Source organism: Ictalurus furcatus, chromosome 11 (assembly GCF_023375685.1).
Source record: "Ictalurus furcatus strain D&B chromosome 11, Billie_1.0, whole genome shotgun sequence".
Lineage (NCBI taxonomy): Eukaryota > Metazoa > Chordata > Actinopteri > Siluriformes > Ictaluridae > Ictalurus > Ictalurus furcatus.
Window position 1 is genome coordinate 18,050,748 of NC_071265.1, and position 72,089 is coordinate 18,122,836.

Genomic DNA, 72,089 nt, shown 5'->3' on the forward strand with positions numbered 1-72,089 from the left:
TGGGGCATGCCTGTGAATTGCATCTTCTCATCAGATAATAGAGGCTGACAGTGCGGTTCACAGGAGCTGTTTTTATATCACGCGACGTACTTAATTGCCACGTCACCTGATCACAGCAGGCCTATAAATAGGCATGATGTTACACAAGCTTCAGATACCGGTCAGTCGTGGGGGCACTTCCCACAGCGTTGAGTTCACGCAACGTCTAGTTCCCTTCTCAGGGAACAGGGTTACATGTGTAACCCAGATGTTTTCTCACAGAGCATGTACAAATGTACAATTATAAGCATGTTGATTGACAAAAAAAACAAAAACCAAATAAATATAATGATTATTTAAAATTATTTTAAAATATCAGAAGATGTGTAATGATAATGTGTAAAAATATTTCCCGTATTTATTTTTCAAAATACAGTGCCTTGCAATGGTATTCGTACCCCTGACCAATTGTCTCATCTTACTGAATTACATAATGTTTATTGAAATTTCATTCTCTTTGATATTTTATTTTAAAACACTGAAACTCACAATCAAATATTGCAAGGTGTCATTTGATATATGTTGGAAATATTTTAAGAATAATAAAAAACTGAAATATCTTGCTTGCATAACTATTCAACTAATATTTGGTAGAGCCACCTTTTGATCCAATAATAGCTTTATGTCTTTTTGGAAATGTATGTACCAGTTTTGCACACAGTGTTGTAGTAATTGTGGTGCATTCTTCTTGGCATATTTGCTCCAGGTAGTTCAGGTCTGGTGATGCTTGTGGACTGCAATTTTCAAATAGTGCCACAGATTCTAAATGAGTTTGAGATCAGGACTTCGACTAGGCCACTGTAGGACATATACCTTATTTTATCTCTCCACTAGGCTACACTGTTATAAGCTTACCCTGTAAAAAAAACAACAACAACATTTTACATAGTAAAAAAAAAAAATGGTCAAATGACTATCAGCAATAGCTGCCAAACAAAAACTATAAAATTAAAGTAAAATATCCTAATTCAAATAAAGTGCAAAACAACACATTTACAGAGTTTTTCATTAAAATTTTTGAATTTTATAAAAGTTATTTTATAGGTATTTCCTGAATTATTACAATCAAACACCTTCAATCAACTGTTAACAGATGCTCAAGATTGTAAAATATCAGTTTTATTTTGTAAGACAAAAGGCCTACCGAGTCATGCTCATGCTTGAGGCTGACGATGCAACCTACCAAGCCATGTTTCTGCCTGAGGCCGATGAGGTGGCCTCCTAATCCATGTTCCAGTCTGAGTTCGATGAGGTGGCCTACCAAGTGATGTTCCTGTCTGAGTACGACGAGGCAGCCTCTCAAGCCATGTTCCTGCCAGAGGCCGATGGCACTGCCTCCCATGCCATGTTCCAGTCTGATGACAACGCCACGGCCTACCAAGTCCTGTTTACGCCAGAAGCCAATGAGACAGCCCACCAAGACATGTTCCCATCAGTTGCCAACAAGACCATGCCAAGTTACAGTCAGAGGTCAACAAGATGGCCTACCGAGACATGTTCCAGTCAGAGGGCGACGAGACATCCCACCAAGACGTGTTCCAGTCATAGGCTGACGAGACAGCCCACCACGCTCTGCTCACACCTGAGGCCGATGACACGGCCAACCAAACTCTGCTCACGCCTGAGGCCGATGACACGGCCAACCAAGCTCTGCTCACACCTGAGGCCGAGGACACGGCCAACCAAGCTCTGATTATGACTTACGACTGAGGCCAACAACATGCTTGTTGTGACACGCTGGATATTACCTAATCTCAGCTGTTTTGTGTTATCACTTTTAATTATGTTAAATAAATAAACCCCTCGTGTGTCTTTGTTCGGGGCAAAGTAATATGCGTTTCTGTGTTTTGCCACCCAAGCCATACTAAGCTTTTTTCTTTGTCCTCGTTTCCCAGCGTTTTGATTCTGTTCTCATCCTTGTTTCTCGATTCTAGTCTAAGCCCTTTTTATGCCTGTTTTCTGATCGCTTGATTCTTGCTTGTCTTTTGACTACGTTTTTGCCTTGCATTTTGGAATTGTCTGCCTGTATCTTTAATTAAAGCCTTAAACTGCACTTGCATCCATCTCTATATCCATTACAATGACACAGCCCATAGAATAACCATCTTGCATTTTAATAAATACTTGACCTTCCTTTAGAACCACTCTTATGCTAAAATACCAACTGTACACACATGACAATGACATTTTCCCTTTTACTGTATTGCAGTGTTACATGGCCTCTTAGCCTCTACCCACAGCAACACTTATTTTCCAACATTGACAGAATTCCTTACAAGCTACAACATTTCTCATCAGACTTTTATTTAACTGCATAGAGTGTGTCAGTCCAATTCAAAGCCATTACCCCTTTTCTTGTCTTTATTGTTCTTCATAACTCTGTGCCAGCCAGATCCAAGGTGTTGACTGCAGTGGTTAGGCCATTAGCCATCCATGAAATGGGACAATGTAAATTTAAATGGATGTTTGTCCATGTTCCTTGGTTTTTCCCTGTTTTGTACAGGAGTGTTAACACCAAGAACATGTTCATATAAGAAGGCTGTATTTTGTAATATGCCTTTGGCTTTGACTAAAAATATAGGTAGTTTTTTTTTTTGCTTTACTGTCATTTGTGTTATTCTCTGTTCTGAAGCCTTGCCTATTTTGAACACTTTTAATAGTAAATCCACACCAAATCACATATAGCTAAAAGTTTCTGCTTCACTGCTCTCTCAAGGTTGAAACTTTCAAGCATATTGCTGCGCTAAAGGACATGACGCGTATGTCTCTTGCTTCTACTACTTCCTGCCTGGACTATTGCAATGCATTGTTTTCCTGACTTTGCCTTTACTCATTTTACTTTTGTCAGATTCATTGCCATGTATGTGCTTTTACTCGCTGTGGCATCTCTGATTGGGTGTGGTCAGAGTTTTTTTTTTTTTTTTTACAGTGTAGCCACACCTCCAGGCCCTGAAAACTTTTAATATTCATGCTTCTGTTTAGATGAGAATTGAAATTGTTCAACAAATGAGAAATTCATATTTTTTCATCATACTGTGTTTTGTGTTATGATGTTCAGTAAGAGATCAGGGATTTATTCATCTGTTCTAAAATGGCTATTATGAGCATAATTTATTATATAATACAGTATATTTAGCTAATATATATTAATTAACTAATATATAGCTATTACAATATATAATAATTTTATTGCAGTTAATCTAGTTCTTTTCTTATGGACAGGAAATGTCTCCACCCACTGGACAGGAAACGTCTCCACTGGAATAGTGTCTCCAGTGGACAGGAAAGGTCTCCTACTTGACAGGAAATGTCTCCACTGGATTAATGTCTCTACTGGATTAATGTCTCTACTTGACAGGAAATGTCTCCACTGGATTAATGTCTTTACTGGATTAATGTCGCTTCTTGACAGTAAATGTCTCCAGTGACAGGAACTACCTCCACTGCATTAATGTCTCCACTGGATTAACGTCTCTACTAGACAGGAATTGTCTCCACTGCATTAATGTCTCTACTGGATTAATGTCTCTACTGGACAGGAATTGTCTCCACTGGATGGTGGTAATGGGTAAGGATGAAACTATTGTCCAAGTGGAGAGAAGAAGAAAGACTTTTCTTCATTTTTATTAGCATAAACAAGTGGCTGCGTCCAAAATCGCGTACCACCCTACTACACAGTAGGCGAAAAGCTGTACGCTAGATGGGTAGTATGTCTGAATTCTCAGTAGGCGAGAAACAGTAGGTGAGAGATGGCATACTGCTTGCGAGATTTTGCAGTGTGCAATCAATGGACATTATGCAAGTCAAAAATCCCAAATTGCAATGGGACTGGTGTGGACGAGCTCAGAAACAAAAAAAATCATGGAAGGCAGCATGTCGGCTCTTTTTAAGTATTAAACCTTGGTTAAACAGGACTTGTTTAACAATACCCGAATAAATTGTCCACTCGTTGAAGGTTTAAACAAGAAAACATCATGCCTTAGCTGGCCAAGCTAATGGCAACAAATTTACCTCAGCCTGTTAACACTGCCCACACTAAATTACTAATTCAATTAACTTTCCTGATGTGCATTTTGCCGCTAGTGCAGTTCCTTTAATCTAGTGGTCCCTTTACGGTTTTGGTGTTTATGATGGTTGAAGTATGTTGTACTGTTTCAACGGCCATGCAGTAGGTAGTGCATCAAATGCAGTATAAACCATCACAGTATGCGATTTTAGACGCAGCCAGTGATTAAGACAAGGGACAAAACATTTTAGAAGTTAGTTTATATTTTTTAATACTACATTCTACATTAATTAGAAATTTATATATTTGATAATGAACCATGTAAGGGAATAGGTTTTTTATGAAAATGCTTTTTTTCTCTAAAAATTTACATTTAATCACTTCATAGCTTAATTTCGGTCAACTCTGTAAGACACACTGAAAAGTATGCTATTTTAATTTCATTCATCCAACAAGAATGTAAAGTCCTCAATTATCAAATAACGGTGTTCAGTAAAGGAGTTAAGTGATAAAATACACTGTATATATTTTATTGTTTTCACACTATTATAAAAAAAATCCAATTCCTAAAATCCTTAATTACCTACCCTCCTTTTTAATATTAAGCATATACAGTATCTCACAAAAGTGAGTACACCCCTCACATTTTTGTAAATATTTGATTATATCTTTTCATGTGACAACACTGAAGAAATGACACTTTGCTACAGTGTAAAGTAGTGAGTGTACAGCTTGTATAACAGTGTAAATTTGCTGTCCCCTCCAAATTACTCAACACACAGCCATTAATGTCTAAACCGCTGGCAGCAAAAGTGGGTACATCCCTAAGTGAAAATGTCCAAATTGGGCCCAATTAGCCATTTTCCCTCCCCGGTGTCATGTGACTTGGTAGTGTTACAATGTCTCAGGTGTGAATGGGGAGCAGGTGTGTTAAATTTGGTGTCATCACTCTCACACTCCCTCATACTGGTCACTGGAAGTTCAGCATGGCACCTCATGACAAAGAACTCTCTGAGGATCTGAAAAAAAGAATTGTTGCTCTACATAAAGATGGCCAAGGCTATAAGAAGATTGCCAAGACCCTGACACTGAGCTGCAGCACGGTGGTCAAGACCATACAGTGGTTTAACAGGACAGGTTCCACTCAGAACAGTCCATGGTCGACCAAAGAAGTTGAGTGCACGTGCTCAGCGTCATATCCAGAGGTTGTCTTTGGGAAATAGACGTATGAGTGCTGCCAGCATTGCTGCAGAGGTTGAAGGGGTGGGGGGTCAGCCTGTCAGTGCTCAGACTATACGCCGCACACTGCATCAAATTGGTCTGCATGGCTGTTGTCCCAGAAGGAAGCCTCTTCTAAAGATGATGCACAAGAAAGCCTGCAAACAGTTTGCTGAAGACAAGCAGACTAAGGACATGGATTACTGGAACCATGTCCTGTGGTCTGCAAGATAAACTTATTTGGTTCAGCTGGTGTCAAGCGTGTGTGGTGGCAAACAGGTGAGGAATACAAAGACAAGTGTGTCTTGCCTACAGTCAAGCATGGTGGTGGAGTGTCATGGTCTGGGGCTGCATGAGTGCTGCCGGCACTGGGGAGCTACAGTTCATTGATGGAACCATGAATGCCAACATGTACTGTGACATACTGAAGCAGAGTATGATCCCAACATGTATCCCAGCATGATAATGACCCCAAACACACCTCCAAGACGACCACTGCCTTGCTAAAGAAGCTGAGGGTGAAGGTGATGGACTGGCCAAGCATGTCTCCAGACCTAAACCCTATTGAGCATCTGTGGGGCATCCTCAAACGGAACGTGGAGGAGCACAAGGTCTCTAACGTCCACCAGCTCCGTGATGTCGTCATGGAGGAGTGGAAGAGGACTCCAGTGGCAACCTGTGAAGCTCTGGTGAACTCCATGCCCAAGAGGGTGAAGGCAGTGCTGGAAAATAATGACGGCCACACAAAATATTGACACTTTGGGCCCAATTTGGACATTATCACTTAGGGGTGTACCTACTTTTGTTGCCAGCGGTTTAGACATTAATGGCTGTGTGTTGAGTTATTTTGAGGGGACAGCAAATTTATACTGTTACATAAGCTGTACACTCATTTCATACATTTCTTCAGTGTTGTCACATGAAAAGATATAATCAAATATTTACAAAAATGTGAGGGGTGTACTCACTTTTGTGAGATACTGTATAACCAATGTTCTTTGGTTACAACAGATTAAGTACTAAAAATATTTTTTCAAACAACTGATTGACAAGACAACAAATTAAAAGAACTAAGTGATTTTTTAAAAATATCTAATTTAGTTCAAGAATTTAATTTTGTAATTTTATTATAATTTGGTTCCATTGCTTTTCTTTTTGTAGCAGTATGTCTCATTCTGGGTCTCTGGTCGCTCACTGGACAAACAGAAGAAGCTTATATTGGGTTCAGTGTAATAGTAAGAATTATTGTGTGACATGTTGTAGTAGCAACAGAAATCTTCTCAATTCTATAGGAATACAAAGGATCTGTAACCTGTTTATCAATTATCTAGCTGATTGGCTACTTCTGAACTTGTCTGATACCACTGCTCCCTATAGTCCAGTTCAACGATTTGTCTTGCTTTTTTGTCTTGAACCCTTTTCTTTCACCTTTGTCGTTCCTTCTCTAGAATCTCCCTTCTGCTTTCTGGGTCTCTGTTTAATTTCTCTCTTCTCTTTCTTTTATACTCCGAACAACATTAGAATAATTCCCCATATTTAAAAATAATATTATATCACTATATAAAGAGTTTTTGTGAGCACTTGTCAACTCCGTCAACTTGCAAGTCATCTCCTTCAGACATAAAACCTGAGTTGACATCTGACGGAGTTGACAAAATTTAATATTTTTCCATTATAACCATGTGTTGTATAGTGGAACAATGTTGTTTTTTTTTCCTCAGCTGAAGCTGCCTCAATAAGCATAACTAAAATGGCAAAATGTATCCCACAATTATAGACAGAAATGATCACAATGGGAAGATGGTGTTGACATGTTAAAGCTAAGACCACAGAGACTTAAACATTGCTTGGTTAAAATATATAACAAATATATAAAACTTACCTGACCATGCATCCTACTGTTCCACCATGAGCAGGAAGTGGGAAAGGGGTCCTCAGAGTTATAGCTGATCGTGACAATGCATGATTTTTTAGGATTATAAAAAAAATATGACGGAGTTGACACAAAGTGAGGACACAACTTTGATCATCAGTTTTTATGGAAAATATAATTTAAGTTTTACTTTATTTATTGTTTGATATTTTACAGATCTCTGCCTTTCACTTTAAATTTAGATTTATGAATTTATTGCATTTGAAAACACTTTGTTTGGCAGTTTGATATTGTGCCCTCTTGCTGAGGACAGGTTAAATTACATGTTTTCCAAGTATAGAGCATGCATTTAAAAGAATTGTAATGAAATGATTAAAAAATATATATAAGCAATAAATGCCCAGAGTATACAGATTACCTTTAGATTTAACTTTTTAAGTATTTTTATTTTTATGAATTTTTACATTTTTAACATAAATAGGACTTTTGTATGTAGGACATGTTTTGTCCCTTATCTCAAGAATCAGTGTAATATGACTTGATCTATCCTCCATATTAAAAGGGATGCAAATAAGTGTATCTTGTTTGCTGAGTGAAACCATACTGATGTAAATCACTGTTAATCAGTGAGCCTGAGTGACACTATCATTGCATTCCCCTTTGCTCTTTGCACTTTGGACTGTTGTAAATTGGGATTAAAACAAGTTTCATCCAGAATAGCTGATGATAAAACAACAATAGTTTGGCAGAAGCACATGACTTTCTTCCAGTCTGCTTGAGAGTCTTGAGAGGAGAAAGAAAATTCAGCAGAACTGACGCAGTGATAACAAGGAAAAGGAAACATGAACTCGAAAAGTAAGTTTCAGTATCATTGAACTGTTCAGCTGCAGACAGAAAAACTGTTCCAAATGTCACAAAGGTGCAAACTGTACTTTTCCTTGTTGCTGGGGTGCTGCCATCAATATTACCTTCTTTTGTATCTTTAGTATGTATATTTATACCTTTAAAAATTATTTAAGGTGGACACTTTGACGTTTAAAGCTTCATTAAGCTTTGTTAAAGGTACCTCCCCTTCCCAGATAACTACTAAAGGTACTCTTGATAGTACCACCCCAGTGACAAATTCATGTACAGTTTGGTGCCATTGTTTCTGAGAGTGTAGTTGTTTGAGAAGTGTTGCCTTACATCGTAAATGTATAAATCCCTCTAGATAAAGTTCATGTTACTATAGATGTATTTATTGTTTTGGCCATCCAATGATGTTCAATGTCATATTAATCAGAAATCTAACGTAGAAGAAGTGGAGACGGCAAACTTTGGACTGTTTTGGAATGCAATACAGTTAAATGACAGATTTGTGCTCAGTTATGGCAGACTCTGCTCGGCTAGTTAGTGATCTGTGAGGTTAAAGGCGCAATGGTGCTGATGTTGGTGTTAGAATGAAAGTTGAAGCTTTAAAACCTGATCTGTTTGAGAAGCGTGTACAGATGAGTAAGTGATGTAACAGGACAGACTGAAGGACTAAAGCGCTGCTACATCACTCTCTTTTGGTAAAGATGAAGCCAGGGCTAATTTCTACTTTTGCCAGTATCAGCATGTAGATGAATGACATTGTTGCTAATGTAAAAAAACATTAAAGTAAAAATAGATCAACATGTCGATGAAAATATTTTGAACTAAAAAAGGTCAACATAGAATTCCATTATAAAATAAATCTTGGACAGCAGAAAAAAATTACATGTTAATTATCAAGATTAATATGCATGCTGTTTTGGGTTGATTTTTCATTTAATAAACAAATTCATCTAAATACATTATTTGACATTTGTGTGCTTTTCCCTTTTTTTTCTTTTACATGTGCTGTCTCAGTGCATATAGTGATTAGGAAATTCCAGCCCTCAGACTTTGAAGTGGTGAAAACAATATTTCAAGATGGAATCCAGGAGCACATTATTCCTTCATTCATCTATGCCATTTCCCAGCCGGTCCACATTACTCTGACTCTGTGTTTCTGCATTGTGGGCTATATACTGAGTGGAGAATCAGTTGGTCTGGCTCTGCTGGCTGGAGCATCCTGGATTGGACTGTTGTTGTACTGCTGCTATGAGTTCTACGCTGGTTATGTCAGACTGAAGCTGAGCACAGACATGCAGGACATTACAGGCTACTACATTAGAAACCCAGATAACGGCTTCTGGGTTGCGGAAGCTCAGGTCAATGGGCGGCCCCTGGTGGTGGGTATGGTGGCTGTAGAGGCCCAAAATCTTCCAAATAGTGATGGGCAAAAGTACGGACACCTTTACCGAATTAATGTGTCTTCTGAGTGTCGTCACACTGGTATCGGGTCACGCCTGGGGAAAGTAGCTGTGGACTTTTGTAAAGAACGAGGGTTCTCAAAGGTTGTGCTGGAAACTAGCTCTACTCAGAGGGCAGCTGTCATCCTTTACAATAAGATGGGCTTTAAACTTGTGCAAATCCACACACAAAGTGAAGGTCCTTGGTGGATCATCTGGCTGATCAGAGTTACAATTCTGAAAATGGAGAAAGTCTTTTAAACTTTAATCCATTCATCCATTCATATATACCATATGACCAAAGGTTTGTGGACACTTGGCCATCACACTCATATGTACTTCCTGAACATCCTATTCCAGACTTTGCTGAAGCTGGCACCTTCAAATATGTTCGCATGTTTAAAAATGCCCCAATAGAAATCCTCAAAAAATCAAAAGTTTCTTATCAAAACGTGATTTCATTGCTTATGCTAAACTTAATTTAAACACGTTTCTAATTAGATGATTGAATTATGTAAGGTGAGCGTGATCAATTCACATTGTATTAATATAAACCAATTATGAAAATCTTGTGGGAATGTTGGCTGTTACAGGTACTATAAGTATGGTATTTAAATTAACATGGTTAAATCATGTGTGGTGGAATAGTGTAGTGGTAATGTGAATGTTACAGAGTGCCAGCAAACTGGGTTCGATCTTCAGTTCAGGTGCAAGCGTGGAGTTTGATTTTATTCTGGACATTGAAAATATATGACCAAATCATCTTAGATGTACGAAAATAAATTGTGTTAATGTAACTCAATTCAATTAATTGGAAGCAATGTACGCATTTAAATTAAATAAATTCAAAAAACTTTTTTTCCCACAGTGTATCAGATTTCAATCTGTTTGACCAGAGATGCATTTAGCTACATGTGAAAATGCAGAAACTGACCAGGTAAAAGCTGTGTTTAGGCCTGTCACTGGTGGTGAGGTGATCACTCTGCGCTGGACTTTTCATTCTCTTTTCATTATTCCACTCTCTCCAGTCATGATCTGTCACAGAGCCAACTGCCTTACTGTTGCAGTGTATCAGTGCTCACTATGTGCAATGGTTCATGTGACTCTGAGGTGTATTTGTGCAATGTACATTACCTCCTTTTTGTATTACACATTGGACTTCTCCTATACTCCTCTTGGAGGAAAAAAGCCCCGAATAGGCCCCTTACTGAACAGTGTATTCTTCTCAAAGTGTGTCCAGAATACTCAGAACAGCTTGCACTTAAATGTAGACCTGAAGGCACACCATCACAAATGGCCTGTCTTGCCCTAACTTTGTCTCCAGAAGACACTAGAATGGGAATGAGATGCTCACTGGAGACAGTTTCAATCCTTATGGTCTACCTGTCCACATATTAAACAAATTGGCCTATCCCATCTTACCAGGTGCTCTCTTTTGAGTCTGTTCAGCCAACTGTCTTTACATTTATTATGTCTAGTTATGCCTTTTTAGTTCTGTCACTTTTCTTCCTATATGCTAGAATGCACAGTCAAAAGATCAATACTGACAATGCTGGATACTTCCAATGCAAAGCAAAGAGCAAATATTTTCCAGTCAGTTGTTTGTATTTGCTTTTACTTGTAGCTGAATTCATTTTTTTTTTTTTTTAAATGCAGATAATTTCACTTTGAGTACACAGTTAATAAATGTCTGGTTCTGTGTGGTAACAGAATAAAAATTGTAAAGGTTCAAAGGGTATGGAAGCTTTATATAATAACTGTATGATGTAGTTAGACTTTAACTTACTATAAAAAGAGCTTAAATATTGTCTTAGACGAACACCGTACACTGTCCCATTGTTAAACCTCAGGACAGTGTTGTTAAGCAGAAATATTATTTAAAATATTAAGTAGAGATTATTTATTTTGTGCCCTTGAGACAACATGGTTAGCAGCACTATTAAGGAATATTAACTTAATATCTAATTAATAATAAACTAATCAACTTAATAAAGTAATGTGACATTTTAAAAGGACTTCTATTACTGCTTTAACATTATAACAGAAAAACTCAATTTAAAGTCAGCACCTTCTGGTATCTAGGAGTTTACTATAAGCATATTGAGATTTCATGACCCCAGCCCCTGAGACAAGATGATATGCAAATGTAATCTATATTTTAAAAAAAGTAATTAATCCTAGAGATTTAGTGTTCGCATTGTGTTTTAAAAGCACTGAGAGATGTATTTTGTGTGACCATATTACAACAAACACATGAAATGTGAGACCACAACAAAATATGTACAACATATGTATACACAATGCAACAAATGCAAAAGTTAACAGTAAAGCACACGTGTAGTGCAGTATAAGAGACTGTAGTAAGATGCAAACTATTGATAATACGTTACATTCAATACAATACATGCATGTACACACTTTAATATGAACATGTACACCTGCTCATTCATGTAATTATCACATCAGCCAATAATGCGGAAACAACATAGCGCATAAACCCATGTAGATACTTTTCAAGAGCTCCAGTTAATGTTCACATCAAACACCAGAATGGGGAAAACAGTGTGATCTTAATGATTTGCTACTGCCACTACTGTCAGCAAACATGGTTCACTATATAAACTGTCCAAGGACATTGCCAAGTGCTTGTTACCAGAGTGTTTGATACTGTGCTCTTAGAAATTCCCCTGGTTCCCTTAAAAAGTTCTGTGACCATCCAAGGTCCCTCAGGTAGTGGTAAGATCATGTCAACCACTATCCCTCTCACCATGCACAGTGGTTTTCTCCATAGTGATCTGATCATTTTCATGTCAATCAAGTCTTCTCAAAATTCATGTGGTACTTCATGAGTTGGTCAATCATTCACAAAATCTTCATGTACTACTCCTCAGAGTTTGAGCATATGAGACATGTTGTCAAGTCTTCAAAAAAGGTCCTAGACAATCATCTATATGTCAAACTGGAAGTTTTGAATTTCATCAGCCTTCAGTTTCCTTCTTGGGATGTTCAAGAGTCTCATCATGGCTTCAAGCTCATAGCATCAAAAAAATGCAATTATTCCTAATATCTGTGACCTTATATAGAAGATTTATTTGAGACTTTAGTTAACATTCCTGCACTGAGGAAAGCCCAATGACCTTAAGTGGAATGAAGCAGCCATCGATGTATTTACTTCACCAGTGTTCCCAATCTTCATCATCCAAATCCATCATTACATTTGTGGTAGAGGTTGTGGTAGAGAGCACTACAGGAGCAATCCTGTGGCAGCATCAAAGCAACCCCCATGTGCTTTCCCAGTTTTGCAAAGCATTCTGTCATCATTTGAAAATCAATGTGAGTCTCTCCTCAGAATACCACCTGCAGTTAAAGGGTCAAGTAGAATACTATACCAGGAAATCAAAATGCTCCCCAGATCATATTGTACAACTAACCCCTGCTGTATATAGTGGGCTGGAAGGGTTACGGTCAAGAGCAGCATTTCTGGGATTTAGCTGAAGACATCAAAGATCCTTCGTTAATCTTGGGCTTCCATCATGAACATCCATGCCAAACTGCTTCTAGACCAGGGGCTAACTTGGCTTTTGGCGCCACCTGTCAGGTGGGGTCTTGGTATGAGAACTCAGGACATTTCCCCTCCCTGCCAGCAGAGTTCCCCATCAGACCTCATCCTGGTGCCTTAGTGGCTAGCACGTTGGGGGTTCGAATCCCACCTCCACCCTATATGTGCAGAGCTTGCATATTCTCCCTGTGCTTCAGACGTTTCCTTCCCCAGTCCAAAGACATGCGTCGTAGGCTGATTGGCTTTCCCAAATTGTCCATAGCGTGTAAATGGGTATGTGTGTATGTGTGGTTGTGCCCAGCAATGGGATTGCACCCCATCCAGGGTGTCCCCCACCTTGTGCCCCAAGTTCCCTGGGATAGGTTCCAGGCTCCCCATGACAATGTGTAGGATAAGTGGTACAGAAAATGGATGGATGGAAAGCAACATAATTTAAAGCATTACATTTTGGGGTTTGTAGGTTATATTCTGACTGCCCTAAAATTACATAAATGAAGTAAGACTGAAATTTTTAAATGAGAATAATAATACAGAAATTAATCTAAAGATTTTTTTAAAAAATAGACAAAGATACTTGGTTTAAATTGAGGCAAAATCAAATCATGCTATTATTCTGATAGTAATATAATAAGTAGCAATTTGACTTTCACTGTATTGGACACCGCTGTTGACTCATTGCAGATTGTTTTGACTTAGAATACACACATCTCTAAGGTGAATGACACTCGTGTGTGTCCAGAGCAAAGAGATGTTGAGAAACCAGGGCCAAAGTTACAGTAGCTGGTGTTATATCATTGGCAATGTTTTTGTGTATTTTTCTGCCAAAGCAACAGGTTCAAATGTTGTGAAATTCCAGAACATGATGACATTGAGTCTGTGTCTATGCAGTGTCAGCTGATAGTCCTCCCTCCTCCCATAAGCAAAAGAGCATGCACACACACACATACACACACACACACACACACGCACACATTGTCCTTGAGCTTTAGTGTCGTTTTTACAGATAAACAGCTAATCCATGTTTATGTTTTGTTGTTTATTTATTTAGGGACATAAAATTTGCCCAATGAATGAATTAGCATAAATTCTCAGTTTTGTTACACTAAATTCTAAAATGTTATTAATGCCTTTGGTGGGCTGTTAACTGTTCATGATTAACACAAATCTAATGAGTCAGGCTTTTTATTAGTACAAAAATGTGTCTATTTCTACTAAAGTGAAATAAGAGAACAATAGAAATACCTATCTGAGACTAAATTATGGATAACAATTGCTTAAACAATGCTGCTTAAACTTCTGTGTTCCTACTGTACTTTGGAAGCACCAAATCATCATTGCATAATCTACTCTATTTCAATTTATCCGATGAAAAAGCTGTACCACTTGTATTAAAGCACAGAATGCGACACAGAAAGAGGTGAGACAGTATGACTGCATATCACCAATTATATATCAGTATAATTTATTATATATAAAAACTTTTTCTAATGGCTTGGTGGGATGCTTCGAACAAGTGGACCAACTTTGACAGATCTAACATAGTAGGTAGTACCTGCCTAGGGTGAGACCCAATGTTCTGTGACTTTATTAATCAAAATCCAAAACTGTTTGATGGTTAGACCAGTTCGCTGAAGTGTTAGTTAAACTGTTTTATGCACCTTTGGGGTTGCTGTCTAGTCCTATGTCCTTGTCAGCCAAGGGCATTAATGGTTCAACTGTTTGACCAGTTTTTCAGAGTTTGGTCTATCAGAGGGGCCAGATTCAAAGGCAAGGGAACCAGATGGCTTCAAGAATGAAAAGCCACAGCAGTCCTAAAATCACACAGATAGCGGAATTTCTCTACTCTCTACACAATATTACTTTACAGGTTAACTTATTCACATGAAGCAGAAATAGGTTGCCAACAGCCTACAACCAGCCTACAACTAGTAGGCATGGGTCTCGTGGGACCTAGGAGCAACAGGCTTTATTTTTCCAGGGACCCTACTTATATTGTCAAGAAAAGGAAATTACATATTCCAGGGTGCCCTGTAATGGGTTGGCACCCCATCCAGGGTGTCCCCCACCTTGTGCCCCGAGTCCCCTGGGATAGGCTCCAGGCTGGGATAGGCTTCACTGGATAGGATAAGTGGTGTAAAAAATGGATGGATATTCAGGGGCTCCTGCTTTCACTAATAGGTATCAGTGAGTTTTCTGTGCCATACTATTCTGACTGGGAGTATGGAGTACAGGGTCAGTGGTTACAGCTAGAAAGCTTACAACTTCTGACTCAGGATAGCATGAGAATAGCATGCTATCAAATGTGATGAGATATATATCCAATCATTTTTGGAAGTAAGAGCATGTCTCTAACTGTCACTCATTTGCTGACTCTAGTCCTGATCCATTGTAGCTATACATCATTATTACTGCTGCCTCAGGCTCAGTTTATGTACCATTCATTGTCCACAATTGCAGTGCTGGAGCTGGGGCAGCTGCTATCCAGGGTCCTGAAGGTCAGAGTCTTCTAGGACCATAGTGTCATTTCTATAAAGTGCTGTTTTCATCTAGGTCATGAGGAATACAGAGGGTGAGAATACTGTATATGTACATAAAGAGAAAGCTCTGATTAACTACTGATCTCACATCAGACATCAGTGTTACAGTGTTTCACAAACATCAAAAACAATAGAAAGCTTCAAACTAGCCCTTAAATCTTTTAATCTTTTCCACATGTTTTCACAGTACTAAACATTTATCAGCTGCTGCATTTTCTTTCTTTTTTTATTTCCTTTTTCACCTAGCACTGTATTTTGGAGAATGAGTTTGTTTAAAGACAGAAAACGGAGACTATCCTCATCAAATCTGCCTGAAATTCTCTATCAGGATTCAACGATAAAAGTATAAACTAAAAAAGTATATTTTGCCATGGCCAACCTATGAGTTGATGCTGTAATCATACTCTACTATGCTTATCTCAGGACTCATACTGACCGTACTCTCAACACAATTGATATTGTTTGACTTTACAGTATACAGTTGTAGAAGAGTAATGATGTATAATTCCACTATCTGGTGTCACCCTAAAGGGGATGCTTTAAAAACAAATCATAGAATTGTAGAATGGATCGGTATTGGCCCCCCTGAAATCAACTCACAAGTCACAGTGGTGCAGCGTTGTGAGCTCTTTGCAGATACCAAAGCAAATCACTGTTGATGACTGTGGTTCTTCCTGGTGGAGCTGGACACACTGATAGGTCAGGACATACTGGCCCAAGGCTGGCCTCAGTGTCTACCATATTCATTTCCTCCTCCACCATTGATTCTGCTCACATTGCACAGAATCAATGGTCAGACCACAGAGTACTGCTTGTGGCTCCAATGTGGCCAGACTTTTCACAGTTGCTATCACTAGAGGAATGGAATTCCTTAGTAGCTTTCTTCCATAATAGATCAACTGTGCTAAATGGAAAGAAATCACTGTAGGATTGAACCAGGCAGCAGAGATGATAACAAGAAGAGATAAGACATTCCATTTAAACAGCCCTCGACCACTAGGGACCATAATTCAAAGATGCTGTTGGGATTGGTGCCAACAAGTCTGAGGTGGAAGGACAAACCCACCATTAGTAAACACTAACGGCGTTTGTCGGAGTGGCCACCTGGCCGAATGTTGCAGTAAAACCACAGAATGCCACAAGTGGTTTGAGAAACAAGCCCTTTTCTTGGACTCACCAAAACCAGATGGCTTACCCCACAGATAAAACCCAAGGTTCTTCACCCATAAAGTGATAACTGCAGGAAGAAAGAGGGGGAGGAGCCACCCCCCCCATCTTGTTGAATCAGCACATTCCACAATCAGGGCAGTCCACAGAAACAATGACTGTGATAATGAATACATTTGTAAAACAACTGCAATCACCCATTTCTGCCATGTTTTATTCGTGTTTATAACTACTAAGGTTCCACAAATCATTTCATTTATTTTGCATGCATTAGTATAGTAGTACTAGTATGATTATTTTGTTTTACCATTAATAGTGTACTTAACATATGTTGTGTGTGGTGTGTATGTGTTTGTGGAATAATTTTCTGATAGATAAAAGTTAAGAAATTCAGATAGGATATCATTAAATGTACATGTTAGTATTTTGTACAAAGTTTAATCCACGCATCATGAAAAGGCGTGCAACCACCCATCTACAGTGACAATGGACTGAGTAACCTCATAGGCAGAGCATTTGGCTTACATCCTGCCCTAAGACAATCTCTGGTTGGTTGGAACCCTTAGAGGGTGGGACTAGCCAGAAAGAGTTAAAATCCAACTCTCTGCGTTCTTCTGTCTTAAACCTGTCTATGTACTTGGTGCTCTCAGATCTCTCGGCTCGTTAAATCAACTCATTTCACCTCATTGGCGGCCGTGGGAGTCGTCAATCAATATCTGCTCATCGATCCACTTAGAGCTCCCCAGCTTTTCAAAACTCCCGCTGCCAGCTCTCCAAACACCCCTCATACTAGACGCCATTTCATTCATCATTCCGGTTGGTCTTCTGAGACGCCACTCAACGCCGACCAGATGCACGAATAACCATTGCGGGAATCCAGTCGACACCATGAAGTAACAAAGAAATCCCCTCAACAGGCAAGCAATACACCAGACTCTAGCTGAGACTGGTGCATATAATATAAAGTTTAAAGGCTTTCTAAAGAAGTGAAATTAGATTGATAACGTTGATGGTTGTTCAGGTTATGGTCTGTGAAATAGCATTATTTGTTATAAATTCGGAACTTCCTTCACTCTGTTAAACCATTTTCACATCTGCTTGCCTGTGTGTGTGTGTGTGTGTTATGTGTTAGATTAGTTTCTGTGTCATAGAATAGTTCAATAAAGTCTCGTTTGTTTTTAAACACACGTGCCTTATTTGTTTACAATGGCCACTGCCTTGAATTGCCGATCCTGCTACATGCTCTTCAAATAATATTTCACTGCATATAGAATATTATTGCTGGTGGCCACGGAGGTATTAGCTAATACATAATTAATGAATACACTAAGTTCAACTTATCGCTGGATGAATAGTTGATCAGAAATACCTGATTAGCCAAATTTCCCCTTTCAAGCTGATCTGCTAGTCTATCCTGCATATTTAGTGGAGAATAAGATAGCTCAATTTAAACAGCTAATTTTGGTTACATATAATGGTGGAGAGGAGTTTGCATGTTCTCCCCATGCTGCGGGGGTTTCCTCCGGGTACTCCGGTTTCCTCCCCCAGTCCAGAGACATGCATGGTAGGCTGATTGGTGTGTTTAAAGTGTCCATAGTGTATGAATGGGTGTGTGAGTGTGTATGTGATTGTGCCCTGCGATGGACTGGCACCCTGTCCAGGGTGTACCCCACCTTGTGCCCGATGCTCCCTGGGATAGGCTCCAGGTTCCCGGTGACCCTGAAAAGGAGTAAGCGGTAGAGGATGGATGGATGGATGGATAATGGTGGAGAATACAATTAACCCAAACAGCTAATATTCCCTACATCACCATCAGCCAGTTTACCTGCACCTGTGGGTTTGGCCCCACAGAGTGAAGAGCAGGTTGAGGAATGCAACCCAGCAGTCCAACTGAACACAAGAGACCCTAGTGCATGGGCCATGTATGCTCTCAAGTGGAAACTATTCCACAAATCCTGTGCACTGCCCAGTTTCTAGAGAACTATGCTATTTACAGCGACTGCTAGGCAGTGGAACATCCACATTTATGTTGAAGGTGTATGTGGCAGCTATTTCAGAGCATCACCACACCTGGCCAATACCCCAGTGTGGGATGTTACCCATGTTTTAGAGTCCCTTAAGACCTCCCTTCATGAGACCATGCACGATACCAAAATGAAATGGGCCTATCTAAAGACTGCCTTCTTATTAGTGGTACCTGTAGCCAAAAGAGTTACAGAACTACATACCTTGTGTTTGAGTAGGGTTATCCCCTACTTTTGTAAGCCAACCAACTGACCTTGCAGTGGTCCATAAAGAAGAACTTGCTGAGCATGCCCTGTAATGCCCAGTATGTGCTCTATGGTACTATTTGTACTGGACAGTGGGTGATGATCAAATCAAGTGTTTATCTGCCATAAATGGATAACACAACAAGGTCCCCTGTCTAAGCAGAGACTGGCTTACTTCGTGGTGGATGTCATCACCTTGACCTACAGGTTGGCCAGATGCCTGGCCTCTACCATGACACACCACTCTAAGGAGGAGCATGTCCTCCATATGGGCATTATTTGAGATGTGCCACTCCAGGAAGTTTGTGCTGCTACTACGTGGGTATCACCATGCACCTTTTACAGATTCTTCAAGGCTAATATTTTCCATTCCTGTGGTGTGAGTGCAGAAATGATCCCTGAACACCTCTCTAATACAGTCCTAAAGTGTGCTGGTTCCTCATAATTACTTGGGTTTGCTGACATTCAGAAACAACACTGTGTCCGGAATATGGCGAGACTTCCTTTACTAATATGCTCAGTACTTTCATGGAAAGAGCTTTTCTGTTTTTAATACTTTCTATTTCCCCTCTACCATTCCTCTTCTTATCAATTTTATTAAAAAGCTAGCTAATGGTACTATACACACATCACTCCCTGCTGAATAGATTAGAAATGTTACTCATTTTCTGTGGTGAAGAGAAATACGCCATGATAGAGTAGTTGTACGATTGGTAGATGGAGTAGAGTGGGGGGGGGGTGGGGGGGGGTTGTGGTTCTGGGACAACTGGCAGGCCAGGCCGCTGGGAAATCTCCCAGTGCTCCTGAATCCAAGACCATGAGTAAATGTGTATCTGAAGTGAAGTATGTACCATACTCACTACTCATCACAGCCATTTTGTATACATTTACTGTATTAATTTATTTCCCAAAGATGATGCATTAAAAAAATACATTGGTAACACTGTAATTGTTATGTATAAATATCATTACCTTTGTGATATATTTAATCTATATACAACATATATAAGAACACTATTTTCAGACGCTCCAAGTTTTACATATTTTACACAGTTTAAACACATACTCTAAAGCTATAGTACATTGAAGGATTTTGGTGTACAGATAATATGGCATTTTAAATGTCAGCTTACAAAATAATTATTTTATAGGTAGGATGTCGCCAGTATTATGAAATTGATTTTTAATGACTCAATTTGGTCATCTAAACTGATGGCTAATGATTACTATGATATTGTAATATAAAGTCACATGGAATATACTGTATGTACATTTATGTCTATCCCTAAACTGTTACAATGTAAGCTAAATATTAATAATCTGAGGTATATTTTAAGTAATCAGATAAATACATTCTGATGCTTAGCAGCAGAGTAGCAGCAAAATCAAGCCTTCTGAATACTTCTGACCAAAGGCTATGGAGTTTTGTTTCCACACGATATTGAAGCAGTCTGCAAAAAGAAAAAAAAACATATATAATGTTAAATATATGAGGAATTTTACTTGATTTCTCATTTCCGTAATGATGTGAATATATTTGCATTTTTGTAGGACTATAGTTCTGTTCTTACCTTATCGCCGGATGAAAGCCACGGGAAGTTCTCGATTGGGCACCAGTGTTCCGGTATGGATAGCTTCCACTGGGTCATAATCTGTTGCTGCAATCTCATAATCACGAATTAACTGTGGAAAAAAGCATAAAAACACCAAACCATAAATGTTAGCACAATTAAATTTGATTTGCTATTTATTCTGGTTAACTCGACAGTGTGATCTTACCCAGCACAGTGAGAGGTGTATCTGTAGCTCAGCCAGGCGTCGGCCGATACACATCCTCTTGCCGATGCCAAAAGGAACATGGGCAAATGGGTTGATAGAGGTTTTATTCTCGATCCACCGTTCTGGCATGAACTGCTTCCAATTGTCAAAGTACTCCTCATTAGACCCTAGTGCTTGGCTGTTAATCATCAAAACTGTCTGCAATTGGATGAAAAACTTTAATTTGGCAAACTTCCCAAAGGCTTTCATCTAAATATTTATAAATATATAATGTATTAAAGTTAAATGAACAAAGCCTAAGTCCTTACAAAGGTAAATTAGAGTTATTTGTAATGATGGAAAGCAGTCTGTAGATGGCAGTGCAGAAATAACATTAGCAATAAGGCTCTTACCCCTTTAGGCAAACTGTATTCCCCGAGTACAGTGTCTCTGTCCAAAGTTCGGCTTGTAAAAGGGATGGAGGGTGAAAGTCTGTTTATATGGAAAAAAAAAGAGAAGGAAATGTGACATAAACTGACATGCATGAGCCACATTATGGAATGATATGCATAAGAGAATATAGGTCAAGGCATGATAATCCCACAAAACACCACAAACATTCCTAGAACCATTTGAACGTATTATCCTTGCTTAATGTTTAAGAACATTTCTTTCTGTTTCATGACTTGTCTTGTCAGAGCATTATGTTAGTGTGATTAGTTTTTAACAGTAAAAACTCTCACGACAACTCTGAGATTAAATAATTGTTTCCCCCTGGCTTTTGACCCTGTCAGTTTAGAGTCTCAGATTAAACTAGACTCTAGTCTAATATTTTTAACTAAACAGCTGCAAGCATAGCTGTCAACCATGCAAAAATGGTATAATTTGTTGTATTTAGAAATTATGTTGATGTACACTGTAGATCCATTTTACGCAATTTAAAAATTAATAATAATGGGGCATTATTAAAGCACCTTGTTTATATAAGTCTTAGTGTCTTGTCATAATGATAAGAGTGATGAACATGTCCTACCTCATGGACTCCCTCAGACATGCCTTAAGATATGGCATGTTCTTAATGTGCTCAGCACTTGGAACCTGTCCAGGGGGCACCACCTCTCTGATCTCCTTCAACAGCTTGTCCTGAGCATGGGGGTTCCGCGAGAGGTTGAAAATAGCCCATAATGCGCTGTTGGCTGTCTGTGTAGGGAAAGGAAGGCAGTTTGTTTTGTCATTATGAACTGTGTGTTTGTCATTTTATGCAACAAATTGCATGAACTGCTTAAATCATATAAATTTATTGGACTGGAATTAGGTGAAGAGGGTCTTCAAAACTAGTTTTAAAACAAGCATACTTATCAAACCTTTAGGATTATAATGTTTATCTGATTATTTGGCACATTATAAAGTTATAAATGTTATTTACAAGACACTAAATATGGGTGAGAAAAATTCCACACAAGAATACTGCTTAAAAGTTTTTAAACAATTAAGTTGTAATTTGTATCTGCCTTATTGATGGCCAACCCTTTATGGCATTAACTTAACATCAAGAAATTTTCAGAGACAACCATAAAATTCTAAGGGTTCATTACGGTTCCTGATTTTGAAGGTTTTCATACTCACTGTCTCCACACCGCCAATCTGGAGCTCAGTTATTGCTGCATACAACTCCTTCTTGGTGAGGGGACAGTTATGGTAGATATCACTAAGGAAGCCATCAGTTTCTCCACTTGAGTGTCTTTTCAACTTCTTGTCAATGTAGATTTTAGCTGAAAAAAATGAAAAGAAAATAATTTTATGTGTTAAATCAACTGTATCAATTACTGAATCAATTTTACCATGCAGTACAGCAATAATTATTGGAAAAATAATGCCCTGTTTGAATTTTCTGGTTGGTGAAGCAGCAGTACTATGGGTATACAACTTTTACGTTAGCATATCTCCACCCTCTCCCTGGCCTGCCTCCCTGTTCCCTCTACTACAAATGTTTGGCTGCATTCCCTCTGCACTTAGGTCATACTGTTTACTACGACTCACTCTGTCCCCTCCCACTCGCAAGCACTGAAACTAGAACAACGTGTGAACATTGATCAACAGTACCGTAGTCACTAATAGAGGAAGGCATGATCAACCAGAAAAGTACTAAGTTTATATCTCATCACATGGCAGGAAATGTGTTGTATTAATGATGCATTTTTACCTGTATTAAAAATACAGTCCCAAGCAGCTGTATGGTCTTGCCATGTCTTTGTGTTCAGGCTCTTGTGGAGACTAACTGGAGTCACCATCATCTTGCCAAACATGTTCATCATCTGTCAGTCAGAAAATGTGGAACAGTTTAGACATTTGCACACGCAAAATTGAAATAGATACACATGTTATGACAGGACGTCTGGCACATATCAAGTATAATCCCAGATTATTTTTAATGGACAGTCACCATTAACACTCTAACACTGAGCTTTACTTAGATTTTGAATTTAATGTGTCCATACACATCTTGACGTTAACAAAGCATAACTTTATACTTTGTGCTTTAGATTGCCTAAATACTTTGCATTGCTCCCCTGAAAAACCTAGAAATAAGAAAGCAATATGTGTTTCAAACAGAGATGATCTCCTACAAATTCTGCCCGACTCATGCTACAGTTTCCATAAACACAAAATGTAATGTGACGTAACATCCAGTTCTGTAACATAACCTCAGTGAACTGATTAAAGGACTAGCAAACTACACATCAGACAAACAAAGGCTGAGAAAAGGTTATCCTACTGTTTGAGTTGCTGAAATGTACAGATAAACTACATTGTTCTTATGAGATAAACGGCATACCGTTTTTATCGCTGTGATAAAGTCAGTTGCCTCCTCATTGGCGTTTTCTTGCAAAATCCCAAATCGTTTGTCATAGAGCACATAACAGATGGCTGTAACAGGGAAAAGGGCTAATGTCATTATGTTATGATATATGTAAATATGATAATTTATACATATAATTTATACAATTAAAAATATACATATTATTAATAAAATAAACAAGCAGGTAGTGGATGATGGGCTGTAAATATGTTGAGAAAGTATGTATTGCTAAATATGAAATACTAAAAACTCACTTTCAAATGACCACTTATTCAGCTCAAAATACAAGTCACTGATCTTCCCGTTCACATTAACCTCTCCAATCCTATTAAGGAAATCGGCTAAAACCTTTAAAGGAGGAAAACAAACAGTGTGAATCATTGATCAAAAATTTGACAGTTCAGATATTGAGCACGATAGGTTTTCTTTGCATAACATACCAACCTCATTCATTTTCCTATCGAGTTTCACAACTTCAGTTGGTTTCATGAATTTCTGTTGAAATGTGCTTCTCACTCTCTGCCAATCCTTTCCCTCTCTGAAAATGGAGGCAGACATGAATAAAACAAACAAATCAATTTAATTATCATATCAGTTTTGGGGGGGTGGGGGTGATTGGGAATAATTATTTACAAGATGAGAAGTCCGTAAGCCTCGTCCCGCAGATCTCTGTATGCCTTCCAGGGTTTGATTTCCAGTCTCTGGGGATAGTTACCCTCCTTCCTGTACAGCGCTTCTAGCAAGCAAGGTGCACCAATGTTCACTGATTCAAACGAGCCCATTTTCATCCGGAAGATTTTGCCAAATTTCTTATGGTAATCCATCTAAAGTGTTAAAAATATAAATAAATAATAAAAAAAAAACCACTGGGAGCAATTATCAACACATTTATTAAAAGGAATGTGCAAAACATATATGCTATTCTTAATAATAATAATAATAATAATAATAATAATAATAATAATAATAATAGATACCACTGTCTGATGTTGTTTTGCTAAGCCTCCTCTACGTAGGATGTCAAAGAGGTTCCCCAGAAGGGGCCAGTTTGTTGGGCCCGGGATGGACTGGAAAGTGTGTGCAGGGCAAGGCACAGCATCTTTCGAGTCCAGCACACACACCGAGGATGTTGGCTTGCAGTGCTGCAGCCCGACCGACTTGTTCTTCAGCACATCGAGGATCTGCGCTGGGGCTTTTTGGATCTGCGCTCTCATCTTAGCCCGTGTCTCTGCTGTCTCACCTTGACTTCGCGCGTAAAGTTGTTCTTGAGCTGCTTTTATCTTAAGTGAGTGACTCGTGTTACAATATATATATATATATATATATATATATATATATATATATATATATATATATATATATATATTTATATATATGCTAGTGGTGTTTGCCACTGTTAGACACGAGACCAATCAGAAACAGGGCTTGCGAAAAAAAAAGAGAGAGGGACCGAGAGAGCACGAGCGCACTATTCATTTATGGATTGTCGTTGCGGGTACTGAATGACCCCGCATAGACCGAGGAAGTGCCCTTGCCCTCCGTTTTATAAATAAACACACGGAAGGTGACGCGGTTCGCTTGATGCGCTCTGGCTCCTGCGATTAGCGCAACCTTATCTCCTCGTTATGTAAATATACGACCCCTCTTCATCGGTTTGTGCAAATATTTGTCATAGTCTACTCTCTGTGCGCCTGGGTAATCACATGTCTGTGTGTGCGTGTGTGTGTGTATTTGTGCACTTAAATGTAGAGTTTAATTTGCATCCCATCCTAATTACCGCATCCCAAATGAGAAGTAACGTGTTTATTGCCGAAAATAGCACAAATAAATAAATAAATAAATAAATAAATAAATAAATAAATAAATAACGTGACCCACTCCATTGTGACCCTCCTAATTAAGACCTCGACCCCTACAAAAGATATTAATGGCTTTCTTGCCATTAATAACGAAATCTCCCAACATGTGATACATTTCTGACAACTTCAAGGTGTTAACTATGCACATGTGAAGGAAAAGAAGGAAAATATATATGATTGCTATCATATTTTAAAAGACGCATGTGTTAATTTTTTGTCAAAAATGATTGAGAACCGTGTTTAATGACATCTTTGGTCATTTGGTACACATATTTTCATTAGATCATTTTAATCCTCAATGACACGTTTAAAAGCATGATTTATTTGTAGTTTTCATATTCCTGACACCAATCAATCAAGTTTCAATAACCTGATTAATACACGTCGACAAACGTGTTGGGAAGGCTTTGATAGGGTCCTGCTTTTTGAATAAAACAGGGTGCTCACTCACACTTGATTGTCATCTCATTGATTGAAATTACCTGACTCTAATTTCACCTTCAAATTATCTGATAATCCTAGAGGTTCACATTCTTTTGCCACTCACAGACATGTAATATTGGGTCATTAGTGACATTTCCCTTAACAAAATAAATGACCAAATAATATTTTTGTTTAACTGGGTTCTTTTTGTCTACTTTTAAGGAAAATCTGATGTTTTCATATTTATGCATATATATATATATATATATATATATATATATATATATATATATATATATATATATATATATATATGTATATGTATATGTATTATATACATATACATGTACATATATATATACATATACATACGTATATATATATATATATATATATATATAAATCTTTAATTTTAAATTATATATATATATATATATATATATATAAATCTTTAATTTTAAATTATATATATATATATATATATATATATATATATATATATATATATATATATATATATATATATATATATAATAGGAGGAAACTGGCCAAAAACAAGCTGCTCTCCTATGAGATGAAGTTTCTTTGCTTGGTGTTCTGTCTCATGAGCAGCATTCAGAAGAAGGCTTACACAACAACATGTTTTAATGGAACGCTCTGCTATTTGTATCAGCCTGACTGTGTGATGAAAAATTGCTGTAGGATCAAATCTTTTTTCTTTCGCTTTTTAAATAATAATAATAATAATGACAAAAAATTACAATAAAATGTATTAATAATATGAAGAATAAAATAATAAGAATAAAATAATAATTATTGTTGTTTTGTTGTTGTTGGTGTTATTACTATTATTATTATTATCATTTACACACACAGCATTCTTGTTGATTTTATGCTCTCAGCATTTTTATTTAAAAAAATTTTATTCTACAGCAATGTTTTCATCACACAGTCAGGTTAATACAAATAGCAGAGAGTTCAATTAAAACCAATCATTTGTTTAATGTCCTTATTTCCTACTTATTGGATAGGCAGCATTAATAGTTTAACCTCGAACATTGTTTCCAGTAAGCCTTACTATAGAAAATCTGTGGACTGTTGTTCTACAATTATAGTTATTAGACAAATGAGTGCTATTGGTACAAGATAATTCAGTGGCATTGCTTATAAATAAACCACAAGTATGTGTATTATTGTGTTTCACCAGAAAATCTAAATACTTATTTATCAATCAGTTACTTGCTACATTTTTTGTGTTATTTTCATAATTGTGATAAATTATTATGTTAGTATAGTTAATATATGTGATATAGTGATATAAATTATTCTAAAGTGGTCTGTCACTAGGAAGTTCCCATTTGGATAACACAGGTAGATAATGAAGACAATGTGGTAGTACTCTCATAAGGTTGTGGCATGTTGATGTGTAAGCCTTCTTCTGAATGCTGCTCATGAGACAAAACACCAAGCAAAAACTTCACCTCATAGGAGAGCAGCTTGTTTTTGGTTAGATTCCTCCTAATTGTTGCCATTCTAACCAGTTTTCATACACCATTTATATGCTTAATGCATATATTCTGTATATGTTATACATAGAACAGATTACTCAAAACCAACAGGGAGAGAGGAACTTAACCAATCCTACTAGTGGAAAGGCAGCTACTGATGGATATGGTATTACATACACAACAATCCAGTTGTTTGATCTGGCTAGATAGAAAAAGTATAACCTTATTGTTGTATTTTCAGCTCCTAGCCATATTTCCTAATTCCCATGGTTTGGAGTGTTATTTGGGTTTGATCCTAATCTGTGATCTGAACCCTGCGTGTTGTAGCTATGAATTTTGTGTAAGCCTTAATGAACTTATTCAATAGTTCTACCAACCCACTTGTGGTTCCCAAATATTAAAGCCAACCAGCGTACTAAAGCCAAACCTAACCCTAGCCAAACTGTTTTCTTAATTGTGAATGGACAACAGTTTTTTTAAATTGTGAAAGTATTTTCAAGAACCATAGATGTTAAACCTTAATGTAAAGATAATCCTTTCCTCAAAAGAGATGTATGTATTTATATTTTACTCATATGGTTGATGCTTTTATTCAAAGTTACTTACAATTAGAGACAGGACATAACTGAGCACTTTAGGGATTAAGGGCCTTGCCCAAGGGCCCAACAGTGACAGCTTGGCAAAGTTGGTATTTGAACTTTCAACCTTTCAATCAGTAGCCCAACACCTCCACCTCTAGAGTCACCTCTGCCCCAAACAAGGTCTCCACTGCCAGAATCCAGGGTCGAAACAGGAACCTTTAGATCTTCAGTTTAACGCTCTCCCAACGGAGGAATTTCAACTAATACACAAGATATATAGCGATATCAATATATAGAGTACTGTGTAAAAGTCTTAGTCAACCTATTTTTTTAGTACAACTCTGTTACACATTTTTATGGGGCGGCTGTGGCTCAGGTGGTAGAGTGGGTTGTCCACTAATCATAGGGTTGGTGGTTTGGTTCCCGGTCCATGTGACTCCATATACCGAAGTGTCCTTGGGCAAGACACTGAACCCTATGGCAGCTCTGCTACCGTTGGTGTGTGTGTGTGAATGAGACACAGTATAAAGTGCTTTGGTTATAAGTGCACCATTTATTTTATGACTTCTTCATTACTGAGTCACTACAAAAACATTTTAGATTTCCAAACATTAGTTTTCCAGAATAAAATTAAATTTTACAGACAAATGTTTGTATGTCAGTAAAGAAACCAGCATATTAAGTGGTAAGAGACACTTTTCAGACATAATGATGGCTGCTGGATTTGCCGCAAAATAAGAAGCAAGTGCGACAGTCAAAGTCTCCAAAAGAACTGTGGCTGATTCTGCAAGATGCTCAGTAAAACTCCAATGTATAAGAAATGTATATATCTAATCACTTTTTTATTCAGGAAACTAAACAAAGACTAACAAAAATTTATTAGTTTCACAACTGAGAGTTTAGATTTTCAGTTTCTTTATAGTGCAAAGAAACAAACATAGTTGGTATTGGATGGTTAGTTATTTAGACTTTTGACAGAACCAAAGTCACCTAGGGACTTTTAAATCTGGACTTCATTTGGTCATAAATGATAAAGACAAGGACATTTTAGGTTATGCTTTATTTTGGCAGTTTTGAACATTTTTATTTGCACAGTTCAATATGTTTGTTCAGAAAAAGAGACTTCTGATTTTCCTTTGTGAAGCTGAAGAATACTTACCAATGTTACTCTTAATATTAAAGAGGAATCATTTACATTAATGATTAAAAGCAACCTTTGTCCATACCATAAGGTTACCATTGCGATCTGCCCTCTCTGAAGTTTCAGGTATCAGGAGGAGCTTTGGAAGGCTTCAACCTGGGAAAGAGTGAGCGAGTGCATGCACAAGAGCAGTGAACCATGGATGATGACTCAAGCTTGCTGTCGCTGATTGACATAGGGTCACTGAGTTTGTTGTCAAGCTGACATGCATCAACTATATTGTATGGATGCACACCTATAAACCTATCAAATAAAGAATTTCTTAATTAAAGGTTTCAGTCAATCATATGGGAACATTGTATAAATTCATTGGTTTAAAATTGCAGTTAACAAGAGTATGACATGACCATATTATTTTCTAACTATAATCCTATAAAGTATACTTAAAATAGTTAATGTTATTAACCTTATAAAAATTGTGTTTAAAGTTATCTAATAAGAAGGAAAAACAATGACATGCTTTAATGCATCTAACGCTTAACTGCAGCAGTGATTATTAGAAGTTTAGCTGATTTTAGGCTCAGTTATGATAACAACCATAGACATGTACACTTGCTTCAGAATACATTCAGAAAATGTCTCTCTTGATTGTAAGTTTCGAAGGTACCAGTTTTTAAGGGACTACGGAGCTAGGGGCTTAGGAGAACTTGGATTTTTAAAAAAAAAAAATTATATCTTTGGTACTAACCCATTAGATTTCAAATTTAGAAGGATCCACACTCTTAGAAATTTTTAAACTCTTCAGTTGTTCTGCTGGGGGCCTGTGTATAACCTAACAACAGAACATATCCCTACTAGAATGAAATCTATGCAAAACATTTTTTTAGAGGCTAAGAACACTTAACTATTCAATGTAACCTTAAAGAACCCTTAAAGAACTCAGTTTATCTAAAAGAGTGTACCACTATGAATGGATTGCCTCACAGATATGTTTGTTGTTGATCATGACATGTGTCCACCAGCATGTCTCTTAATGCTGGCAGAAAAAGTACTGAGAAATTACCCTTAAGTAAAATTATAAGTAATGTGCAATAAATAAATAAATAAATAAATAAATAAATAAAACGTGAAAAAACATCCTTCAATCTCTACAAGTTTGCTGGTCATAAGCATGACTAATGCTATGCAGTTTGTTAATGAATTAATCAGATGTAAAATAAACAATCAACATTTACCATTAGCTGGAATTTGACTTGCTGCCTAGTCAATTTATGTTAGCTACTGGAATCAATGCTACAAGCTGACTTACTGTAGTTAAATATAGCTAGATAATGTTAAGAAATTAGCAAAACTACCTCAACATGCTTTTTCAAATTAGAGTTAAGGAAATGGAAACACCTCATTTTATACTAGCCTTTGCTTGCTCCAGCATATTACACATTTTAATGAGGTTGGGCCAGGATCCTCCATACTGCAGTCTGATGGCTTATCCACGTTCAGATGTACATTGATAGCTATAGACCTCAGTGTTTATGTTCTGCATTAAACTTCATCCGATACTATAAACTGAAATGAACATAAATTGTATGGGAGCCCATTATGGCATATAGCATACAGTCGTTGATTAGGTGAGAGAAGAAACCATTGGGAATTGTAATGAGAATTTTGAAGTGCTGAATCAAAATGTAAGGAGTAAAAAGTGCATTTTCTTTACGTAAAATGGACTTAAGAGTATTCTTAAGTGTATAAAATATAAATACCCCTAAAATATTGCTTAAGTATAATAATAATAATAATAATAATATATATATATATATATATATATATATATATATATATATATATATATATATATATATATAGTTTTCCACCTCTGACCTAAATATATAAACTGTTGCCTTTTTTAAAAAATGTGACTACCAATGCCAAATATTTACTGTTTGCATAATAAAAATCAATTAAAATTTTATTTGTATAGGGCTTTTAACAGTGGACACTGTCACAAAGCGGCTTTACAGAAATATATAAATTCAGTACATAATTAAAAATGAATAATTTTTTGCTTGATGAGCAAGCCAGGGGTGATGGTGGGAAGGAAAAACTCCCGGAGACAAAATGAGGAAGAAGCCTTAATTATTTTCAAAACATGGGTATGATTAATCTAATATAAGCCTAACCTATGACCTGTGTATAAAAAAACCGACGTGCAGTAGAAAGACCAAAGTAGCCCAACTCTGAAAACAACAGATCTAGAAAAACCACAGCTCTGGCAAAAGTCCCTAAAATATTCTTACTAGCACTCAGCCAATTACATAGCCTGTACCAAGTCTGCTGAGTCCCTAATACATAATACCTAACCATTAAACAATTTCAGTGTAGTTAACATTAGCCTGAACGTTTGGCTTTTCAGTGGCATGCACAATACAAACTGTAAAGTCCTTAATCTAGCCTCTATAATTGCATACTATATAGTACACTACACTAAACTACAGTGTACTATAGCTCATACTCATACTTATCCCACAATTCTTCACTAAAAGCCAATTTCCATTAAATCCTTAGAAATTACTTTGCAATCAAAAATGCATCATAATGTTATTGTAATTAATTGTATATTTGTAATACAGGAAATTATTGAAAAATTTTGCTGTAAAAAAAAAAAATACATCAGTTATTTACGGTGAGGGGGAAAAATTTAAGAAATTATTTTATATAAAGTGGCAAACTCTTGCATAACCAAATATCAACCTGTACCATAAGTTTAAAAAAAAAAAAAAAAAAGTTGAGATGATTACTTTCTTATTTACAGTGTTTTGGTGGAAATTTAATCATGACTTGGGGAAAGGGCGACAGGTTCAGGAAACTGTACTGTGTACTCAGTAAAGTGTACTCAGTAACCCTGGGTCAGGCTACCCCATTGCATACAAAATAATGTGAAGATCCTCTATGTGAAAAACCAGCAGTCAGTGACTAGTGTTTATTACATTCCAATACATACAAACATCCTAACTATTATCTACTATAGCATAAAACAGACTCTGCTTTTGCCATTGTTGTGAAAACAATAATTGCCCATGTTAATTCAACAACCTTTGAGCCAGATGTGGATGAACTCATAAACCTACACTTTCCCTCATAATTTGGTAAGAGGTTTAAATGAACTAAGCCAATAGTTCAACGGGTGCAATCAATAATAGCTTGACAAATCAGCTACTTTTCTTCTCCTCGACTTGGCATTCTGATGCGGAGGTGTATCTGAGTGTACTGTTTCAACATTAGGACATGTACCAGACCACTGCAGTGAAATAAAATGTACTTTCACATTTGTACCCCAATCACCTGTTTCAGTAAGGACAACCAGCACTCCTCAAACTATGTGACCGCATGCACCTCTACTTTGGCAAAGCTGGTTAATGCCTTTGTCTCATATACAGTGTATTCTTCACAATGTAGAAAGCTTATTTAGGGAGCAGTGCATATTAAGAATAAAGTGGAGTACCCCCTTACCCAACATCAAAACCTTATCATACTGCTGTGTAAACAAATGTCTACTGATTACATGCCCCTAACACAATGTTCTGAGCATGATGATCTTCACCTAGTTAATGTTTTGTCAAAATCTAATCATAAGGTCTACAAGGTCCTTGATAATAGACTATATTTAATAAAAACACAAATACTACATCCACATACACTGTGTTTATCATGTTTAATATATTAGTCAGGGTCCCAGTTTTATGCCAGTTCTGTACAGTGGTGCTTGAAAGTTTGTGAACCCTGTAGAATTATATATATATATATATATATATATATATATATATATATATATATATATATATATATATATACTCAGCAAAGAAAGAAAGATCCCTGTTACAGGAGACTGTATTTTAAAGATAATTTAGTAAAATCCAAATGAGATGTTTATTGGAAAGTGTTTAAACAATGTTTTGTTCAATGAACCATAAACAATTATTGCAGATGCACCTGTGGAACAGTCCTTAAGACACAAACAGTTTACAGGCGGTAGGCAATTAAGTTCACAGTTACAATGACTTAGGACACTAAAGAGACCTTTCTACTGACTCTGAAAAACACCAGAAGAAAGATGTCATGTCTAGGGTGCCTGATCACCACGTCCACGTCCTTGCAGTGAAAAATTACATGTAAACATGTGTGTCCCCCAGACCTGATCGAGAACTTGCGAATGCCTTGGTGGAAGAGTGGGGGAACATCTCACAGCAAGAACTGACAAATCTGTTGCAGTCCATGGGGATGAGATGCACTGTAGTACTTAAAGCAGCTGGAGGCCACCAGATACTGACCGTTACTTTTAATATTGACCCCCCCTTATAATTAATGTCACGGTCATGGTGGATCTGGAGTCTATCCTGTGAGCATGAAGTGGGTATACACCTTGGATGTGATACAAGTCCATCGCTGGGCACCCACTATACACCCTGACCCCCCCACCCCCCACTAGTCTTTTTTAAAAATATTTTATTTTATTCCTAAAAGTATGCAATTGTCATACATGTAAATGGTAAGTTATAAATAATTACACATACATTTCATATAAACTCTTATGTAAATCTGAACATCACAGTAAAACAAAGACATTATTCTAATTTAAATCTGTTTATTAAGTGGCTTTTTATAATAATCAATTTTTGTGCATCTTTATTATCCATTGCCTTTTTAAATTATGAATTATAAATTGTATAATAATAATAATAACAATAATAATAATAATAATAATAATAATAATAATAATAATAATAATGATGATGATTATTGTTGTTGTTGTTGTTGTTATTATTATTATTATTATTTTATCATTGTTGTATTATTATTGTTGTTGCTGTTATTATTATTATTATTATTAAATTATTACTATTATTAATAAACATTTAAAAGACAATTGCATCAGTGTACCTTTCAACGGGTTAAATTTCATTCTGATATGAGTAAACGGAAAAACGTAACCAAACGACTTACGTGCTATGAGCTCTGAACTCTTGCTGATCTTATCTCTCATATAATTGCTTCCCCTGATATACTATTTAGCATGGTCTCATGTTGAAACAGTATTACTACAGCTGGGTTGGTGGGTGTATATTTGGTTAATTGTGTTATAGGATAAGACTTAGGAACTTTCCAGTGCAATATACTGAGATGTCCTAATGGGTGATCCATTAAAAAAATCTAGCAGCAGTATATGTTGTTGGAGTACAGGGGAAAAAAAAGTTTCCTATGGGCTTTTTACTGAGCAGAAGAATTTGTGGTTGCACAATCTGCTCGTAAATACACACGTCAAAAGCTTGAGCAATGTGAGGCCTCATTGGTGAAGAAAACACAGGGACTGGAGCAAAACAAGTGCTTCCGCAAGCAGGTCCAAACAGGTAAAGAGCGATCTCTGTGATCTCCAGTGTTGGCTGAAATGTTCTAATCAACAAATAAATGTCTGGCAAGGTCTGTACACTATTGGATGGCTTCCATTGTAGGCCCTTTGCAAATTGAAGCTCACTATTCACATTGCCGTATAAAAGCCAACATTACAACATCTGTCTGCTTGTGGTGCCATTGTCTGTGCCAAGGTTGTATTGATATGGTGAAGAGGTCAGTGTGCTTGAACATTTGGACACAACAGGTTGCTACAGTCATGGGGTCCTGGATGTTGCAGAGTAAACATTCAGATCAAGACTATGTGTTTGTGATTTTTGCACACCTACCATATATCAAATATATATATGAAAAAAATGATTAATCAATTTGTTACTACTTTTAAATGGGAACATGTTACTGAAACCTTTGGCCTTTAATTTTAAGCTTTTAAGGGGGGTGGGGGTGGGGGGTTTGGTTCTATGTGTTACAAGAGGCCAACATGGGGGAATATGGGGAGTTTTTCTGGATAGGAACCAAAAGTCAGGTGGTTCAAAGGGACATTATGTTATGAACTCCAGTATCCTACTCCTACACTACCACATTGAATAATCACAGGGCAAAAACATGCACTGTATGACCTCTGACAATCAGATGAACCCTCCCCCTCCCCCCCCCCCCCCCCCCCCCCCGAGCTCCCTTTCTCTCTGGTCTCTCTTGAATGATCTCAGCTCTTTTTCTATTATTCTTTATTTATTAAACAATAAGGCACATGCACCTACTTTAGTGTTGATCCTCCTTTTTACCATTCTATCACTTTTCTCTCCTTGTTCACCTAGACTCATTGCTCTGTCCACATTACATATATCCTCCTTTGATGACATGCTAATAAACCAAGTCAAACAGAAAGCACAGAGATATATGAGGTGTGATTCATGAACCTGAAATCTTATTGGTTCTATGAAGTGGGTGTTTTAGGCGCAGTTTGAGTCTAAAAGGAAAAACGATAATGTAAGCAATTCTACATTATATAAAAATAATCTTCAGAAAGATTTAAATCAATTAATTGTACACCAGCTACTTATTATTATTATTATTATTATTATTATTATTATTATTATTATTATTACTATTATTATTGACATTATTTATTCATTTATTTTGATTTTTTTTCTCCCCCAGTTCATTAATATGAGAAAAACCAGGGAGTCTATGGTGAAGGAGACGCTCCTGTCTGCACTCACTGATGTGATATGAGAAACTGTGCAAAAAGCACAATAGAGTGAAGAAGAAAACATACATATGATTTAATCTAGACTCCTGGAATAGGAGAACTGTGTCCAATGGATGCCCTTCGAGAACAGTGTTTTCCACTTCCACCATGGCATATTCTCCATAAATTATTGGCACTCATATGCAATGAATGATATTTTGAGTTTAACACTGGAATATCTGGGGATGCCTCCCCTGGAGCTAATTCCAGTAATGGTTGAGGAAATGTTACAAGACATGTAGAGTAATCCTGGACCACTTCTCCAGGCAGAACAAGCTGTTTTCTACTGATATATTTTTGTATGCGGACCAGCTTCTTCGGTTCAGATCGCAAGTTTTCAGTAGGGTTCACATCTGGAGACTGAGATGGCAATATATATTTTTCAACATAGATTTTCTGTCCAACAACCATTTCTGTGTTGATTTTTAGCATCAGTATCACATTAAAAGATTTAAAATTACACTATATGGCCAAAAGTATGTGGACACTTGACCATCACACCCATATGTGTTTGTTGAACATCCCATTCCAAAACATTAATATGGAGTTGGTTCCCCTTTTGCTGGGAAGGCTTTCACTAGATTTTGGAGATTTGTGCTCATTCAGCCACAAGAGCATTAGTGAGGTTGGGGACTGTTGTTGAGCATGAATTCATGGTTCGCATCCCAATTCATTCATATGCAAGCCTTTCGAGTTCTTCAATTCCACCCTTTGCAAATCATGTCTGGATGTTTGAAAATCATTTATGGACCATGCTTTGTGCACAGGGGCATTGTCATGCTGGAACAGATTTTGGGCTTCTTAGTTCAAGTGAAGGGAAATCTGAATGCTCATCATACAAACACATTCTAGACAACTATGTGCTTCCAACTCAATGCCAACAGTTTGGCCATAAAACTTTCGATCATAAAAACAAATCCATTAAACTTTTGACCATATGGTTTATGTCTTAACTTTGTGGCAGATGCTGCCACGTTTTGAGCTGAAATATCTTGGTATTTATTGAAATTCATGGTGCCATCAATCCTCTCAAGAGCCACTGGACCAAAAAAATATTCTTGTCTAAAAATTGTTTAAAATCTAAAACTGTCATATTTGAGTTCTCGTAGCATCCTCCTCACTGTTCATGTGGGAAGGGTGGGTTCTTAAACTCTTAAAGCTTATTTATTATGGCCTTTGATTCTAACTAACTGTATTTTTTACAGCCTATATGCATTTGTTTCCATATCCACTCCCATTAAGTGCAGGTTAACATCCATCTGTCACTCACTGCTTGTCCCCATGGTGATGGATAACAAAGGGATTTTACATGTGTGCAACTTCATATACTATGTGTATATCACAGGGAAGCAGAACATGATTAAAGTCAAACATAGAATTTCTAGAGACTGAGAAAATTTTTAAAAGAAGAAAAAAAAAAAGCTTCTTTTTCAAGGACACAGTTTGGTTGTTACGGTACCATAAACATACCTTATGATACTATACCAGCTGAAGTATTTCAAATCTACAAAATAAACCAAAAGAGACAAACCAAATTTTCCTCTCAATACTTTATTAATGAGAATGAATAACTGGTTATTGAAAAACAATGATCCAGTTGGCAAGCAACTAATTCAGTGTGCCACATAATTCATCTATTCTTCCCTAGAGTAATGAAATCATGCAAATAGAAATTGTCCTCAGAGAACTAAGAATGAACACAACAATAAGAATAAATAACTGAATTTAAAAAACGAACGCCAAAAAAAAAAGATAAAATAAGGAACATGAGCTCGCTTATAATGAATTAGCATAACATTAGCCCACTTACTAGCAAACAGGAAATCTTTAATGATTAAGGTAAAGAATGGGTTAAATGAAGTGTCACTACCCTTTGTGTATTCATACAACATTTCTTATGGTACTACGGTATTGACAATACTACCATTTAAAAAATACAGTGGCATCAGCGGTATTTTGAAGCTTTAGTATCAGGATACTACTGTAATACCAGTATACCATGCAACCATAGGACACATTGTGTCAATGTGTTTGTTGAACAGTGCCTTAGGGAACATTCCACCTGCATGCTTCAGGTTCATGGAGTGCAGCGAGGGCACTAGAGTGAGTGAACTCCTCAGTATTACATGTTGGTGGTGTGTTCAAGGCTTATGTGCAGCGTCAGCGCTAGGTGCCCAAGGCCATGCTCCCTTTGACTTCTCTCATGGGCTGTGTCTGTGTTCCTCATGTTTCAAGTGACTTCAAGGCCTTGACCCGGCTAAAGTCTAGAACTTTCTGGAGTTTGTAGCCATAAACTTGTTATGCTGAAAACTGGATAGCAAAGAGCAGTAGAGTCAGCAATGGTACAGTGTGTGTTTCATTTCTTATAATTTATTCAATATTTCCAGAAAAAAATACAAAAATAATGAGTATTGTATATGTTGAATTAATAATAGCATGATCATTTGCTTCAGTCAATTTGAATATGTTCCCTGTAAAAATAGGAAGATAAAAATCTAAAATATACTTAAATACATGTCAGTCCAATACATATTTGATGTGTGATTTTAATAATCCTGGTCCTGGTTTGGACAGCATGGGGGGGTTGGGGGTGGAATTGTTACCTCACAGCTCCAGGGTCTCCGGTTTGATCCTGAGCTCAGGTGACTGTCTGTGTAGAGTTTAACATGTTTTCCCTGTGTCTGTGTGAGTTTCCTCCGGGTTGTGTGGTTTACTTTCACCTCCCAAAACCATACCAGTAGGTGGACTAGCTACTTTAAAATCTGCATAGGTGTGAATAAGTGTGTGCATGATGTTCCTCGCATACAGTATTCCCAGGATACACTCTGGATCCACTGGGACTCTGACCAGGATAAAGTAGTTACTAAAGACAGAATGAGTGAATCGATGGTTTTAAGTTCATCGTGAGTTGTACAATACTTTATGTAATAGATACTGTTAATGGATGCCTTACTAAAACTCAGCGTGAGTTTGATTAAACCCAAGACCTCTGCTCTTGTCCATGATGTCCTTTATCTTTAAATGAAATGCCTGATTTATGCAAACTTTTTGGAGGACTTTTTGGTATTAACAAATAAATGAATTGCCAGCTTCGCAACTAAATACAGTGGGGTCCAAAATTCTGAGACCACATTGAAATTCTGGGATTTATTTCTTTATTTATTTTTTATTTAAAATTGAAAATAAACAGACTGGTTAAACATAGAAATATTGAAATATTTCAACTAGTAAATGAAACAAAGAAAGTAAATGGTCCATGTACGTTGCATTCATCGTTTTTGGTTTCACATATTATTGCAGATATTCACTGGATATTCACTTTCCCTTGCCCTTGTTCTATAGAGGTGACAGTCTTACACAGATACCAATACCACCATTAGTTTGAATAATATTCAATTATTATATATGGACATAAAAACGTTGACTCAAAAAATGGCAATGCGTATAAGAGCTGCATATTTACACCTGAGAATGAAACATTTGGTATGTTTTTTTGGGAATGTTCCCTGAGAATGCTCTGACTTGGTATTACTACTGGCAATTTCACCCACTGGGTTAAAATGTTGATGTTGTCCACACATTCATTAAAATGACATAAGTTTTAACATACATGGATTTGATATGAAACGAATAAGGTTTTGCACAAACTTGTGTAGTCCATGCCAGTTCGAGTGCACGAAAGCCACTTCACACTGTCACTGGGCACAAAGCAGGAGTACACCCTGGATGGGATGCCAGTCAGTTTAGAGTAGCCAATCCACCAGCATGTTCTCAGGAAGTGGGAGCAAAACCACACAACATGGGAGAACATGCAGAATCCACTGTGCTGCCCACTTCAAGAATAATTTTTAATTCCTGTTGCCCAAGAAAACCTCATGTGTTGCACCTAGCTAAATAAAGGCCTTAATAAAGGTCTATAATCTGAGTGGCATTCTCATACCCTATGTATTAGGGTACCGAGTGATAACATTTCTCCATTAAGCGATGTTAGTGAACCATATACAGCAAACCTATGCCATCCCATCCTCAGAAGATTCCTAAATTACCAGCTGTACATGAATGTTTTTTTTTTTTTGTTTTTTTCAATCAAGCCATCATCTTGGGTGCAGAAGAGGTAAAGAATTCAAAAAGAAAAGTCGATCAATATCCAGACATTTTCTTGGCAATTAATTTAGGATTTTATTTCAGTGACAACTCCAGTCATTTTACTCCAGTAGCAAGACATAATGCAGGTGTTTCTATGCAAATTCTGAGAAAAGTTCATTGCTTTCTTCATTTGTCTGTGTGGGAAAATGAATGCAGTGTGTGTCAACATTTTTCAAATTCTCTTGAAAGTGTGACTAATTCTGGAGTTAACTATACATGTCATAAAGTGTATATAAAACAATAAAGAGTTAGAAAAGTGATAGTTATCTTTAATAATAGTAAAGCACATTTTGTTCAGTTGCATTATTACTAATTAGGACAATTATAGAGAAGAAATTAATGTTACATGTTTAATTACATAAACATTACCTTGCTGTAAATATCTTATATAAACATCAGATGAATTATAGATCTTTGTTAGTAACTGCATATGCAATTGCATGTGTGATAATCTTCCTAGTCATGAAAGTCATGTTGTAATAGGTTGTAAAAGGTGTTGATTTATGGTAGCTGGTCCAGTTGTTTCTCTATAAACCCCCTGTATTACCTATCAACCCAGCCTGATAAAAAAGTAAGCCTTTATACACTATGACTGTTATCACAGATGGAGAACATGATGGTATTTAGTAGGGTGTATGTGTGTGGCCATGTTGACATGAAGAGAAGAGACAATAAAATAGTAGTTCATTACATAACACTGCTGTACTGGATATGAATCTGTTGTCTTAGGGCAGCCATTCATAAAAATCTATGTATGGATACCATAGCAACGGCTTTTGTTTAACAACCACTAAAGCCTACAGATAATTTTATTGGTGTATGTAGTACATAAAGTGTTTTTAGTCATTCTGCATTTTTCTGGGTGTCACGTAAAGGAGGCGCAGACAGAAGCAAGCAGGTTGTAGTTTAATACCAAAACAACAAGTCCAAAGGGTAATGCAAAAATCCACAACTTTTAACAGGCAGAGGTCAAGCGATCAGGCAAACAGTCAAAACAAGGCTAGGCAGAGAAACGAGGTAGTAAACGAGAGCAAAGTCAAAACCAGGAACACAAACACTATAGCAAAGCTTGGTATCGACAGAGAACAGGTCAACTGTGTGTATAGTTTACAAATACAAAGTGTTCAAAAAGTCTCTTATATAGCATGGCGTGAGTGAGTGTGAGATTGGCAACGGGTGTGTGTGCTTAGAACTCCGGGGAAGGTGAATGTGTGTGTGTGTGTGTGTGTGTGTGTGTGAAGTGTAGTCGTCTTCGGCCATCTTTGTAGTTGGTGGTGCATTCTGGGAAAGGGAGTCGCTGGTTTGCTGTGATATGATCGTGGGGGGGTTTTGGGGTAATCTGCAACATACAGTATTAGTATTCAAAAAGTATATAAAAATTCATAAAAAATACTCTGCTCTCATGGATAGCAATTATTTGATATCCATGAGAGCAGAGTATTTTTTATGAATTTTTATATACTTTTTGAATCTCATGGATATCAAATAATTGCAAACACAACACAGGTTTATATATATATATATATATATATATATATATATATATATATATATATATATATATATATATATATATAAATCTTTGTTAAATATAGGTGTGCAACAATTATTGGCACCCTTTTAGTCCATACGTTGTGCTATCTCCCTTTGCCAAGATAACAGCTCTGAGTCTTCTCCTATAATGCCTGATGAGGTTGGAGAATACATGGCAAGGGATCTGAGAACATTCCTCCATACAGAATCTCTCCAGATCCTTCAAATTGTGATGTCCATGCTGGTGAACTCTCCTCTTAGTTCACCCCACAGGTTTTCTATTGGTTTCAAGTCAGGGGACTGGGATGGCCATGGCAGGACCTTGATTTTGTGGTCAGCCAACCAGGAGATCAGAAGTTTCTGAAAAACTCAAACCAGCCCATCTGGCAGCAACAACCATACCAAGGTCACAGAGACTACACTTTTTCTTTATTCTGATGTTTGATGTGAACATTAACTGAAGCTCTTGACCTGTATCTGCATGTTTTTATGCATTGTACTGCTGCCACATGATTGGCTGACTGGATAACTGCATAAATGTGCATGTGTACAGTTGTTACTATTAAAGTGTCCAGTGAATGTAGGTCTCTATATAGAAGAACCTATATAGTAAAGAGTGAACAAAAAAAAAAGAGATTTAAAATGCAGAATTACCCCACTGGAAAATCCAACTATAGACCCGCCTGTATCCTGAACTGGTTAAGCTGGTGTACCAGCTTGGTTTAACTGGTCAGAACTGATTGAACTGGTTCAACAGCCTGATAAATGGTTAAACATGTGATTGCAGCTTATTTTCACCATTGAAGGACAAAATTTCCCATAATAATAGCAATACCATGCTCATTTCTGTGTCTGAAGTTGGGGTTGGCTTATCTCAGGATTAAGTTTAGTGTTATACTAATCTTCATGAGAGGGAAGTGAGGAAGTGTGCTGATCTGTAGGGTGCAATTGCTCCCCACAAAACTTCAATACTCAAGAAACACAACTTCCTGCATGCCTATCAGAGCCTTGATCTGAACAATTTACCTGTACTCTCAGGCACCCTAAAAAGTGTACTAAACTGTACCTTTCCCGATCACTGCATCAAGCATACTGTCTTTTACTGAATAGGTGCATGAAAGTATTATTACTAAAAGCTTATTAAGCTTTAGGATTTTATGAATGAGTTCTTATAGCTATTAGCTTCTTTGACGGGCCACTTGAATTGACTTAATGTGATCTGTGAGTTGAATAAAAAGCTCTATGGTTCTAATAAATAGCCAAAATGTTATTTTACACACTTAAGTACTGGGTCTAATATTTGAATAGTTTATGCTCATAAAATAAATCTGCAGTGCACATGAAATTTTTACCTCATAGTCAAAGGGGTCAACAAGGAAATACAGTATGTAGTGCTTTATTATTTTTTTTTCAGTGTACAATGGTAGGTAACTCTTTGGCAGAATAGGAACTCTTTGGAATATGTTTTACTCACGTCTTTTCAGTAGCACAGTAGTGTAATCTGATTTATAGGCATTCTCAGTGTTCTCACAGTTAATCCACTAGCTTGACTTTTATGGGTATTTACAAGGTAAAAATTGAGGCACTCACTAGAGGGCGCCATTGATCATTAAAATAATAGACCACTTCCATGTTTCTAGGTCCACCATATGCTGATGGACAATGGGACGTATAAGATGCTGCAAAAAGCGCATGGCCAGATCTCACCGACAGGTGGATGGTCCAAAATTGAATATATGGGCTGCAATAGTGGCACTCACTCTACACATGTTCAGTAGCTTATACTGACTGTCTGCAAAAGAGAAGCAACTTAATCACAGCTCAGAATATTTTTGTCAGTGGTCAGATTTTATTGTATGAATGTAGTATTTTGAATTATGGGTGCATTTTCTATGCAAATGAAAGCAAAATGTAGTTTTGATCACTGTCAACTAGACGTTAGCATGAGTGACATTTGACAGTGCTAAGCTGGATAGCTGGCATACCAGATTTCAAAATGGTTGACAGTGTGGGGTGTTTTGAAACAGTAAAGATATACTTTCATAAGGTGTCACAAGGATGAAGCTCAAAGACACTAGTATATCAGCTGTTAAAAATACTGGAACTTTAGAATACCAAAACGTTACTGATCCATTTCTTCCCCTACTATATTTTCATTTAAGTTTTGACCATGACGATCTCATAGGTCTGAAAGATTGACATTGTTACACCAAGATGAAGTACATGATCTGAAACAGCTAGATAATTATTGAGTTTTGTATTTTTATGATCTTTAAAATAACATGGTGCTTTGCGATATTACATATGCCTTGAAAAGAACAAAGACACATATCTCTCCTCAATACTTTATGCTGTTTACTAAAATATACTCTTTCATGTTTTAACAAATGCTTAAATTAGATATGACCTAACTATTCAGACTGAGCAGTATACTAGAAAACAAGATGCGCTAGCCCACTTTAAGCTATTATTTATCACTTTTTAATTTCTTGAGCTTCCTTTCCTATTCTGATTTTCACCAAAAAAATGGCACTCTATGACATGCACAGCAACCACAACTGCCCTGAAGGCTGCTTCTCATACAGACTTAAGGACCTCCTTTTTCCTTGGGTGGTATTTTGAGAGATGTTACAATAAAGTTTTCACAAGTAAGCCTTGTACTAATCTGATTACATTTTAAACACCTTTTTTGACACTATAACAAAACCCTCCAAGGCACTTGGGATATTCTTTGTTGAACTACATGTCAAATGGAGCAGGTATATTTCCTCTTCTGTGATTGCAGTGGATTAAATTAAACATGTTGTATATGTTTGTGTTTTTACCCTGTTCCTCCAAAGAAAAGAAGGAAAACGTGTAAAGAAGGACATATCTGTAATAAAATCTAGCCAAAGATTTTGCTCATACAGTGTATATAAATAGTCTACACACTCATGTTAAAATGCCAGTTTTTTGTGATGGAAAAAAGTAAAACAAGACAAATCAACCAGAACCTGTCAGAACATGTCATGTCATGTCCACCCTCAATGTGAACATATAAAAATTAAGTGAAAAGCAATCCGACACATTTTAGGGAAAATAGGAAAAACAAAAAAGTTCAAATAACCTTATTCCATAAGTGTGCACACCTTTTTATAATTGGGGATGTGGCTGTGTTCACAATGAACCAATCACAATCAATCTCATGTTCAAAAGTAATTATAAAACAGCTGTCATCAATGAAATTATTCTGATTTATCCTAAATAAAATCCAGCTGTTTCTGTTGGATTTTCTTGACATGTTCTTAGTTTCCTCTGACTGCTGAAGCCATGTTCCGCCGAGCGCTTACAAAGCCTGTACAGGGTTTCACTGTTGAAAGGAACTGATCAGGAGAGGGGTACAAAAAAAAAAAATCCAAAATCTACTATGTAACACCATGAAGGCCATAATCAACAAGTGGAGAAAATGGAGCACCAACGCGACATTACCAAGAATAGGACATCCCTCCAAAATGTACAAAAGGACAAGGCAAAAACTTACCAGGGAAGCTGCCAAGAGACCAACAGTAACATTAAAGGAGCTGTAGGAATATCTGACAAAGTACTGATTACTTTCTGCATGTGACATAAAAAAACACAGACACAACAAAGGAACATCTTACCCACAGTGAAGCATGGTGGTGGCAGCAGCATGCTTCAGAAATGCAGGTTTTTGTCAATGTGTGGGGAATCATGAATCACTACAAATACCAGTTGATTTTGCTGCAAAATATTCATGAATCTGAAAGTAAGCTGAAGATGAAAAGAAATCTCACCTTTCAGCACGACACTGACCCAAAGCATACATCTAAATCAACAAAAGAAAGACTTAACCAAAAGAAGATCAATGTTTTTGAATGACCTAGACAGAGCCCAGACCTGAATCCAACTAAAAATCTGTGGGGTGACATGAAGCGGGCTGTGCACAGGCGATGCCCTCACAATTTGATGTGTCTAGAATGTTTTTGCAAGAAGTTGGAAGAATTGCCAAGTCAAGATGTACCATGCTGAAAAAGAGTGGCATAATATAATCAATAGGTGCTTCAACTAAGTATTCGTTTAGGGGTGTGCACACTTATGCAGCTATGTTATTCTAAGTTTTCTATTTTTTTAATACAAGTTTTTTAATACAAGTTTCTGCTAGTTTTTCCACTTTATTTGTATACTTTGCAATTGCACATTGCGAGGAAAAAATCTGACAATATCTTAGTCATTATTTTATTTAAAAAAAAAAAAAAAAAACCCTGTCATTTTAACAGGTGTGTGCACACTGTCCATTATACTATGTAAATCCACCCTTAGCTAACCATTGGGGCAGTCCCACATGGAACTATTTTATTCCCAAGTCTAACCCTTGCTTCAGTGGATAAGGGTTAACCTGGATTTTGTAGAAACACTGTCGCTCACTGTAATGATGAAGACTATCCTGTGACCATCCCAGCACTCTTATTTAATACTGAATATACTTTCAACACCCTTACTACTGCTTTTCTTTCTAGTATACAGTTGTAGAAGAGTAATGATTTAATGATTTTCCTTGTCATTCTAACCTCTGCTTAGCTCACAAACCAGAATTTTTGTAAAGCTGCATTGTGTTAATGTCTATTGTTAAAAGCTCTACACAAAGAAAATGAAATCGGATATCCATATTCTTAACATTGAAAAAATAATCCTTTACTCATTGTCTCACTAGCAGTGATCTGCAATTACATTAGATGAGACGCTAGTCCATTGATTTAATGCAATTAATTTATTTATTTTTTTATTGTTCTATCATATTGGCCCAAAAACAAATCAACAATAAAACCATATATACAAATAATAGCTAGGACAGGCAATGTAAAAGGCACATGCAATTCAAAAGACAACCATACAGATTCCATACAGGAATAGAATACAGTTAATAGAAAGAAACATAAAATCAAATGTACATCCAGTAACAAATATTACAGATTACCGTGGTCCAGGCACATAGTGAAGAGGAATGAAGGAGATATTTTCTAGTGCTTAAGAAATTACCTCACAAAAATATTCATAAGTTACATAGATGATTGTCACCTTTATCAATAGATTCAGATTTATACTTTGGCTACTTTTGGGATTAGTTTTAATGTTATCTTGCATTGCCTTTTGTATGTGTTATTAAATAGCATATAGTACTTTAGACAAAGAAATACATTGAGTGGAATATCACACATTTTCATAAACATTTATTTATTTATTTTACCTAAAAGATGGTTTACCTAAAAGAACGGATCAGTATCTGAATCAGTAATATAATCAACACGTTATTGCATTATTGATAGAAATGATCAGGAAAACCTACCAACTAAAATTGTTATATCTACATATTTCCCAACTGATTTCAGTCATACAGATAATTCCCCCACTTGTGCTTTATTTGTTTAAAAAAAAGTTTTACTGAATTTCACAGTTGTTAAAAAAAAGGCTGTTCTTTTAACAGGACTTAGAAGAAAAATAATGTCTTTTTTCCCCATAAAAAGGTCGATGCTGAATAAATCTCTGAGTGATATATGGATAAGTCTCGTTTACGACAGACAGCAGCAGCTGCTTGTGAATTCATAGAAAACACATAAATATTTGCACACTTGTTATCCAAAATCTGATCTTTCACGTCACAATTGATACATACAAATTTGTCCTGAAGTCATGTTGTTCCATATCAACAAGCATAAACATTTTGGTCCTTTACAGCACTCAATGGTCGATGGATTATTGTCTCCAGTGCAATGTGCCTTTGTATAAATCTGCTGTCACAGACGGAAGAAAAGAGAGAAAAGAAAAGTGTTTTCTAAACTGATTTAGAACAAACATTTCCTTTATGTTTGCAACTCCTGGGTGATTGGTCCTGCAGTTCTTGGCTTGGCCATGTGATTATGGTTCATTAATTCAAATGAGAGATGGTGTTTGAGATTCTGCCCTCTAGAGGTAGTCCAGCTCTAGTGCATGACTCAGTGCCTCCAGGTCTGCTCTGCATGTTACCCTCCAGAATGGCATGTTTTTCTGTGAGAAATTAGAGATGTTAATGCTTACATAACAGGACAGTCCACTCATCAGTAAACTAATTCTAACAACTCCGTAAATTAATCGATGAAAACTGATTGGCTATAAATAACTTTAGACCTTAATGGAAAGGCCAGATTCATTAATTTGTTTTCTTCCCTATGAAACAGTCAACATCCCTACATCTGCTCCAAAACAGCATAAAATACCCAGAAATGTCAAATATCTTAGAATTAGGAATTACAATCAATGATGAAATGGTAATGATATCTTGCCTTCTTTGCCACAGTTTCCTCTTCCACTCCATCTCCGATTACCACGTACACGGCTCGCCTCCCGAACCTCTGAGTCACCCTCTCAAAACAGCTCTCTTTGCCTGAACAAAATAATACACAACACGAGCTCACATTTCCATCTGAGTTCATGTTCATCCAAACATTGTTTCCTGTTAATGTAGCAGAAGGGCAAATACCAGTTTTGGTGGCACTGTAAATGTTCTCGATGGGAAAAGCTCCTCCCAGACCATACAGCAGCACTTTGGAAAGAGCTGGGATCAGCTGAGTGGTGGTGACCATCACATTCACACAGTTTGGTCTGAGAAAGGAAGCAGAGGCAACAGTGCTCATTAGTTCAGCAATTATATGTAGTCTCTGAATTAGAAGTGAGCAGAAAGCAATCTAGTGTCAAGTTGTTGTTGTTTTTTTTAACAGAAGTCATTCAGAGCATTAAAGGAAGACTTTAACCCAAAATCAAATTTACATGCTAGCTTACCTTCTTTGGACTATTCTAGAAATGTTTACCAAAAAAAACAAAACAAAAGGAGTGCTGCCTTGGTACATTTATTTTCCCTGCTAGTGCTTCTCACCTGGAGTTAATAAGAGCTAGAGCCTTTAGAGCCTGCGTAAGCCACAGATCAGTCAGAACCTCCATTTCTCGCCTCAGCTGAAGCCATTCCTCTCGCTTTGGACTCCCCAGCAAACCTGCCAATTAAAACCCATAACATCCAAATCAAATTCTAAAACTGAGCTGTAATGCTGCTGACAGCTGAAACTGTTATTAGTTCTTTCTTATGTTTTACAGTTTACTCACCTCCTACATTGTTCTTGAAAGTGTTGTAGATCTCTTTTACTCGGCGGTAGCGGAAGGCCAGCTTCCTCATCCAGTCGACGCCACCATGCACCCCTGAACCTAAACACAGAGCACCACCTCCTGCTGGACTCTGGAAGCCATCTGTTCCAAAGTTATATGTGCTGCACACACACACACACACACACACACACACACACACAAAAACACACACACAGAAAAAAATACACATGTGAAAGGTTTGCCAGAACCGGTGCAACTCAAGATTCCTACTAAAAGTTCACTTTGTGGTTTTAGACCAACAGCATGGTTACCCTACTACTTGATTTACTATCGAGGTTAAACAAAATGGTTGGAAACTCGTTCATGTTTCATAGGCAGAAAAAATGTCTAGATGATTCCTACTGGCTTTGACGAGGTTAAGGAAGTTGTTATGGGATCTGGGTTATTCTAAAACAAATAAAAAAAAAACACAAAAAAATTAAGCAAACAAAAATAAACAAACATACATAATAGTCAGTGTCTGAATTCACTTCTTAACCCATTGTGTTTACAATCTTCAGTTCAAACCTTTCCTATTCTTTTAACTGTAGTTAGAAGAAGAAGAAGAAGAAAAAGAAGAAGAATTAGCTGACGTGATGAAAAATTTACATCTTAGACATCAGCAATGGGAAACAGGGACCAGATCCAAAGTATGTTAAAAAACAATAGGTATAATTCCTAATATGGCAATGGTATGCAGCAAGAAAAAAGTGCTGGCCGTTTTATGAGGTATATCATTCATTTTATTGGAGATCTTAACGGCAGTCTCCCTGTGAGACTATACCAGCATTATGAGGGGAACCACCATACCTCAAGTCCTGTCCGTTGTCATCTGAGGCCACATCATCGATATGAACTTGGTCACATTCCTGTGAAATAAAAGGAAAGTGGATATGTTAGAGTGGTAGATGTGTTTCAGGCGGGCAGGGAGGTACTGTGTATGGGCAGGTTTCCCCTCTACAGAGCCTTGGGGAATGATGGAGTAAGTCAGGAATATATATTCAAAAAAAAGACAACAGAAAAGACGGAAATAAGCTGTTAAGACCCAAGACATTCAGGCGCCTCTAACACCTGAAAAAGTGGGAATCAAATCGGGAGACTTCCTAAACCTGACAGTCTTAATCAACAATGCAGATTAGCCATACTCTGAGTAGAATTGCATTGCCAATAGCAGAAAAGAGACTAGTCTCTGACAAACACACACACAGACACACAGAATCCTTTCATGCTTTGCAGCTGTTCTCATATTTCAGTTGGTCTGAGGGCAGACAATACCTCATAATGCTCTCATATCTCTACAGACCTCCTCAGACACTGCACACACACCACAAAACCTTGATCTACTGAACAGATTTTGTTTTTTTTTTAAATTAAGTGCAATAGTAATTATAGTCCAGAACACTTAAAGTAGAAGCAGGGGTTAATTATTTCAACAGAAAAGACATTTCAAGCCAAGAACAAAAGTGCTAATATATCAATCAGAGCATTTATCACCCGTGGAAGCTTTCTCTCTTCCCAGCCTGACAGAGGTGAATGGTGATGAGATAAATCATCTAGGTGTGTCTGAACAGTGAAAAATGGCTGTGACTAGAGGTGAGTGCTCTTTAAGGGACCAACCCCCAAAAAAGGGCACAGGGGTGTCATTAAAACCTGACGATTAAATAATTGTGCGCTCTGTCTCCCCCACTCCTGCTCGACTATAATCTGTTGCTCCTCCCCAGGACAAATTTTCCTTTCAGGGTTGGCCACACACCCATAATTAACACCTCAAAGTTTGTGCTCCTCCTCCAAAGCAGAATTTAATCCCCTTCTTTGTCTTCTGCCAAAGCCGAGGAATGCTTCAAAATGGATAAGAAAGAAAGAAAAACTAAAGACGTTCTCTCAAGGGTCCTCACAATTCCTTGGCTTTAGGCATGTTATAGTGTTTAAAAGAGGAAAATTATTCACTGCAACCTTCACACCCAGCAAATCCCCAGAGTTTCATTAGTACAGGATGTTTTCTAATGGCACTTTCTACTCTGTCATATAAATCATCATTGAATAATCAACTGGAAAAGTTTCACACCCTTAGGACAAAATGAAAAAAGACAAAATCAATTTGTTTAAACCAACTGGATTTTTGGTGTGATTTGGATGTTCCTTCATTATTATAGGTAAGACATGAATAGTGACAAAAAAACTAAAAGTTTCTACATTAAACCCGTGTGGTGTGTACCCTCTACTATAAGACGGAACATTTTCATGTCTTTCCTTCACTTCTTTTCAGAGAATTCTGTCTTTTGTTTATGATTTTTCTATCCTTCTACACACTTTGCTGAGGTACAACCACCACCCCCCACGCACTCGGTGTAATAATATACCATACAAAGGCTTGGGGTTTTTCCCTCACCTCCAGGTCATTGAAGAAGAGTCTTGAGTCTGCCAAGTTGAAGATCATCTCCTCCATCCACAGCCCCAGAGACACAGCTTTGGCTGAGTCCTAGAACATGACAATGGGCAACTCATTATAATTATACTGCTCGAACTGTCATAAGTAGTTCTTCAGCAGCCTGAAATGACAGTTTGAATTGTGTTCTCTGTTTATACAGAACTATCAGAAGCATGGCAAAACAAGTTTCTTTCTTTCTGCCCCAATCTGGCTGCATTCACATCAATCACTCAGTAATTCCATGTTTTAGTCAGTATGGCCTCACACACACACACACACACACACACACACACACACTGTGCTGCTAACGTTAACTTCACAGTTTAGATCAGGGTGCATGCTGACACTAGCTGAATAATTATGTAGCTTGGTGCCAGGCCAGGGCAGGTAGTTAACTGGTGCTTTATATTTGGCAGTTAATCAAGCCGCAGGTGTCAGCCAGAGGTAAGTGTCAGATTAAACTCAAAAGAAGAAAGACAGGATCCATCCCTTCCTCCCCACCCACACAAAGTTCAAGCAAGGGGGTATGGGTGACAGGGGCTCAGGTTGGGGGTATAGAGAAGGCAGTGCTTCCTTTAATTAGAATAATTACCTACTTTTAACACCAAATGACTATCATAGGGTGTTACTGAGTGTTTTTAAAAAATAAAAGATACCATAATTACAGAAGAGATTGTAATTTAAAAAAATAGAAGCTGAAAGCTACTGTTTTTCAGTTTTTGCAGGAGTCGGTTAGCAAGGAAAGAAAAAAAAAGCTTGGCCTCTACAAAGATTTGCATGTTAAAAGACCATATATGGTGCTTGATGATGAATGAGATGCCAAAATGGCTCTAATGAGAAAGTTAAAATCCTGCCGTGCTCTACAGTTCACCTCAGCCTCAAAAACGCATCAAAATGAGGTTCTTTCAACACGTAGATTGGCTTTCTGCCCTGTAGTTCTGGCCTCACCCCAGGACAAACGCAGGCCAAACACTTGTTTACTGTGACAGCTTTTATAACTTTGAATTTTCAGAGAAGTTCTTTACTTCTCAAACTATGAATAATGTACATATTAAACAGGACATCCAGTTCCTTTCAGAGGCATAATTTGAGCTTAAACAATCATAGTGCTCTGTCTGGCAGTACGCATTTTCTCATTAGACATATCAAACCGGTTCTTCTACAATTCAGACGAATTTATTTATTTTTTTTTTTTTACAATTTATACCTCTACCATATCTTTGTGGATATACAGTACATGTTGGAAAGACTAATTGTGGACCATAATTCCTTTCTTTGTAAACATCGGCTCCTTTACTCATGGTAACTCAAGATTTCCCTAACTCCCTTAATGTTACATATTGACAAAATGACTAAATAAATAGGAAAAATCAGCTGATTTTTATACAGGGTGATGATTGGTCAGTCAACCTGCATCAGATTAATGCAACAGTTTTAAAAGTATTACACATACATGGTTATTGTGCATTGAATGAACTTGTAGTACAATGCGTCCTCTTGTGAAGCACAACAAAACAACTCATTACTGTCAAAAGAGCTGATGGAGGGACATTCCATTAGACACAGCTAAAGTAATAGAACAGGTTTGTACCTTGCCGAAGCGTGTGGAAAAAGAGCCGGTGAGAAGTGAGTGGAAAATGATGATGGTTTCATCCAGGTCCCAAATAAACACTCTCTGCGGGCACACACACAACATAAGTAAAATGCAAATGCAATCTGTGGGCTGACTATGTGATTATGGCAAAACAAAAGCTTTCATTTTGTTTTATAGACATGAAAAATATTAGTCAATTCTTCATTTCACTCCTGAGCACTACACAGTGAATATGTTACTCTGGTTTATATGATGAAAACCATTTGTGGCTTGTTTATTAGTCAGATATATCATGATCGCTTGACTAGTGTGAGAGAGGCCATAGAGCAGCATGTGTACCTCGATTTCTGAGTCCAGTGGGGGTACAGGGTCATTGGCCCTCTTCCTTCCCCGCAGCTTTCCATCTGAGCCGCGTCTGGCTGGACCTCCTTCCTGCTCCTTTCCTGGAGTCGGGGGGCTAGGGGGGGCGTGATACTCCCCTGTCACACACACACACACACACACACACACACATTTTACTACCAAGAATATTTAATTCTGAAATAATGCAATATAGTGATAATGCAGTATAATTAAATTTAATTTCCTTGATGTCTTTACCTGGGTGGGACTCTGGGCTGTGATTGGTTGTTATAGTAGAATGTTCTGGATGCTGATAGGGGATTGCTGTGCCGATGGCTGATGGGCTGATATTACTGCTTGTGAGGTAGGGGTTGTTGTAGTGTGTATTATAGTATGGTGAGTACTGGCTTTGGCCATAACTGGAATATGCTGTGAAATCCTAATGAAAGAACACAAAAATGCAAATATTACAGTTAAATGCAGTTATTATAGTATTAAAATCATAGGTGTTTTATTTTTATAATTCTTAATTACAGGAAATTCTGTTTATTGTTAATATGGTTTATGGGTTACAGTTTCACAGTACTATCATAAATATACAAATTACAGTCTACCATCTTTGAACCAAAATGTCCCAAAATTCATGTGTTTCCTTACTCGAGCCACTCACCTGCTGTGTGGGACTAAATGGTGTTGAGCCTGTAATGGCATTTGTTCCTTGGAAAATTCCAGATGAAATACTGCCACCTGGAAAAAGAGTGCATAGCCATTAAGACGCCATTCAAAACTGACTGTGGTATGAAATTCATATGAAATTCATTCCATTTTTCCCCTCTGGCTCCTATCTCCAAGACAAACAAAGTGATGCACCAGAAATGTTACAGACAGCGACACAAGAATGGCTGCATGGGGATTACTAAAACAAAGGCATTTTATAAAGCGCATGCTTCCTAGAGAAACCTTGATTCATTTAAGACTAAAAGAATCAAAAAAGGTGAGAAAAAGTAGAGTTGACTGAAAGAGTATCCATCACTGCTAGACATCATCAGTAAAGAGTGAACGCTGATATACTCTGTGCCCCCCTCCCCCCCACTAATTCTCCTTTTTCAGATTCTCTTTAGATGGATGGCTGTGCTAAAGCTTGGAGAAATCTCATAGGAAGCAAACAAAAGGCTTCAAAAGGGGAAAGGTGGGGGACTGTGAGCCATGTTTCTGATTTTCTTGCAGTGAAACGCAGGGACCTTTGACATGCACAGATGGGTTATTTATTTTAAGCTATATCAGGTCTCCTGTTAAAATTGTCCTATAAGTCACAGTACCATGACCAGATCTATTAGAAACATATCTATTACATGAGACACTAGTGTGCTGTAGTCAATGGGACCCTCTAAAAACCATAAACCCCATTCAACAGAACAATATCAATTAAATGGTGCTTATTCCGTAATCACCTTTCAAACTGAGACCTGTACATGCTACTGTAAATAAACTTGTCCTCTCTTTCACCTTCGCTGTCTCATCTTCACTTTAAGTAGCTCTTAAAGAATGAAAACATCCTAATACCACTTTAACTAACTCTCACCTTAGTAGAGAGAGGTCAATTTCATGGTGTAATGGCAGCCATAAAATTTGTTGGGTTGAAACAGGCAATGGGTGCCCCTGGACTGAAAGGATGAAGGATATGGGGGTGTTGGGGTGGTGCTTGTGGCCTGTGCCACTCAAGTCCATGCAAACACTCCACCAACAGGCTATGTGTTATGATGGGGAGCAGCAGAAGGGCTTGACCCCCAAGAGAGGAGAGAGACGGCTGACGCCAGGGCCCCAGACCGCAGCTAATGGAGAACAGGTGTGGTGCGGGGCAAAGAGTGAGTGAGAGAGAGAGAGAGAAACAGAGAAAGGAGAGAAAGAAAGAGAGAGAGAGACAGACAGACAGAAAGAGAGGCCAGGATGGGCTATAGCCAGCACCTGGAAAAGTGTGTGTGGGGGTGGGCTCCGAAATCACAAACCACCAATCAAACAGCTTTTATCAGCCAAGAAATACAGTGTAGGCGAAAGCATTATGTGTATGTGTGTGTGTGTGTGTGTGTGTGTGTGTGGGCAGAGTAGCTGGAGGTCTTGTTAATTATCCCGGAGCAACATGCAGAGGTCAAACGCACTCATACACACATAGTAGAGAAATGAGCATTGACTGGCCAGCTGACCATGTGTGGAGTAACTGTAAAGAGCTTGGCTAGGAGGTGTTCCGCTGAAGTTGGACGTGTAGCCAAGCAGACTGCTCTGTCCTGGTGAATGACTCAAGCCGTCTTCTGTTTTAATATCTGGACAAAGACAAAGAAAGAGAGGAAAGCACTTAGATAAAAATACAAAGGAGAGGCATGTACCTCATGAAATTTCCAGTATTTCACATAATTTACTAAACAGCACATTTGAGCTTCTAGTAGTAGCTAATAATATTCATTTATATTAACATATCTCCATTCATTTTAAAGGCTTATTCAAGTGTATATAGCAGTGGTAACCTTACAGCAGAAGTAGGGCTCAGTTCAAACTTAGTATGTATTGCACATTATTTGTGAAAGCATTAGTTCAGTAGAAAAATAGAGCACTCACTGTAGGATGGCACACTGTAGCCCTGGGTGTGATGTGTGTAGGGTGTGTATGGACCTGAAGGCTGGATGGCAGGGCTGTACTGTGTCTGTCCATAAGCAGCCATCACTTATCCTTGGGACAGCTGCACTAGAAAAAAGATAACAATCTTAACATACTTCGCAAATTCATATTAATTCCATTTATTTTTGACAAAATCTCAAAAGTGCAGCTGGAATATGAAATACTTACATGCCGTAATAAGTGAAAGCTGATATATCAAGTCCCTGCCAACAAAATTTATCAAACAAAATATAAATAATACATTTCAAGAACATTTGCAGACAATAAAGAGCAGATTTATGGGAAAATATGGGAGATACTTGTACAGCAGTAAATCTAACCTGTCAGAAAGGGCAGGTAGTCGTTTTATGCTTTTTCACCTTCTTCTCTCAGCTCCTTGCCATCTGCAACAATACAGGCCGATAGGCTCAACGAAAAGCAACATCCAATGCAAAGTGACAATAAGCTGTGGCACACTCAATTCTCAAAACCTGTGCATACTAACTGAAAGGTCTGTGACCTTATTTGCCTTTTACGGAGAATTAAACTTGGCAATATGCTAACAGACGGTGTTGTTCAAGGCACCTGAGTTTTACATGATTATTATTCTGTCACACAGACAACACTGAGATGGTTGTTTGCATGAACCTGCCTGGTAAGATTATGTTACTGAGAAGAGAACAATGCATCAACTAGCTTTCCTAACACGGAATAATTTGGCAGGAAACCGCAGGCATCGCAATATGTCAGCAGCTTGATGAGTAATCACAGAATAAGTACAAGTCAATGCATTGCAGTTCTTGTACCCCATGTTTGTGTGCAACTAGAAGTGGGAGGTTTGGATGGTCTGTAACATGGCACAAGGTCAGAGGAATATATTATAGTAGGATGGTGGGATTGAGGGTTATGATGGACGTGGCTGACTGCCTTCGAAGTGCTAACATCTCTTCACTTACACAAACCACTGGTAACACTTTGAAACATCAACTACCAGACTTGCCTTTCACCTGTCTCTGGCTTACATTATAAAATGCAACTAAGGCTTTATCGCATAGCCAAAAGGTGCGAGTCCAATCTGAACAGAACATTCAGAACACCATTTTTTTTTCTGAAATTTGCTTTGAACAAGCACAAGGCTCTCGCTCACAGCTAATCAATCTGACCTGGTCAGGCCATTGTGGCCTCTGATCTGACAGAAGACTCTCCGAGACCAAGACTCTGACTCAGAGACATGAGCAATGTTTACAACAGCAGGGGCAGAGCATTACAGCAAGCAACTACTTTCCAAATCCAAACGGGGGTGTAGATTAATTGTTATTCTTTTGTTTCTGTTCTTGGATCTACCCTTTACTTGATTTAGGACCATCTCTCTCTCTTTCAATCTGAACATTAAAACGGTGATTTACTCTCATTGGCTAGTGAGATTTGGATCGACAGCTCCCTGACCAGGAAGTAGACACTTCAGTGGCGTGAATTTTGGAGTGCATTCTGGATGCGGTTCTCTGTATAGTTATAATTTTTGTGCTTTGAATTGGAAATTACTTACTTATTTAGTCTGTATATTAGTTCATAATTAATATTTGAGGTTTGGGTAGTCTCATATGACTATCCAATATTTTTTTGATACGAGCTCTCAGGAGCGGCATAGAGCATCATCATTATCATCGTCATCCTCCTCCTCCTACTCCTCCTAAGCTGGACACTCAAGCTGTCAATCCAAATCTCACTAGCCAATGAGAGTAAATCGCTGATAAGCCTGCCCACACATGAGATTTCTGCCAGAATGGCAAACGTAAACTTGCGCAGCGTAAACGAAAAGTTTGAAAACGTAAACGAAAACACGGGAGGTGCATTCATAAACCAAGAGAAGCGAAAAGGAAGCTTAGAAAACCGTTAACAAAGAATGCTGTTTATTTGAAGTCCATGTTAAATTTTTGCCACAGAGTTCACTGTTTTCAGTTTCAGAGTGTTTTTCTTCTCTCTCATTGTATATTTTTGTTCGGTTCTTGAAAAGTTAAATTCAATACTTTTGCTACAAATTTAATTTCATACTCTGCTACTGGGAATGGACATGTAGAACACACAAGAATGAGCATAGGTATAATCATCTGCATCATTAAGTGGGCTACATTGCATCAGATTCATTTCATGTACTCAGCTTGTTTTGATGGAAATCATGCAAATTAGGAATATAATAGGCTATACTTCAGCAAGACTGCACACAAAGGCCTTGCAACCACCTTTTAATGTCACGCATGTGTGCCTCATTAATTTGATCTGTTTTTTTCTTACTAAATCACAGCATTACAACTGTAGTGTAACACGACAGTAATGGCTAAACAGTAATGTGACTGCTTCAGTGAGCATGAGCAAAGCACAGCTAAACATGATATACACATTAATGTTCAACACAGTAACAGAGCGAGCTGGGTTTGCGTAATGTGATCTCTGAAGAAAAGGTTACACGTACAGTTCTTCACAGGAGCTGACAAAATAATACAGAATGTGTCCTAGTGCTCAGCTTATACACAAAAATATACTGCTAATCTAAAATATACTGCTCAATCTAATTTTAATAACATACTTAAATACAGTATGTAAGCATTATTTAGAGCAAAGTTCTTTGGGATACTTAAAAAAAATAATAAAATCCCGAACAGACATTTCACACACATTACACCATACGCTCGCAAACTGCTTCAAATTCCTGGATATCAACACAGACTCATCTTCTCCAGGCACAAGGATGCAGGGTGTTCAAACTCTGACCCTTTTAGAAAAACACAACACCTGCTGACTCACCACAGAGAAAGTCAGAGAGGTGGGAAGGGCCTCTAGAGGCAGTCCAAAACAGTAAATAAAGAGAAGAAGTGTCAGCATATATGGAAAAATGGTGTCAGGGACATCCAGTGGAATCCTGACTTCCTCACAAAGTTCTTGCACTGCACAGCGTGTTTCCTGGTACACGCCTATCCCGGAGAGACAGGGCATGAGAAAGATCAGGCCAGCCGCTCTGCACGGGGGTAAGCTGAGCTAAAACAAACCCTGCATGGGGCAAGGCCAGTGCAAAGCGCTTCACCTGGCTTTAGCCCTGTTCTGCCGGAGCAGCCTTTTTTCACGGGTATCACCTTCCATACACAGTCTTACTCTGTACATCACTGTGACTTGCCACATTCTTATCTCTGGTTTATCAGGAACTAAAAGAAAATCATGAAATATTAATTTAAAATGTGTTCGCTGTTAATTGTATGTGATCTCTGTTCAACATGACTTTATTTATTATTAGCAAAATACGTATGTCGATACTTAATTTAAATTAAGAAGTCACTATGGCGGTTCCTCTCAAAGAGTGGTGTGCCAAGGTTAAAAGGGCACGCTGGGTAAGTATGAGGTGAATCAGAAGTCATGACTTTACCATATGGCGCACTACAGACCTCTCCTTATGTGCTTATCTAGGACCATCTCTCTGTATCTGAACCTCAATCTAAACTTTTTTTTTTTCTCTTTTTAAATGGCACATATGGCACTGTGGTGCTGTGACTATAAGAGGTCTGTCCCATTTCTTAACGGGTTATACAGAGGGACACGGTGACCCCTGTCACACAATGCCAAAGTGCTGTGGCCCTCACACACACGAGAGTCAGATCAGACATCTGGTAGTAATGCAAAGAATTAGGTTCATACATGATAATGCATGTTTTCATTGAACCCATATGTGCTGAGGGTCATTTATGTACTGAAGGTAGTCAAAAAGTAAAAAAAAAACAAAAAACAAACAAAAAAAAAAACCCAAAAAAAACCAGAAAAACGAAAATGAGGTCATAATAATAAATATCATAAATAAAATCTCTGTTTACTCATCCTTATGTAAGATTATTCCTTACTATTTCCCACATTCTTTAGTCTTTACTATTTTTCAGCATTCAGATTCATATCTGAACATGTTCGGAGCACAACACATGCACATGTATAATAAATCAATCATAATCAACACACGTAATATTATATTAAAATTCAAACTGACACCTGTGACCTCACTGTGCATATGCTTCTCTTTCTTCCTGCACAGTATCCTTTTTTTTGTATTTCATAGTGCTGCCTTTCATTCCATGTCACATCATTTCATTAAGCGGGGGTGGTGGTGGGGGGGGGGGGCACCAAAACAAAATAGTTCTGTCATTCTCACCAATTCCTCATCTTTATTTTGTTTAAAAGAAGGAAGTTGTGAACATTTTGGCAAAGCTGTGAAGCTGTATATTATATTCTATACTACAATTATATGATACATTTAGGTTTGGCTCTTGCTAGTAATTGTCAGTTTGTATACCTGTTTGTATTACTTCTTTATTACTACAAATATTAAATATTAAAAGTATGATATCTATCACTACCATCACTGTACTGTAACTGGTATATTTCAGTCACTGTATCATACTATTATATGTCGTGCATTATACACACTCACACATACACACACACGGCTTGTCTGTGGCTGCGTCGCTGAATAGAGCCTCTGGGCTTTTGCTCGTCTGCAGCCTTTGAACCCCGACTCTCATAAATAAAGACTCCAGGCCGCACACGTCCACTCTTTAGGCAGCTAATGGGAGCAGATGTGGGGGGTGATAACGGCCCAGTAATGGCCTCCTGAGATGACTTATACACCACGCTTACCTCATTGCTGGGGGATTTCATTAACACTAGAGCACAGCAGAGCATGGGAACCCTGACAACTCACTCTCTCTCTCTCGGACAATGAAGACAGAAATGCATTATTACTACTCAATGACTCCTTTAGACCAACAATGCTGTGTTTAATTCCAGCTTTATACTAAGAGACAGGGGTTATGGATATTTCAGCTCTCTCACCTAAAGCCACTTTACTTTAATGAATTATTTACACTGACCTTTTAGTATTCCGTCACAGAACCAACTAAAAGCAACAAGAATTAGCTGAAACATCAAAAAATGGAGAAAAAAAAAAAATTACATACGTCATGTGAGATTCACAACAAGCTATCACCTTTCTCTCTCTGCACAGCCTTTTAAATTTATTGGCTACAGTTATTAAAAACGCACAACTCAAAGGCTTCCACCTCCCTGGCCACTGGGATGTGTGTGCATGTGTGTGTGTGTGCATGCGTAACACTAGCTGCCTGTCATGGTGGGCTCCCTTTTCCACGTGACAGCTTCCGAAAGTAGAAAGGCTGCTTTCATGCCAGCTTTGGTGGACAGGAGCCCTCTCTACTCCCATCATCTCAATGCAATACTCCCACCCCATCCTCCCCCCATCCCCTGTCTGTAATCGACCCCTTTGCATTCAGTCCTCTCACTGTCTCATCAGCCTGTAGCCGTCCACCCGTGCCCCTCGCCCCCACACCCAGGGTCAGCAGAATGCTTCGGTCCAGCAGAGCACTCTCCCCTTGAGCAGTGCCCCGAGACATAGGGCAGAAGATGGGGACAGCTGGCAGACCTCCCAGAAGCCATCTTATGTTGAGCTGGGGTGTGTGGGGGGACCTGCTCGGTCAGCCGGTGGTCTCATTCCCAGGTAACACATCTGGTGCATTTTGACTGGGAGAACATTGGCAATACTGTCAATTAGATGTAGATAAATGTCCGACCATTCGTACGGAGATCCTCTTTTCAAGCTGTTAATTTTGAGCCTCCCTCCCAAACAGTTGCAGTTCCATTGTCACACTGATATACAGCTGTGTGAAACAAATGGCTTTGTGTATCGTCCTTTTTTGAAAGGTTACCACTGTGTAGGCAGGATTTGGGTGGACAGTTCTTCATTTCAACAGTCCCTTCAGGATTTTGTGATTTTGCGAACTTAGAAATGACCGCAAAATCAAGCAAAATCCCACAATATTCGGAAGAGCTTGAAATTTTTCAAAATTAACGCAGATTTTCAACAGATTTGGGCCAAGACATGTCATGTGACATCATCACAACGCGTATTCAGCCAAAGCCCTCTTCGATTTACATGCGTCGAATAGGAGTACAGCTCATTTACCAGCAAACATCACTGTGAAAGAACAATTTTGTGCAATTGCAATTTCGCCAGTAGTTTTCCGCAAAAAAGCACAAAAAACTCAAATTTCAAAAAAAGATGCAGAAAAATCCATCATATTTGGCTGCAACAATCACAAAAATTAAAAACCTCTGCAAAATCCTGTACAGGCTGATTTCAAACTCAGACTTCAATCCACACTTGCTGTTTAGATAAAGAGGAGCAGCTATATAAGAGCCTTGTCCAAATACACAAACTAGCAAATGTACAGGCCCTTTTGGTACAACATAAATGCTGAAGGCAAGAACAAAACCCCAGCAGTTTCCTCCATTAGCAGACTTTTCTGATACACTTGCTCTTGCTCTAGGCTTTCTAATCTGCCCGGGACAGTGACTGAGTGATATATTACTTTATCAGACAAGGACTGTTGAAAAATGGCTTGCTTATTTTGGCCTGAGGGACATACCCGTGTGTACACTCGCTGAGAAGCCAGCGAAATGGAAAAAAAAGAAGCTTACACAGGCAAACTAATTTGTTTAGATTGAATAAAAGCCAAGGTTTTTTTTTTTCAGTCATTGCCTTTGCAAGCATTTTTAAAACAGGTCAAAACACAGACAGAGCAAGAGATCAAAAACATTTGTTATCAGTTCTGATCATTAACAGTTACGTACAGATAAAGTGTGTTTTTTTCTCGTTCTTTTAGTGTTTGCAAAAAATAAAGGTGGAATAAAAGAATGATCATATTAGGCTGTGAATATGATGCTCGTGTGGTTGCCAAAAGAAAAGGAAAAAAAAGTACCAGAAAAACAGAATAGATCTCCACTGTAATACATATCTTAAAGACTTTTACAGCTGTCGTATGCTAGAAGACCAGGATAGGTCAAATCAGGATTATACATAGAATGGAGTGAGAGAGAGAGAGTGTGTGTGTGTGTTTAAACGCTCCCCCCAAGGCAGCTCCTGAAGGAATATAATAGCTGAGGACCATTTCTGTGGATTCTAAGCCTGTTCACACACACAGAGATTGTCTAATTCACATCATTAACAACTGTTTTATACAAACCTCCTCTTTGTTCTTTACTGGCAAATGACAATGATTCCTTTTTTGTGTTGCTATTGTCAGGTGAAAACAATGAAATGGCTATTTAAAACAACAACAACAACAACAATGGACAAAGCCTATTGGAAAATAATTATTAATATCCCCCAAACGGCAACGATACAAGCTCATATTGTTGATTTAAAATAGGAAGTATAATTTCACTCAGACAGTTATAGCTTTAGGGCCAAACACCGACATCAAGCAATGTTTTTGACCAAAGGGGGAGGTTTAAACAGAGTTCACTTCTCTGCAGTTGGGCTTCTTTCTATACCTTTGTAGGAACAACAGACAACACTAAGACAATATTCTTTAGGTGAAAGACAATAAAGTCCCTAAAACATGCACTGCAGCTTTACCTACTTTGGGTTAATAATTTATAATGAGAGACCTTGAAATTGTTAGGTTCTTTCTGACAATTCTATAATTTTCAGATATCGAGCTGAAAGCTCTTGATTCTCAGTACGAGCAAAGCAAATGCTTTGCCTTTTTTTTTTTTACCGTTAAACAATGTTTTTGATGTATTCACATAAATCAAGTAACCAATGTATTAATACTAATGTTTATACTATAAATATAGATATAACTTTATAATTCCAAAGTTTCAAACAGTTCTTTCTAAACTTAACAAACCGGAAAAAAAAAAAAAAAAAAAAAATCTATTTACGTTGGAAATACTCTGAGATTCAAAGTAAAAAGAAATTCAGGCTATGTATATGTAGAAAACTCCAGATCTTTTGTATTCCCTATTTTATTCTCCACAGCTTTATTTTCACACTTTAATGACTAAATTAAATTTTTTAAAAATCCACTGAATTTAGAACTGTGCACAGAAAGTAATAGTCACATGTCTCTGATGATGTGGCACAGCGCTAACTCAAAACAACGGCTCTCACGACGTATCAGATTCTCACTCCGTCAATTCTCACTAGACTTCCAGAACAACTCGTTGGGCAGGAGCTAAATATTTTGCTCATTACTGCTGAGGATGTCTCCCATCTGGAGCCTAGACGCTGAGGATCAGTTGACTATTCAAAGCAAAGCTGCAGTTCAAGGCCTTCAAGCCTCACCTTGAAACTGAGGGGTTAACGATAGCCATCCAATAATGAAACGAAAGCTGATAAAGTCAGGAAGAGCCGGGCTTCCTATGAAAATATTTATCATTCCAGCAACCTTCGGCTACAGAGGACTTTAAGAATTAATTTGTGTTTTCATAAGAGGGGGTGCTGAGGCCACGCAGGATGAAGCATTCTCCACACTCGCTGATCCCAGATCCACAACTTCTGTAGCTTATTCACAGTTTATAAGGGTCAGTAATAAGAACCATGAACGAAAGAAGGAGCTTGAAACAAATAGAAAGAAGAACAAAATGGAGATGATAGTTACGGGACAAAGAAACACTGCAGCACACTTTTCTGCTAAGAGAAGTTATTTGTGGGAATTTTTGATCAAAAGTAAATTGTGGACAGAAGGCAGACTTTCAGTTGATTTACTTCAACTAAAGACAATTACAATAAATTTAATTAAAAAAACAAACAAATGCTAATTAAATGTGCCCTTTCCTATGTTGGCACATTAGCCTTTACAATGTTTTGGGGGTCTAGAAATTATTATTATTATTATTATTATTATTATTATTATTATTATTATGCAATATAATTATAACTGCCATTTATTCAGTGCAGTTATTTGTTACTTGTTCACTGTCAGTACATAATAATTCTGATTATTATCTCATACTCACATCTTCACCTTTCCTAAAATATACACTTTTATGGCACTAATTAAACATGAATGTCATCCAACATGGAATTTTGGTGCGTGACGAGCATATAAAACTGGTGTAGTGAAAGCAGACGTCTAATCAGGAAAGAAAGGAAACCCAGAAGAGACCTCAGTCTCTGCTTTATATCCACACAGAATGGAAAAAAAAAGAGAGAGTTGGCGTTTGTTTTATTGTTTCTGAAGCTTTCCATCCAGTTCAGGCTACTTAAACGTGGTGTTCTGGATGTGGAACGGAACGAGTGCGTGCGCACGTTTGTGTGTGTGGGTTGAGAGGGGGATGTAATTGTGCAAAAGTGATTTGGGTGCTAGCCACAGGAAGGTGAAATGTATTTAAATGGGGGTTGTGAGAAGCCCTTGAAAAGTATGAATGGTCTTCTTTGAAAAATGTTTAGGAAGGCACCCTAAAATGATGTTATTATCTCGCTGGCCAATTCTTCAGTGATTTCGGTGTAATCTTCAGCCTGAACTTACGCTTAAGCACATCTACTTCTAACCGTGTAAACACTGAACACTGTGAAAGAAAACAAACAACAGCTAAAAGATAACCTATATACATTCATATACATTGTTTACTGGTAATAAAGAGAATTTTAAAATATCCTGTGCAATTTTTGCTCAGGTATGCATGGGGGGATGCTTATGCATCAGGACTACGAATTCACTCAGATTGGAAAATTAAATTTAGCTGTTTTCCTGTAAATAATAAATATCTGTCTAATTATCATTTAATTATAAAAGGTTGAAAATTCACAGCATCATTTATTTTCCAGTATGCCCTCAGCATATTAAAAACAAAAACAACAACAAAACAGCTGTGTGAGTTTCCTGATTAGAGAATTGTATTCTCAGATTCAGATGTTTTTATTCCTTTAAGCTCAAGACATTAAATTAAATTAATACTTTTAAAGCAACCTAGGCGCATAAAAAACAAGCAGCTACAATCAGATCATTTCCAAAAATGAATTCACAAATAAAATTTTAGGGTTAGGTGCATGCCAGCTTATTTTATTCACTTGTTTTGTAATTAATTCATAGACAATATGATGATGATGATGATGATGGAATTTGTCAAACATAGGACTTAAAATTTAATTAAAACAAAACTATTTTAAATTACGGGTGAATCAAGCTGTGAAATGAAGCTGACTCAAATTTTTAAGTTATATGATTTTAAAACTGAACTTTTGTGTAACTTTGAGTGAGATATAACTGAACTGATGAAACCTAAACAGTTTGGCATTACAGGAGAGTGAGATACACCATTAAAAATCTACAAGGTATTTCGATTATGAATTCACTAAAGCCTTTGATAGGCTATCGTGTATGTGTAAAAGCAGGTTAAAATAATAATAATAATTATTATTTAAAAAAAACAAAAAAACAACAACAACTCACCCTATCTGTGGCAACTCAGGTGAAGGAATCAGTCTTCAGAGTAGGGTCTCCATTCCAGCTGGAAATAGTACTTTGTGAAATAAATGGTCCTCGCGCGTGACAGGACCGCTGACAGTGTGTAGTGAGCCGGATGGTAAACTAAGGCTCAGGTCCAAACATTATCTACCCCTCAAAAACTAAAAGTAAACGGCGTTATCGCCGACTGAACGCTGTGTCAACAACAGACGAGGATTGGAGTGTGTTGTCGGAGTGATTAGAGAGCGAGTGAGTGAGCTTTGTCCCTCCTCCGCGCTGAAACAACAGCCGTGTGTGCGCCACAGACAGAAGAGCTGAGAAGAAATATGCTAAATAAACGAGCGACCTGTGGTCCCTCCTTCTCCTCCTCCTCCTCCTCAGCGGGTCCCCTGTATGAGGCCCTGAGTCCCCGCCGTTGGTGTGTGTGTGTGTGTGTGTGTGTACCTGGGTGGATGTGGGTGGGTATTACTGATGTGTCGCTCGCGAATGTTTGAGCCGACTCTTTTAGGGGTTTGAGAGCCGACTCACACAAGCTGCTGATTAATTAAAATCGATTTCATAAAATACAGTGGAAGCTAATATTATTTTGTTTTTTAGAAGGCCAGGTAAAATTTCAAGAAACAATTTCAGCCCTAGTTAAAGAAGCACAATCACCGCTCATAATATTGCGAACTTTGTTTTATTGAAACTTTTACTGCATGGTGTTGTTATATGGCAGCAATTAATTTATCTCCAATTTTTGATAGGCAATAATTCAGTTTCTATTTTCTTATGTAACTTGGAAAAGAGGGGCTTTAATAAATAATAATAAAAATAATAATAAAATAAAATATAATAATAAAAAAATGGCATGTCACATGACTAGGAACCTCAGTTTGCACCTTTTCTGCAATCACATGGCATGGTGAAGGGCATCATCTATGGGATTAGATTTGTGCCAAAATCCAAATCTCAATAGCCAATGAGATTAAATCACTGTTAAGCCCCGCCCAAATGTGAGATTTTTGCAAGAATGGTGAATGCAAACTTGTGGAGTGGAAATGAAAAGTTTGAAAGCATAAAAGTGACATCTCTGGAAACACTTTCGTAAACCATGATTAGCAAAAATGGAGCTTAGAAAACTGTTAACAAAGAATGCTGTTTATTTGAAGACCGTGTTAAATTTTTGCCACAGACTTCATTGTTTTCAGTTTCAGAATTTTTTTTTTCTTCTTTCTCATTGTATATTTTTGTTTGTTTCTTGAAAAGTTACATTCAATACTTTTGGCACAAATTTAATCTCATACACTGTCGGAGGGCTCTCAAAATGTCATTAAAATTTTCCAATATGTGCTTAAAGGGAAAAAATTAAACACTATCTGAGATAAGTTAACATTATTTTTTGTCATTTAAACAAGTTTATACATTTTGGGTATTCTGTTAAATGGTAAAATGTAATTGTAACTGGACTTGTAATCTCATAGATTTTGTGTTATTTTTGACTATATGATACTTTCCACCATTGCACATTGTTGCCATGCGGCAACAATTAAACTTTTCCTCCCCAGTTTTATAAATATATTTTTATTACTTGAATAATTCAAGTAATAAAAATCCAGATTTTTTTATGTACATGTAATAATTCATGCAGTAGAGGGTTTTAAAAATGGCAGTGAGCTGTCCGGAAGCCGAAAGAGTTGGCTCTTATGGGTGAGCTGAGCCAAGTGTTCCGACTCACTGAAAAGAGTCGGAACTCCTATGACTGCTGTAAGAGCATGTGGACGCATGGAGAAGTGTTTATAGGCATCTAATCAGTTTATGACATCAACAGCCTTAGTATAGCTGTTTAGCTCCACAAACCTTAAACCTGCTAATCAAATTAATTTGAATCCTTTAGAGTGTTTTACTTACTCTTTTAATTTAATTACTGCTGTTTTAATTACTTTTGTGACCACAATTCAAGTTGGTTCTAAGTACTACCCTCTACATTCCCAAACAAAAGACTGCTATTTCAAATTCATGCTACCAGTGTCCCAAATAACTTTTTAATACTTAATTGTTAGGTTTGTGCTCCTGTTTTACCTGACAGTATATTGCTTGGATTGGTGATAATTCATTTTCTGAGAGAACGTCCGTCTTCTGCACCCAAATGCCAAAGGCAGATTAGCAAAGTCAGATAAGGGGAGCGGAAGGATTATGTCATGTAGGTGCTGTGAATTCTTCTTAACCCTGAGCTTCCCCCAAAGCACACAGAGGCGTACTGTGAGAAAGTCAGCAGTATGCTACCTGAGCACAGAGAAACAGCTGATGGGAAAATTTCTAGACATTTCAATGTACTTTCACGAAAAGGGTTAAGACAAGAGTATGTTATTTGTCAATTAATTCAACTTTTCAGAATGCCTTTTCTAGCAAATATAACTAACAATAGTGCACACTTGGGCAGGTTTAAGCAGCAAGTTGAGAATTAACCCAGTAGTAATTGTACACAACTTTATTCATATGATCCTCCAACGCACTTCCTATTATATAAATCAAACATTAAAATATAAATACAGTTTTTTCAGCATGGTCCAAATACATTGTGTAGTTACAATTATCATGTTGGTATTTAAAATTTGCTTAGATACAGCTACAGGATAATTGTGTTAGTAGACTAACATAACTTATAAATTCAGCACACATAGTAATGTGCATATATTTACAAATATTACAGTAATAATCAAATGCCATACAAGATATAGGACTCACTAGAGTCTATTGCTATGTTTTATATATAGACATATACAGTATATGTTTGTGAGAGAGTGCTTATAATTACTAATGCATCATGTACAGCACTACAATGCTTCAATTCTTCACTTCCGCCTGTGTATTTTTACGTGTAATTTCCCTGTACCACTTTCACAGAATTATGGTGAATGGCCTCCAGTGTTTTCCCTTCCATAAAATCTGAATGTCAAATCAAGTTCATGGATGGCATAAGGAAGAACACACGTGTGATTAAGCAACATGACCCAGACATGCATTTGTTTGCTTATGAGTAAACTTTCAGGTTTCAGTGCTATGAAGGAAATAAAAGCAGCCATTGTCATTGTCTCCTTTTGGAAGCTGCACATACAGATGTCACAGATAGACATTTTAAATTACTGTCTTGTCAACGGGATTTATTGTGTGTAATGCAAATCATTATTCAAAAAAAGTGTCTACAATCCACATGTTTAAATCTCTGAAATGATAGTTAACAGCCAAAATAGTATCAAAATTCAGAATATGATAATTGTAGCACCTGTGCAATCGAAGGCTTATGTTATTTCTAAATCTGTAACCATACAATCACAAATATATGTTTGTAGTTGTCTTATGCCGATAGACTGATTTTAATATTATTTAGTTGTCCATTGTTAGTGAAAAATAGAATACTTTTTTTCATACACCTGGGATCATGGCAAAACATTTTGATTATACTGATGATAATGATTATTAAGTTTCAGCCATTTATGTGAACCTTGATTTGTTCCTATAGAGTCTAGACTCAGTACAGGTTTGTACAGTGACCCATAAGTGCAAAACATATTAAGAAATCTGAAAACATAAAAGTGAAACTAAAAATATTACAAGTTCAGAAATACAGAGCAAAACTGAAAACACAACAGCAAAACCTCATGCACAAAAACTAATTTAAAAACACTTCAGCATAACCTGTGAAGAAAATGCACCTTTCTGGTCTGTAATCTAGTTAGCCTAGAGAAAATTAATCACAATGTTACTTATGTTATTAGTGAGAAGCAATTCTTTTTTTCTGAGTAATTCTTTATGCAGGTTTTCAGTGTTCACATGTTCACAATAATGCCTTATGAAGTTGACAGCATGTCTACAATAAGATCAAATGAATGCCCTTAATAAAAATAAGCATGAATAAAAGCATTAGTAGATTCATTTAGACTTATTCATTTTAAACATTCTCCAGCTCTCCGTTTTCTGTGGTCTCTCAGACTGACGCATGCTGTAGCCAATCATCAACCAGCATGTGGTGTTCAGAAAGGACCTACCCTTCCAGTTTGGTTGATGTGTTATTTAATTTAATGCTTTTGGTTTTGCTGTTGTATTTTTGGTTTGTAGTCATGTTCCAGCTGTAGTTATGTTCCAACTCATAAACATTAGCTAATAAAGTCAGAACAACACTGAGCCAGGCCAGTACTGATAAATATGCTGAAACTCTCCACAGTAGGTCTATTTTCTGTAGCAATAAACTCTATCTCTTTCCTATCTTTATCTTTCTCAGTCTCTGGTGATTTTTTTTTCAGTAGTTCAGTGGGCAGTCCTTCCCCTTTAACCCCTCACATGTTCATTCCTCCACCTCTCACTGGGCATGCCAATACTGCTCCCCTTGTCCTAGGAATGTGGAAATGATTTCCGCCTTAATTTTATAACGCAGGGGGCTCCCTTTGGTTCAATTTTCACCCATGCCATAAAAAACATAGTGGTGGTAAGAACACCGCAGACATCTGTTTTTTCCATTGCCAAGCCTTTAATGATCAGGTAATAAAAGTTCAATTTGACAGAAATTACAACAGATGTTGCAGACCATAAACCTCAAATATAAGGGACTTCTCAAGAGTACAGGCTGACCCCGGATGATCATACCTCACCTTACTATAAAGATCACCATCAGATCCTTTAAAAAACTTTGCTATGGAAAGTGTCTTGCAAAATGTTCATCCTTGTATTCAATCAGTTTACATGTAGGTCATGGTTAGTAAGCGTCAAACTCACTGGCACAGCGGACCAATTTTTTTTATTATTTCACTGTGGAAGAAATAATTGATTGATTTTTTTGGTTAAATTTGTCTTTTTAAAATATCGTCCATCCATCCATCCATCCATTCATCCATCCATCCATTTTCTATACCGCTTATCCTACAGGGTCACAGGGAACCTGGAGCAACGCTCCAGGTGCAAGGCTGGGTACAAGGTGCAAGGCTGGGTACACCCTGCACAGGGTGCCAATCCATCGCAGGGCACAATCACACACCCATTCATACACTACGGACACTTTGGACATGCCTACCATGCATGTCTTTGGACTGGAGGAGGAAACCGGAGTATCCGGAGGAAGCCCCCGCAGCACGGGGAGAACATGCAAACTCCGCACACACAGTGACGGGGCGAGAATGGAACCCCAACCCTTGAGGTGTGAGGTGAACTTGCTAACCACTAAGTCATCATATGCCCCTTTTTAAAATACATTTATTGTTTTATTATTGCAAACATTAACATGTACCTCTTTATCAGTTCCAGTTCTAACACAGTGGTGTGTTAATCTGCTTAAAAGCATGTTTCCCATATTAATCCTTTTTTCAGGCATTTGATTGACATTCAGCTTCCCATTCCCACACTTCATAAACAATCGTGTGTTTTTGAACATTTCCAACTATGCGCTGTCGGAAACGGCGGGATCAGGTTTGACCTGGAGGCAGGTATTTGAGACGATGCTGTATGATTTTCCCATGAGCTCTTCTTCAATACCGACTTGTTAAGGTGTGAGGTACTTCCTATCTGACTGGTTGTTGCTGTTTTTGTAGTCATAGCCTACAGTTTCGTTCATCTACACACACCCCAACTGTTCCCTTGATAGGAATGATTATTAATGATAGCACTGAAACACTAGAGAAGTATGCCAGAAATATAAACCTTGATCAGTCTTTTGGCCCATAGTTTCTCTAGCAATGGTGTATGATTGACACTTGTTCTGGCTTGTTGAGATTAATAGGCCACAGATGATTTCTAATAAAGCAAGGGTGCATGCTGTCTGAGCACTTTATGATGGACAGGGGCTTGTGTGTGTGTGTGTGTGTGTGTGAGAGAGAGAGAGAGAGAGAGAGAGAGAGAAAGAGTCTTTGTCAGTTTCAACCCCAGAGGTGAGAGAGTTAAGTTCACACGCCTTTTCTTTGTTCCCACGGCAATCACAAATGCACCTGACCCCGAGGTTCACATACAGAGTCTTTCTTATTTTGTTCTTAAAATGTCTGTCATGTCAACACAGCATTTGTGCTGTCTCTATGGGCCAATGAAGCACTGTAGTGTGTTTACTTTGATAATAGTCTCAGCGTGTGGTCACCATCACACTCTCATGATATATTGGACTCTTGGTCCCTGTCAAAGTCTACATGTGTGTGTGTGTGTGTGCTTATGTTTTTAA

At 37.6% G+C, this 72,089-nt stretch overlaps 3 protein-coding genes across 4 annotated transcripts; 1 reads left to right on the top strand and 2 right to left on the bottom strand.

Annotated features, from left to right (window-relative positions):
* The first annotated feature begins 7,910 nt into the window (after window positions 1-7,910).
* nat8l2 (N-acetyltransferase 8-like 2) lies at window positions 7,911-11,423 on the top strand. The gene is made up of 2 exons (XM_053636614.1): window positions 7,911-7,991; window positions 9,006-11,423. The coding sequence occupies exons 1-2, from the start codon at window positions 7,979-7,981 to the stop codon at window positions 9,689-9,691; spliced, it is 699 nt and encodes a 232-aa protein (XP_053492589.1). The 5' UTR covers window positions 7,911-7,978; the 3' UTR covers window positions 9,692-11,423.
* Window positions 11,424-19,834: 8,411 nt separating this feature from the next.
* On the bottom strand, window positions 19,835-24,878 carry LOC128615088 (1,25-dihydroxyvitamin D(3) 24-hydroxylase, mitochondrial). Its single transcript, XM_053636943.1, has 12 exons — window positions 24,559-24,878; window positions 24,215-24,405; window positions 24,026-24,119; window positions 23,836-23,929; window positions 23,558-23,649; window positions 22,925-23,036; window positions 22,348-22,493; window positions 21,755-21,921; window positions 21,135-21,213; window positions 20,743-20,940; window positions 20,535-20,646; window positions 19,835-20,414 (listed from the first exon to the last, which is right to left on the bottom strand). The coding sequence occupies exons 1-11, from the start codon at window positions 24,793-24,795 to the stop codon at window positions 20,536-20,538; spliced, it is 1,521 nt and encodes a 506-aa protein (XP_053492918.1). The 5' UTR covers window positions 24,796-24,878; the 3' UTR covers window positions 19,835-20,414; window position 20,535.
* A 21,189-nt stretch (window positions 24,879-46,067) lies between these two features.
* eya2 (EYA transcriptional coactivator and phosphatase 2) lies at window positions 46,068-66,303 on the bottom strand. 2 transcript variants are annotated; one of them, XM_053636352.1, is made up of 16 exons: window positions 65,897-66,303; window positions 55,952-56,014; window positions 55,800-55,834; window positions 55,572-55,692; window positions 55,163-55,279; window positions 53,632-53,708; window positions 53,220-53,400; window positions 52,959-53,098; window positions 52,617-52,700; window positions 50,987-51,076; window positions 49,408-49,466; window positions 48,559-48,719; window positions 48,335-48,449; window positions 47,942-48,063; window positions 47,745-47,845; window positions 46,068-47,469 (listed from the first exon to the last, which is right to left on the bottom strand). In XM_053636352.1, exons 4-16 carry the CDS (start codon window positions 55,672-55,674, stop codon window positions 47,389-47,391), a joined length of 1,431 nt encoding a protein of 476 aa, XP_053492327.1. In that variant the 5' UTR covers window positions 55,675-55,692; window positions 55,800-55,834; window positions 55,952-56,014; window positions 65,897-66,303; the 3' UTR covers window positions 46,068-47,388. The 2 variants fall into 2 exon arrangements, with proteins under 2 accessions (XP_053492327.1, XP_053492326.1); XM_053636351.1 differs by having other exon boundaries at window positions 46,069-47,469; window positions 55,572-55,697; window positions 65,897-66,302.
* Window positions 66,304-72,089: the final 5,786 nt, after the last annotated feature.

Coding starts and splice junctions, on each gene's coding strand:
- LOC128615088 (XM_053636943.1), bottom strand. CDS start 24,795: ATGAGAGCGCAGATCCAAAAAGCCCCAGCGCAGATCCTCGATGTGCTG. Junction 21,214..21,754: donor TGTCTGAGGGAGTCCATGAG/GTAGGACATGTT, acceptor CCATATAAACAG/ACTTTCACCCTCCATCCCTT. Junction 20,647..20,742: donor TACACCTCTCACTGTGCTGG/GTAAGATCACAC, acceptor TTTTTTCCACAG/TTAATTCGTGATTATGAGAT.
- eya2 (XM_053636352.1), bottom strand. CDS start 55,674: ATGGCTGCTTATGGACAGACACAGTACAGCCCTGCCATCCAGCCTTCA. Junction 53,099..53,219: donor CAGCCCAGAGTCCCACCCAG/GTAAAGACATCA, acceptor TGTGTGTGACAG/GGGAGTATCACGCCCCCCCT. Junction 49,467..50,986: donor TCTTCTTCAATGACCTGGAG/GTGAGGGAAAAA, acceptor TTTATTTCACAG/GAATGTGACCAAGTTCATAT.